Raw genomic sequence first — 72,089 nt, 5'->3', positions numbered from 1 at the left:
GTTCAATAGTTACATACAATGAATATGAGCCTGCTTATATAGGCAAGGCTATATGGATATGTGAGCACACAAACATGACATGTGGCTCAATAAGAAACAAGGGTGGGTAGGGATAAGTAGGGGTAGGTAAGAGAAACAATATAATATTCCACATGAGGTGGATCACCCACCGAATGTGTGATGTAACAACAAGATAATACCACAAAAAGGTGGAAATTCTCCTACACACACTATCCCAATGTGGCACAAACACCCAAGTGTCTCATACCCAAACTACTATGAAATGCATGTACCTAAGTAAACTTAGGTAAGATGTAATAATATCCAACATGAATAATTAATTATACCAACACCCCCCCTTAAGTGCAACTTAGGGGAATGTACTTAAGTCTATAATGCAACTAAGCAATGCAAGATGAGTCCCGACTACTAGGCCATGTTAGGTACCCATGTACAAATGCAAATTCACGCAAACCAATGCAATGAAATCTCTCATAAAGCGGGGAAAGAGAGAAAAACCCAATGAGAAAAAACCCTCCCCCAAAAGAGAGATGAAAACCATATAAGAGAACTCTCATAGAAGTATGTGAAGGACCAAACCCCATATGAGGAAAATGTCCCCCCCATATGAGAGAAGAAGAGAAGCTAGGTAGCCCCCCCTCAATGTAGAATCTACACCAATGGTAGAAGCTCGAGAATGAATGAAGAAACTGCTCCATGAATGTCGAACAACATTCTTCCCCTTAGGAAGAAACAAAACCAAAGGTGTATCCATGAAGTCTCCCCAATCATGAAGGGAAGATGTAGGAAAAAAACTCATGATGAAGGAAGTCTCTGAAAACTGCTCAAGTGTCCCCATGTCAATGATGAAAGATACCCCCTCCAAAGGTGGTGAACTAATCTGCATTGCTGAAAAAGGTACTCCAAGATCTAGTGGAGATGAATGTAGAACAATATCCAAAGACTCACATGTCTCCTCTAAGGATAAAGAGACATCCTCCAACTGTTGTACATAAGAATCCACAATCATGTCAACCTCGAAAGAATGATCATGTAGAGAATGAACAAGAGGGTCAGAGTGTTCCCTCATCTTCATCAAAGAAGGATCATCTTCATCAAAGAGAAGATGAATATCATCAATGACGTCTCCCAAATCTGCAATGTAGGACTCCACAAACAAACCTGCAATGTCTGTCAAGTAGTCATCCCATGAAACTGAAGCTAGAAGACAAGATATATCCTGCTGCACTGAATCACAAGAAGGCAAAACTGTCGCACTATCTGCATCATCAGGTGAAATAGGTGATGTCATATCAATAGGAGGAGATGAAAAGCAAGGCTCAAGAACGGGGTCACATGTGAGAATTCCCAAGTTCAAGTACCCAAAGTTCTCTTCAAAATATGAATCATCATATGTAGAATCATCATGTGAAGAATCATCATATGTGAAATCATCCTCATCAACAAAATCTGAAAAGGAGTATAACCGAGATGCATGATCCACCACCCCAGTCACAATGATAGCTCTAGTCTCCAAGGCTCTAATGAAAATTGACTCAGGTGTGAATTCCACAATTCTCTTTGTTGCCCCATGTGTGATTTGATAGATGGAAAGGAGATTGTTTGTCAAATGGGGTACACACAACACATCATTGAAGGAGTTATCCCCAATGACAATAGTTTCTTTCCCAATCACATCCATATATGTATGATTGCCCATCAAAATCTCCGGCACGGTGCAAGGCTCAAATGTAGAAAACATAGACTGCGAAGATGCCATATGATGAGAAGTCCCTGAATCTAGAAGCCATCTCCCTGAATCATGACTTGTAGTAGCACAAAGAGCTTGTCCTTTTCTTTTCCAAAAAGAGTGAGTCTTCCCACTTGTAGAAGCCATGAATGCTTGTCCTTTCCCTTTTGAATGAGAGGAAGTGGAAGTTGATGAATTCTCCTTCTTGTAGGCATGAGGCAAATCAATGTTGTGCTTTTTGAGGATATCTGTGAGCTCATCAATCTTCTTAGAATGTCAACGACGCTCCTCATGACCAACCTTTTTACAATAGGCACAAGTAGGTCTCTCCTTCTTCGGTGAATTGTCCTTCTTGGAAGAGGATGAATCTCCTTGTTGTGGAGAAGGTGGTGCTTTGTCCTTAGGCTTGGATTGTTAGTTCTTCTTGTTTGAATTGTCCTTTCCTTGATTTCCTTTGTTCCCTTGATTTGCCACTAATGCTTGAGACTTAGAAGTCTTGAGAATGCCCATGCTTATCAACTTAGTTTGCTCCATCATCAACATTTCGACGAAAGTATCAAATGTAGGCATTGTGTAGCTTGAACCCATTGTCATCCTATGGGTTTGGAAACTAGAAATACATGCTACATATTCTTGTGGAAGCTTGCCCATCAAATTGAAGATCAATTGAGTATCCTTCTTATCAATGCCAGAATCCTTGAGTTGTGCCCTCAACTCTTTTGCTTTAGGGACATTATCTTGTATGGTGTTAGTGAACAGATTTGTCCTTTCTTAAAATGATCAATTTTAAACTCTGTCGCTTTCTCTTAAAGACAAGTGCTCAGCTAAACAGTTAGGTAAGTGTTGTATAAACCACTTCCCTCCGAATTTTCCATAGGTACAGCTCCCTATTTCAGTTATTCAAGGAATAATCTAATTAATTTATTTTAGTAGTAGCTTTTAACTTGAAAGCATGTAAGGCTACCTACTTCATTCTTGGATGAGAGGCCAATATTTCACACATTTTTTTTGAGAAAAACTATCTTTCTAATTTTTACAATGCAAGAGATGAAAGTAACTGAATCAAAGTTCAGAACACCATTCCCACAATTCCAATAAGAAAACAGATAAGAGAAACCGAATATGTTCTCAAACACAAATGTTTTTCTAAGAACAAACACCCAAAGGAAGAGTACTAGAAAAATAATAATTTTCTGCAATAGAAAGGTCATTACTGCTATTTGATTAGATAAGCATATGCAAAGATATGTATCTACACAGATTCAAAACCCACAGATTTTCCTTCTCCCAAAAACAGTATGATCTTTATATATATATTCTCCTGCAACAAAGGCACGATAATACATCTATAAATCCTTTTTCCATTCTAGATTTAAAAAAGTCCGATCCTTCCTTCTTCAAAACAGAAACTTCACAAAATAGAGGGAAAACAAAAAACTAACTCAAAATTGTTACTAGATCTAACCCCTATTCTATCTGTCTTTCCTTAATTTATAGTTTTTAGAACAGGGGAGGTCTCCCTGAAAACTCGACCTCCCCCAAAACAGTTATGAAACCAACAAGATGTATCCTGGGACAGATGTCCCGAAGTCTTTGCATAAACATGAGAAATTACAAAAATAAAGGAAATCGGGCCTGAATCAATGCATTATGTCGCTTTTCCATCATCATCATCCTCTCTGCTTTCGCGGGCGTCGTGGGCGGTTGTGAGTTCTTGAATAATAGATTGGTTTGGAACTTTCATCGCATTGAGCTTTGCCTTCGCCACCTCCTTATTCCACCGGTGCTTCACCATCTTTTCGGCAACTGATCATTTCCAATGAAAGACATGGACTCAATCCTAGCTACCCTTGTTATATCTTCTGGAGTGAAATTACCCTTGGCTTTGATTTTCTCCATGTTTATCTGGAAAGCCCTGATTGCATCTTGTGTGTTCAACCGCAAATTCCCAATTGCCAATCATGGTCAGGGTTAACCACCTTGTTATCATTGACTATACTGCACTGGAGATCCTGGAGCTCGTAAACATAGGTCTTAGCATCGGAGATCACAGACTTGAAGGTAAGCACCCGCCACATTATGGTTTTCTTCAGCACAAAGAGCTGACATTCATCCGCTACCAGTTTGATTGAGTGTTCCGTCAAAAACCTGGTAACTCCATATTCTTCTATTTTGGCGAACAAAGGCAAGATATTTTGCCACTTGTGTTCGTCCTTCTCCCACAACACAAGCTGATTTTGAACTTCGCCGATAAGACTCTATATCTCATCGCATAACCTCTCGGAGTCGGTGATGTACTTCTCCCCGTCCTTGATTATTCCCTCAATCCATTTCTCCATGGCTTTTGCAATACTCTTGGTTCGTTGAACTTGGCCCATTAAATTTTTATTTTCTGGCGAAGTTGGGTCGAAGTTCTCTGTAGCATGAGATATTGGGAGTGCCCCAAAGCAACCAATATTGTCGATGAACTAGGCAAGAACATTTATGTGTCGCTTTAGCTCTCTCTTTTCTCGCCCATCTTTCTCCGATCTGGTGAGCATTTTCTTTGCTGATACCTGGAAGAAATGATTGTCTGAGTCTCTACTCATATTTCCCAGTTCCACCTTCGTGATCTCGAAATCATCGGGGCTAGCCTCCTTGTTTTCGTCCTTGGGTTTGTACGAGGCGATTTCAGCAACCCATTTTCCAGTTCCTTCATCATTGTCCAGGCGGGCAGCGGTCTTGAACCTTTTCAGCTTAGGACTCTTCTCTGTGTACTTAACGACCATTTCCTGAATCAGAATAGTCATGGGAAGAAAATTTCGCTTTCTGTTCACCGAAGTGGTCAACCACTTAGGAGTTGCATTGGAGCTGGTTGTTCCTTCGATCACTTTGGAAGGTGGCATCATAGCCATAGTCATCGTATGAGAATCCAGGGCATTAACAACATCTCTATCCAAGTCTTCAACTTCAAATATCTGGGCATCAAGAATCGTATCTTTCACCCCTGTATCCTTTGCTTGATCCATCTTTCTTTGAGCGACACTTCGGGACCGGGTATGCCGAGGGGTGCAGAAATCCAAAGCTGAATTAGACCTATATCTAAGCTAGGGCGGCTTGTTATCCTTACCTGCACGAACAATCATAGAAGCATTGTTAGAAAGATGCTTTGGTGAACGTAGAGGGACCTCATTACTTCTCGCAGAATTAGACTTAACGCCTAATTTCGCTGCTTTCTTACTGGCAACCCACGCTGCGGTCCTTTCCAAAACTCCTTTGGTCCTTAACTGTATATCATCTTTCTCTTCCTCATCCCAGTCAATTGGAGGCATTTCAATTTCTGCACGAGCTAAGTATCCTAGTTCAAATAGCTCTAGATAGTCCTCTTCGAGCCCCTTAGTGTCCAACTTTACCTGTAATGAAACGACTTGTTCTAACACCATCCTCATGTTTCCCCTTTTGAGCACCTCGAGTTCATTAGTACAATCTTCCCAGAAATCCTCTAATTGTGGCATTGGGAGGTATGGCATTAGACCAAGACTTCGGGAAAAACCCTTATTATCGAAACTTTTCCTTTCAGGATATAGGGAAAAATTGAAATTCCTGAGATTTGCTCCAATACTCAAAGCATCGGACATCGAACTGCAGGACAACACGCCCAATTGGATGGGAAAATGACCCTCCCATTTATCCCTGGGTTGTGCCTTTTTGATTACAGAGGTCAGCTGTCTACATATCTCCGCCAGAACAAAGCAATCTGAACAAAAGTGAGGAAGCTTGAAGGGCTCCTCTTCAAAGCTGCCTATCCTTATGTAACAGAAGCGTGGAAACTGGATATAAAAACCACCAAACCTCTTTATCAATGTCTGCGCATCCTCGGAAATTCTTTTGGCTTTCATATTCTTCAATTCATGACACAAGTCACCCAGAAAAGCATTGTGCACCCTTCTGAAATCTTGTAAGGCCTTATCCTTTTGCAGCATGGGATACAACTCATATACGGAAACATCCTCCTCAGTGAGCCATTTCGGTATTCCAACCAACTCCTTAACACACACCAAAAAATACAAGAGATACGAAGACATAAAGAAGTTCTGTTTGAACTATTTAGCCATACTCAGTTGTTCTCTCATTGAATCAACAATCAATTCAACCCAATCCAGGTACTGCTTCCCTTCCAAAACTAGCTGCACGTAGTAATAAATCCAGTCGTTGAAGCTGTAAGCTTCAGCAGATCCTCTGGCCCGATGCAACAAAAGCATAACATCATGAATGCGAGGCAACATGTGATTCTTATTAGGATTCTTGGGTAACCTGGAACCACCTCTTTGAGGAACCTTCAACTAGAATTTTGCTACATTGTTGTGGTGTCCGGTTCTGTCCGCGTTGAACTCAGTGATTGACTGAGCAGGGGAAAAGTTGGAGAACTGGTAATCGGGTATCTTGAAGACGGAGGAAATTACTTCACGATTTATGGCAAGAAGGTTTCACCATTGTCTCTCCTAATGGTCTCAAACACTGGGTCGTATCTAGTGATACATTCTCGAATCAATTTTGGGCAAGGAATGGCTGGGGGAAAAGCTGCCGCTTCTATGAGACCACTACTCAAAATCTCCACACCAAAAGATTTGTCATTTCCCTTAAACACCCTCTCTTTCAAAACCTCAAGATTTTCCCCTTTTAGGCCGGTATCGCTAACTATGGGTTCAGTACATGCAAGGCTAAAAACATTCCCGAACAAATGCAGTGTAGACTTCATAATTCAAACCAATGAGCCTTAATCGGTTGCAACAAAACTTTCTACGAGAGAGAAAATGCAAGCAAAAACTACTAGAGAGAACAAGAAAAGGACTCACCTTCATAGTTGAACAACTAGACGACGACTAGCAGCAAACAAGACTCCTATCCAGGAAAAACAAAACCACAACAGCAAGGAGCAAATGCAGAACACTAATAATCCTTCATACCTTATAGTGAGGGCAATGATACGGAACCATTGAATGCAATAATTCCAATTATCAGTCTGAGTGTGTTAAGTTTGTGGATTGGACATCGTATGCATGCATTGATTGCATGACAGCATTTTTGAAGTAACCGTTAGTTCTCGAAATGATTACTTACTTCGAAAAGCCAAGGATTGACGTCACTTAAGACATGGTTCAACTTCCTCATATTTGGCAATGAATGCACCATCAAATCATTAAAACCCACGGGACCCACCAACTTCGTACACATATGAACATCCTGAACAAACTTCATTAGTGTTCAAGTAGTTCAAGATGTACGCCTCGCTCAAAGAAAATCTTTGCCGAGAAAATTAATTATACCAAGTTGCTGACCATTTGTGCTATATTGAACATGTTGAACACGTTTGAATCTCTTGAACTTGGTTCAATGAGTTCAAAACCCGGAGAGAAATAAAGTAACTTATTACCAAACAAGAAACTTTTAGAGAGCCGCTGCAAGACACTTAAAGAAAATATTAGTATGAAAAACCTCCCTGAACACCTAGGAACCTATGGAACCTAAATGAACCGGTTGAACCCGGTTCAAGATGGTTCAACGTGTTCACAGAGTTCAACCAATTACTAAAACTCGACATTTGTGACTGAAAGAGGATTTACAGAAGTACTAAGGACTTGGACCGAGGTGTCACAAGAAAGATAAGGACTCTGAATGGAAGTTTTATAGGATGACTCGCTCTTGTCATGAGGAATAAATGACGCAGTAACATATCGTATCAAAGTTCTTGGGATCTAGCATGGTGAGATCACTATCAATTTTATATCCCTTAATCTCATCAACTTGACCATACAAGTATTGAAACTTTTGCCAACCATCCTTAATTAGGGTACATTTATCAATATGAAAGATGAGATCCTTTGATACACACTTTCTTAAGGTACCAATTGCCATTATATTTTTAGTGAGCCAATCCAAGTGAGCAACATGATCAGCCTTAGGATCAGCGGGAGCAACAATAGTTCCATCAATGTAACGAGTTAGTCCTTTTTCCATAAGTTTACTCCATGCATCAATTTTCCAAGTAGCATAACTATGAGGAGTTAAGAGAGAAAACTTAGGAGAACCCATAGAAGCAAAAAGAAAGGAACACAAGAGCACAAAATCACAAGAGACACCCCCCCAAATTCACTCAATCAAAGTACCCCCCCAAAATGATGATTTTGACACTTTATATGTAGTGCGTGTATAATAGGCCACTTGCAAACAATGGCAAGGTGGACTTTTGATTTTATTTTACAACTGGCCTAATAGGCTGAGAAGTACAATGCAAAAGACTAGAAAGATAGATCTATGCAATACAAGTGCCAAATTGGCCAAAAAAGACCATATGCTGAAAGTACAATTTATACTCAAAATCACTACAAATTGATAGCAAATCATGAAAGTAGACGAAAAATAATGCACTTAAAAAAAACAACACCTGAAAAACGGGGGTTAGACAGGTACAATCACCAAAAACTAAGATTTCTGAAATATCTATCCATCAAAATCAAAAAATAATGCCACCACGAGAACGTACATGAAAAATTAGCCCATTTCAAAACAAAATTGCACCAAAAAAGGAGCAAAAATGAGCAAGATATGGCCATTTGAAGTTGAACTGCAGAATCAAAAAGCTCAACGAGAGGGGCCTACCAAATTTTCAAAAAAATTATGACATCAGCAAACACAGTCTTAAATTTGATAGTCATATGGCCGTCGTAGAAAACTTCACTCCCCTATTGACTGTGCGTCTGTATAGTACAAACAACTGGCGTGGCAAACCGGGTGATGACACGTGTTGTCTGTAAGATGAGCTGGTAGAATACTTGTTAATACAGACGTGCTGAGTAGACCGACTGACTGTGCGTATATATGAATAGAGGATCGACACGTGGCAACACGACCTCTTGCATGTTAGGTGATGTGGATCTGCGTGGCAGTCATAGTTGGTTGATTGGGCGCTGCGTGGCAGTGGTGTCCCGGTTGCCGACGGACGAAGCGGGACCGACGGAGAAGATGCCAAGGACGCCGAGGAGATGACAGTTGCCGCCGACGTTGCAGGTGGTCGACAAGGAAGCAGTGGTCGCCACAACATGACCAGGAGTAGAGCAGGGAGAACAAGCGCCAGAGGGGAGCCCGCGTGCAGGTGGTCGGCGAGGAAGCAGTGGTCGCCGGGAGGAGCCAAAAAAAGCTGGTCGGGAGCTGGGAGGTCGAGAGTCGCCGGAGCTGCGGCAAACAGACCGAAGAACTTGCAACGACAGCGGCCGGAGAACTTGCAAGGCGGCGAAAACACGGGGAGCAGCGACGGGGGCTCGACAGGAGAAAAGACAACTAGCGGGGGTCGAAAATTGAGTATGACCCCTGCAAAAAATGCAGAATACAGCGGTACGACAGTGTGTGGGGGGAATAACGGACCCCCCACAAATGATATTTTGATATTTTTTTTTTCAAATAAACTTTTACAATGTGAATATAAACTGCGATTTTAAAAAATATGGAATTAAAAAAATTAGCAGAAAATGAAATTTATTTTTTAATTTTTGGAAAAAAAATCCATACTGCCTATTAGCCAAATTGGCTAAATTTTTATCCAAGCCTCAAATTTGACTTTCACCCAATATAGGTGAATTTATAGTCAAAATTCATGGAAATAGCCACCTGAATGCGATGGTGAGGTCGGATCTGGTCTAGGACGCCTCCAAAAGACACTGCTCCTCAAATCTGCCTCTTGACGTCCTTCAAAATCTCTCCAAAGATGAATCAATGATGCTCTAATGGCTCTGATACCATGTGAGATTTTGCTAAGATCAAGAGCTCAATGAAAAGTACAAAATAGAGAGAAAATATAGGACAAGAATAAATTGTATTCTCATCAATAGATAAATGATCAATTGTTCAATAGTTACATACAATGAATATGAGCCTGCTTATATAGCCAAGGCTAAATGGATATGTGAGCACACAAACATGACATGTGGCTCAATAAGAAACAAGGGTTGGTAGGGATAAGTAGGGGTAGGTAGGAGAAACAATATAATATTTCACATGAGGTGGATCACCCACCAAATGTGGAATGTAACAACAAGATAAGACCACAAAAGGTGGAAATTCTCCTACACACACTATCCCAATGTGGCAGAAACACCCAAATGTCTCATACCCAAACTACTATGAAATGCATGTACCTAAGTAAACTTAAGTAAGGTGTAATAATATCCAACATGAATAATTAATTACACCAACACTCATCAATTTTCTGATCTTGTAGAAGTTTATCAATGAAATGTAGCCATCCACCCTTCATAACTATGTTAGTTCTTGCAACGTATAATTCATTGTATACCCTAATCTCACCCATAAATACATTAAATTGTCTAGTTATTTGGTTTCATTGGGTGGTGAATTTATTTGTAGATGTGATATTACACCCATTAAAATCTTCATCATTCACATGTCTTAGCTTGTTACCTCTATCCCATATTCTTATATACAAACAACTTCACTTAAAAAAAATAAATCTATGCAACCTTTGTTGCCAGTTGTATCCTTCACATTTATATCATGCCAAAATTCTTGCAATGTCATATTGTGACACAATACATCTTTGCTATAATTGTTTCTCATTTTGCAAGTTATATTCACAGGAATTGTCAAAGGGCTTTCCTTCTACTAATTCAGATGTTTCTAGGAGATTCAACATTGCTAACCAAGACATTCTTTGCACTGGTATGATTAAAAACATAGCTATTTTGGGGATCAACCTTATATGCTGATGACTCAATGTTTATAGTACTAATGTCTTGTATCATAATTTTTCATTTTTGACTTTTTATATTCAACAAATAATCTTTGTTTCTTGTAAACTTCATTTTGACAACTGTATTGTTGGCATATAAACTTTGAATTCAATAAAATATATTTTTCTAAATTTTGTTGCATGGTGGAATCTTCCAAAAATTTCTTCCTTTCAATCTCTTGCAAATTATTTCTCATGCTCAACTTGACAAATATATCCCTCCTACTCTTTTTGTAAGAATTTTTTCTTTGGTTAATGTTTAATAATCTCTTCATCAAAATCTTTTGCTGAAATAATTCTTCATGTCACCTCTATCTTCTTTGTTGGCTCTTCATCTGACCATTCCTCTTTTTTAGATGTTTTAGCTAGAAAAATATTTTTCATGCTATCCTCCAATTTTTGAAATGAATTGATCATTTCATCTTGGCTCCTCTTTATTTCCTTCAAAATTTCTTGGATGAAATTTGCATCTTTCTTATCCTTTAAAAATTTAAAGAATCCTTCCATGATTAATGATTCAATGTGCGTTTAGTGTGGGTTCATCTTCCCAATCTTCCTCTTCATTTTGGGAGCATTCTTGTTATGAGGCCATTGGCAACTCTATCAAACGCTTCTCAAAGGTGGATGGGTCATTCTACTTTTTCTCCCATTATAATTGACATTGGCATCTCTATGCCTCTCCTTGGGGATGTGGTTCTTATGGTTGGGGATAGACCGTGAACTCAATCGCTAAATTATGAGGGCCTCCCCTTTCCTCATCGTAGATGTTTCTAAACTAGTCACTTTGCTACAAATTGTCCTCTCTCGCATCATAAAGGTATTGCTACTTGATGGAAAGATGTGAATGTTGATCATTTGATTGTTGATGCTTTCGATTTTGATGATTCTTCACATGCTGATGATGACTCCTCTTGGGATGAGGTTGTGCCTCTTACTATTGTTGTCACCTTCACTACCCCCTAGATGCTACTCTTATTGACGTGGGCTCCTCTAGCCTTGAGGTTTTTACTCCCGTTGCTCCTGTTTTGCTACAATATTTTTCTCCTATTTTGCGGCAACAATCTGCTCCAGGCACCGATAAACACTCTAAGGGGATTTCCCCCTTTGATCCCACTTGTAATGATGTTCCTAATAGTAGTATTGCCTGGACTATTGTTTTTCATAGGCAAAAAGGTAATTCTTCCCCTCCCCCGCCCCCAACAAACTCTTCTGAGTCAAGTTGTGGGTCATCCTTCCCACTCTTGAGTTGGGATCCTAGCTTTCTACTAGTGTGCTACTGATGGTTTGTTTGGCTTTCGTTTTGTTAATAGTGGTATATCGACCTGCTGTTAATGGCATGTTCGACCTAAGTTTGTATAGGGTCAACACCTTTGTTTTGTTGCCTATGAGCTCTTTGTGTTCAAGGTCAATAGCCTTGTTTTTATGCTTTTAATATAAAAAACAATCTAATATACCCATCAAGTTGGGAAGATCATAGCTCTAATACCATTGCAATATTCCACGTAAAATATTTTTCAAATATTATTCTAACACAAAAATACACAACAAATCTATCGCATAACACTAATATTCAAATACTCTTCAAATTTAATTCAAAACAATATTATAGAAATTGATGCACATGAAAGGAGAACAAGTCAAAAACAAAGCTCAAGAGTTAGTATGTTAGTTTCAACCAAAACCAAAACAAATGAACTTCAAAACATCCACATGCATATCAAAAGAGATTAAAAAGCACACAAATGAAATCAAAACAAATGAAAAAAAGAGAGAAGAGTGTTTGCCCTCTCGGGTCGGGTAAACGGTTAAATGCAAAAAGTAAATGCACAAAACATAATGGAAATACATTAAATAACCAGTCTTTGTATTAATTCAACAGTCCATGTACATCAAGTGCTTATAACATTACATTTTACACGACTATCATGATTATACTTCGAAGAAAAGGTACACAATATATAATACCCGAAGGGGTGCGACACAATCGTCGCGACTCCAACTACCTACCCGTCGGCTAACTAACTGACCGCTGTAACTCATTATTACCGATGACAACATAAACATAATATGACAACATAACATAATGATTATTCCCAACAACAAAGAGACTCCCTAAGATGCTCCCATTGTGTTATTGTTGCCTCTCCCTTGTTCTTCTCCTCTCCAAGATCCAAAGCTTGCTTGAGTGTAGCCCTCAGTTTTTAACATGTAGCCATGGATGCCAAATGAAGAATTGAATATGGTTGAGAATGAAATCCTATTGCTATGCAAATGCACAAACTAGAATTGCTATGCTATGAAAAAGCTTAAGTAAAATCTATGCAACTATAGTAACAGTGCTCACAATGGTCCCTCCCTTTTTTTTGAGGATGAGGGTTCCTTTTATAGGCATGATTGATTGAAGGGTCAAGATTGATCTGGCTTAACAAGAGCTAGGATTGTATGAGGAGGGATTGATTCTCAATCTATGTTTGTAACTTCTACCAATGCAATGGTGACAAGTGGCAACATGAGAGGGCTTTAGAGGAGAGGGAAGAAACATCAAATACTTGAGAGGACATGAGGGTAACCTCATGTGGTTGGGTTATTGGATAAAGCTATTATCCAATGGTAAATTTATTACCCAATTGGTGAATTCTTGTGCAAGGTTTACCCGTGGTTAGGCTTTGACCAAAGGGGCAAAACTCATTTGGGTTAACTTGTTGAAGAAGGGAATCATTTAAGATTTTGTAAGAGTCTCAAATGGGTGAGATGATGGGTTGTGGGTTAATTTGGATTTAGGTCTGTGCAAGTGATTAGAAGGGGGTTTAGGCTAATCTAGAAGGGCTTAGAAGAATCTAGAAGAAGGTTAGGCATGCAACTTGCATATTCTAGGAAGTGCAAGTGGGATGAATTTAGTATTTTTAAATAAATAATTTATCTATTCAAAATAATGGTGCAACTTGCATTTGGAGGAGAACACAAGTGGATGGGGATTTTAAATAAATATTTGATTTATTTAAATAGGGATTTTGGTTAGGCACTTTAAATAAATATTTAATTTATTTAAATGAGAGGAAAGGGGATTTAAATAAATTTATAAATTTATTTAATATTTGGACTATAGTTAATAATTTTAATTTAAATAAATTTATGAAATTTATTTAATTAAAATAGTAGAATTAGGTTGAAATGAATTAATTAAATGTAAATTAATGAATAGAAGAAAATTAGTGCATTAAACAAATATTAAGTATTTATTTAATTTAGTGGACAGATTTATGTGTCTACATAAACAACCAAATAAAATTGACAATTCCATATTCAATCTTGCAATTGAGCTTGATAATTTTTCACAAATTTTTGGGTTTTCTTTTATTAATATGAATGAATATTTCTTACATACATATGATATAATAACAACAAAATACCCAACAACAACAAAATTGGAAACATACCCACAACCCACAACTAACAAACTAGACATAACTCACCTAGACCTCATTATTTTGTACAACTAAAATAGAACAATCCCAATGCTTGGAATTGATCAAGAGTGATACATGCAAAACAAAAAAAACCATACAAAAATAAATGAATTCACAAAACACAACCAATACCCATCATTGAAATTATACTTACAAACCCTCACATCAAGACACACCAAAACTATAATACTTTGCTAAAAAAATGAAATATAATATCTCCCACTCTGGGAGATTATCTAGAACAATAAAAGGAATATTAATAAGATTATCTACAATATAAATACAACCTATAACACCCAACACCAAAATAACAACCAAAATGACATAAAGCTTCATTTGTAATTTGCATATGCAATACAACACGACAACTTATTGAACCTACTTAATTTTGGAAGCTCTAATGCAAGCTATAAATGAGATAAATCCTATATACCAAAGGGGTTTCATCCTAAGATACCAGCAAGCACTGTGTTTTCATCCACTAATCATAATATTCTATATATTTTTGTCCACTAAAGATATTTGTACGAATTTTAGTGCTCAAACAATTTTGCGAATTTTTGAATGAAAAGATCGATTGTTTGAAATGTATGTTTTCCTGTAGATAAATACAAAACCAAATCCAAAAGACCAAATCCAAATGCTCATCTCTTGGAAAAATAAAGAAGATACTTTTTTCATCATTTTCCCTCTAAAGAAGCCCATCATTTTGATTATTGCATGATCCCTTATCAAAGTTAGACAATAACTCCTCATATGTAAATTGCCATAAAAAATACTCAAAAATCTACTAATAATTGATTACCACATAAACTTGGAAGTTACAAACCTTCATGTAAGAGATACCATACCCCACCCTCGGTCTTATCACCATAAAATAATAAAATATTTTTAATATTTAATTCGGACCTATCAATATTCTTTGAAAGTATAAATTGCCATGGGCCCAAGATTAAGTAAATATTAAATAAATTATTTTATTAATTCCTACCTTAGTCCATGAAAAATGAGCATTTTGTCTATGAAATTAAATTAATTAGAAACACGACATGACATTTAGAAAGATAAGACACATAGAGGAGTTCACAAGCCTTGTCTTATTTGCCTCAAATAGTGGTTTTCAAGTAAGACAAATTAGTATATAAGAGAGGATGTGGGGAATTATTTTTTTCAATTGATGAGTTTTTGAGGACCAAAATCCTTCTTAGCGAAGAAGGGTGATTTATAAATAGGCTCAAGATACTTTATCGAGAGGTTAAATGCTATCAATTTTAGTCAATAAGATGTTGAAGATTATAAATCCCTTGTAATGGTTTTGTAAACCAACCAATTGTTCCTCATTGATGAAGAAAGATTTGGAGTGGCCTAGAGAATCTCAATGAAGATACAAATCTAAGGAAGCTAGGAGAAAACAAATTATTTTGTACTTGGTAATGAAACTAATAGTTGGTGTAGGGGATATTTTTATAATTACTTTGGTAGTTTCAAATGATGATTTTGCAATTGTCTCTATAGTTACATATTTACCTTAGTGGTTTTGTAACTAGTAGTTTGTCTAAAGCATTGGTATCAATCATTTTGACCATACAAGAAGTTCAACAATTGAAAATGACACCGCTTCTCATTTTGGTACCTTTGAGCAAAATTTATTATCCAAATTAAGAAGCATTAGAGATGTTATAAAATCACTTATAAAGTCTTATGTAAAGGCTAGTTCAATGTGTATACCTTAATATGTTTGTTTTAACTTTTGTAGGTAGAAAATGGAGGTATCCATGAGGTTGTAAACATGTGCAAATGTTGAAACTTATTTTACTTGATCTCACTGATTACAATAAATCCATTAAAAACTGAAACACATTTTAAAATGGAGAATAGAATTACATGAAATAGTTTTGATTCACTCTTTAAAATTTTCCCATTTAAGAGTTTCTCCAAGTGCATGTGTTGTTTTTAGTCAATGTTCATGCTCACCTATCATACACATTATCCCTTTTCAAAAGTTTAATACATTTTCTTACATTAATAATTGATCTTGATTGATTTTGAGCAATCTCAGTTGCTAATTAGTATTGCAAGTATATTTTAGCCAGTTTATTAAATTTGTAGTTCAAAATCAATGTTATAAAATTTCCACACATTTCTATAGATCATCCTAAAATATCATAGCACAAGTATATTTGAATTGGCTACATATGAGTTCACTTAATTCAATAATAATATTATTAATCTCCTCAACATGTTGTTGGTTGCACTATCATATCAAGGATTGGTTAAGAATTTACATGTTTATTAAGTACTATATATATATATATGGCAAATGATTCGTGATGATGAATTATACTATATAATGTCCACGTCGACTATAGATTTCTTAGGTTGATGCAATATAAACAACTCTCAAGTTTAAGGGTGGTCTTTTGTATATTCAATTAAAAATGAAATTAAAAATTGGCCTTACTCTTTAATAATATTTGTTGGAGTTATTTGTTCAACCTCACAAGCACATGAATCACCTACAAGTAAAACACCTATCACATGTGAAGAGAAAAAGTCATGATTAATGCTATGCAACCTTGAGAGAGATTGGTCCAAACAAGAATCTGATATGTATATTAACCTATAATGAAATTGGATAGATTATAAGAATGAATGACTTGCTTTATAAAAAGCAAGAGAAACCTAATCTAAAATTAGAAAACTAAAGTTAGCTCAAAGAACTAACGTGTAGCTTAACTAAATGAACTTAAACTATTATTGGCCTAATCCAATAAAAGATAAAAATCACTCAAGTTTAGCTTGAGTGAATAAAGTAATTAAAGGACCTAGTTCACTAAACAATTATATAATGTCCCAATTACTCCAATACCCCCCTTAAGATTAACTTAGGGATAAGCTAAAGAGATAATGAATGCAAAATGCAAGGATGAATGGGTCTTGACAACAAGGCTTGATTAGGTACCCATGTGTGATGATGGGAATTAGGGTTAGGGTTAAATTAAGATAATTAAACCACTAAGTGACCTAATTTACCATTACATTAAGGAGGAGAGGAATCTAATAGATCTAGCCTTGCAAGACTAAGTTTCTAATTAGATTCTAGGCTCCTTGGATAGGGCTTTCTCCTCCTTGAATTGATTTGATTTGATTTATCAAAGGTTAGGGCAAAATAGGTGATTATTGGAGTATTCAAGTAGAAACGGTGAGCTAATGTCGTCGTACGAAAACACCAACCTAGATTTGGGCAAAATAGGATGTCATAGATATGTTCCTAGAAGTTTGGTCTGATTTTTTTGGACTAGGTAGTATCAATTTGCCATGTTCCTCCAAATTTAATGTGGTTGAAAGCTAAACCTGTTCATCTCTATCAATTCTATTGATCCTCCCAAACATAGCTCTGTACCTATTTCTTGCACCCAGAAAGAAGAGGAAATTGTTGGGAACAAGGGTTTGCCTAAGTCAAACCCTGGTTTAGTAATTAACCTTGAATGAAATAATGCAAATACTGGAATAAATGTTGAATATATATACCTCGGCTCTGCAATTGTTGATTATGATGCTTTTCTCTTTGAATGTGATCACAAATGCTGTATAAAATGACATGACAAACCCAAAACCCTAATCACACAAACATGTTTGCATAAGATTTGTGTAATTTTTGCTCCATAATGGTTGAAGGATGAATATGCAGCCTAGAAGATCTCTGAAAATGTTTGATGATGAATGCTTCATGGATGCAAGAGTCTTAGATTGCTTGTAGATGGAGACTTAGATTAAAACGAATTCATATAATGTATTTATATAGGGGATTTAAGGTAAATAACCGATTAGGCTGACCTCCAACGGTCATGTGGACCCATGAAGATCAAATCTTAGCAATGAGATATAGCCCCCACCATATTTCAAATTGGGGCCGGATTGAGCAGGACCATGGAGTTTTGAGGTGCCATGGTCTAGACCAGGGCGTTCAAGACCAAAACAATGCTAAAATGTGGTGGGTATCCCATGGTAGGACCCACAAAAGGTTGTTCACGAAGTCAAAGCTAGAGAATAGGCACAAACAAACCTAGAAAGACGATGAAGATAAGACACACTAAAGTAAGGGCACAAACATGAGGTGTAAATTGGACTGGTGACAATTTACAATGCTACATTTAGCCCCCATTTTAATGGGAGAATGAGCCTATGCAAATACTGACAGTACAATAGATGAAAGATGAAAGAGAGTAGCAATTAAAAGTGAGATCACAAGAAGTATAAGATATCACTAATTTTGAGGAACCAAGCCTCTAATCTTAGGATCTTAACTCACATAATCGCATGCAAGGGCACACAAAGAAAGACAAACACAAAAAAGGTAGAAGACACAACACAAAAGCTAAAAACCAAAACAAGACCTTGATAACCAAAATGTCTCAACCATTGATATCATTCTTGAAATGCCATCACAAGGACATAAGCAATCACATAAAAAGAGAATAGCACACATCAAATCATGAACTACAAATAAGAAAGCTATGAACTCATGATGAGAAGAAAAGAGAGGAGCATGGATATCACACTCTAGTTGTGTTTTTCTAGGTGATCCATGAGAAGAAGAGAGAGAGAAGACACATATGTCACAATCTAGTTGTGTTTTACTAGGTAATCCATATTGGGGAGGACAATAGGAATAGTCTACTTGTGTTTAGCTAGTTCCACTCATCCAGTTGTGTGTGCAACTATCTAGTTTCAGGTGTTAAGCATCCCGTATAAGAGTTTGTTTTCTTTGGTTTTGAGCATTTAACAACCTATGTAAGACATGAAATGAAAATGCAAATGTGTGTTTGGTATCAGGAACATCTCATGTAAGAGTTTGTTTGCTATGTTTTTCGAGAATGTATAACCCCATGTAAGACAAACATATGTTCGGTTTCGAGGACACCTTGTGTAAGAGTTTGTTTGCTCTGGTTTCGAGAATGTGCACCCAATTTAAGACATAAATGTTGCATTTGGTTTTGGGCATGAAGCATCTTGTGTAAGCGTTTGTTTTCTCTAGTTTCAAGAATGAACACCCTGTTTAAGACATATCGCACCCACCCCCCCACCCCCCCCCACCCCCTCCCCCAAAGATGTCAACATAGCCCTATGTTGATGTCTAAAGGAAGCTAGAAACAAGGATACCAACCTTCAACACCAAGGAGATACCCTTTTAGGAAACAATATTCATAAATCCAAGTTAAAGAGGTAATATTATTCCAAGCAAGGATAAGATAGTTGAAAAAGAGATATCTTGGAACAAGTGTAAAGAGGATCCTTGGAGGAGAAGATATCTTCACTCAAAAGACATCTACCTCCAAGAGGATTTTTTTGAAAAAAACATAACATCTTCTACCAAAAGAAGGGAAGGAGAACAAGAATGCCTACCTTGCTAGGTAAAATGATTCTTGATGAAGGATGACACACTTTTGACTCAAAGTGGAGGATTTGTTTATAATAGATATACATTTCTAAGTGTAAAAGAGGTTGCGGTCAAGGATACACACCTCACGGTCAAGAATACACACCTCTTGCATAAGAGATAATCCTTGAGAAAACAACAACTTCACACAAGGACTAACATGGAATCATAAGAAAACGTCACTCAACAAAGGAAAAGTGGACCCTTAGAGAGGGTACGAGAGATAAATGCCCCCAAGTGTAGGGACAATGAGAATAACTACACAACCTCTAAGGAGAGATTATACATAAGAAAAAATCATTATTCCAAGCAAAGGAAGGTCTTAAACAAGGAACATACATGTATGCACTTGAAGGAATATTCAATGCAAGAAAAGACATCAAGGTATGCAAAATGCAACTTGAAAGAAGAGGTAATCTTCAAAGAAGGAAAAATTAAGATGAAGGATCAAACCCCCCCAATGAGAGATTATTCATAAAATATGTACCATTTTAAGCAAGAAAGGACATCAAGGTACAAAAAATGCAACCCCTAAAGGAAATAGTGAAACCTTAGATAAAGAGTAAAATTAAGATAATATTCTTGCCTCCCAAGCATAGAGGCAAGAATAAATCATGTTACTGCCCCAAGATAATTGATACTGAAAAAAAATCACCTCTTATGACAAAGAGCCCCACAATGAAGTTAACTACTAATGTCATAGGGCGAGGAGCAACATGAAGGGTGAACAAAGTGCTAAGGCACTACCTCTTCACCAAGGAAGAGTGCAAGGTCAGTTGTAAGAGCTATGAGAGCTCTATCATATTAGTCTTGAACAAATGTTTTAAATGCTATAAAACTTCCAAGAGAATGAGAATAACTATGATAAAAAAAGACAATATGCATCACCTTCCTTATTATTATAATTGTAATTAAGTCTAATGAAAGGAAAGAGAACATTCTTATCACACTTTAATCTCCAAAAGATTCTAGTAGCTAATTTCTCTTGGTCATCAATAGGAGTAGGTTTTGTTTCTTGAGATGTAGGACAAGGGTTGCTAGAAGAAGATGGACTATGCCACTATCAATCAGTCCTTGCATTTATTTTTGAAATTCTAGATAATCATTGGTATCATGATCATTAGTTCGGTCATGTGAGAAAAAAGGAGTGTTTGAGGAAGATGCACCATTAGATGGATGATAGAGTTTATGTCTTGCAACGTACTCCTTAAGTTTTTGAACTCTAAGGAGATCATCCATGGGTGAATGATGAGGATTTCCTAGACCTTCGGTACTAGCTTGTGTAGGATGATTTATAGGGACTTTGATTCCTTGTTCAAATTTTCCAAGTCCTTGTTCTCTATAACCTTGTTGTGATATTATGTTATAGCCACTCCTATAAGAGATTTTTAATTGAGGAGTATTATAATGAATTTCTTTAAAATTTGCAGTGTAAGTACATCTAGAAGGAACAAAGGGAGAAGTAGATGAAGAAGGAATATCCCTTGTAGGGAAATTCTCCTTTTTATCATGTATATCCCCTTTGTTAGGTTGGGAAGGAAGATCCTTATCAACTAAGGCCTCATCTTTACTTAATGTTATGTGGAGAGATAGTTTATGAATGAAATGCATAACATCATCTTCTCTACAAACATTTTGATGGTTAAGATAAGCTCTAGCAGAATAAGGGGGATCTAGAGAGATTGAAACACCAATATTTTGATCTTTCCCCCCTTGTGCTAGGATATGCGTGTGAGAAGAAGATGGTCCATGTTTCTCTTAAATTCTTGCTCTCCATTAGAGAGAACATTGATAGGAGTATTGAATCTTTCTTCATTCACATGAGATACCCTAGGAGAGGTAGAAGTGTTAGGATTTTCATTAGTATCTCTAGGATTATGATCTACAAAAGATTTTATGTGATCTACATATGTAATGCATTTTCCTGAAAAACATCACCATAAAACAACATGCATCATGGATAAAATCCTTGAGATTTATTTGATTAATAGGAAGCATTTTGGAAATTCTAAAAATGCAATATGCCAAAGTGCTATTAATGAAAAGAAGCAAGGTAAAGTGAAAGAAACCATTATCCAACACATGATTATGATAAATATAAGTGAAAAGCAATGTGATCATATGCGAAATAGAAAAAAAATCAGATCTATTAAGTGCCATTATGAATTCTTAAGATCATATTTGAAGACCTAAGTTACAAATTATGCAACCCACAAATCAAATTAACCAAAATAAATGAGGGTTTTATGAATTTAACCACTAAATTTATGTAATTTGATTAAAAATATAATCTATGAGTGCAAAATTGAAAATTAAAATGCCCACAAATAAGATCTGAGAACACAAATAAAAAATTATGGTGTAAGGAGTTGGGTTCACCAAAATGTGATGATGGGAAATAGGGTTAGGGCTAAATTAAGATAATAAAACCACTAAGTGACCTAATTTACCATTACACTAAGGAGTAGAGGGATCTAATAGATAGCTTTGCAAGACTAGGATTTCAATTAGATTCCATGCTCCTTGGATAGGGCTTTCTCCTCCTTGAATTGAATTGATTTGATTTGTTGAAGATTAAGGCAAAATAGGTGATTATTGGAGTATTCTGGTAGAAACAATAAGCTATAGTTGTCATATGGAGACACCAACTTGGTTCTGGGCAAAATAATATGCCACAAGTTTGTTCCCAAAAGTTCAACTTGATTTTTTGGGACTAGGTAGCATCAATTTTCTATGGTCCTTCAAATTTCTCGTAGTCAAAAGTTGAACTTGTTCTTCTCTGTGAATTATGTCGATCCTAATGAATGTAGCCCTATACTTGTTTCTTGCACGCATTAAGCAAAGGGAAATTGTTGGGAATAGGGGTTTGCCTAAGTCAAACCCCTGTTTAGGAATTTACCTTAAACAAAATAATGCAAATACTAAAATAAATGCTGAATAGATATACCTTAGATCTACAATAGTTGATGATGATGCCTTTCTCTTTGAATATAATCACAAATGTTGTATGAAATGGCATGAAAAACACAAAACCCTAATCACGTATATGCTTGCATGAGATTGGTATAATTTTTGCCCCATAAAGGTTGAAGGATAAATATATAGCCTTGAAGATCTCTAAAAATACTTGATCGATGATAAAAGCTTCACAGATGAATGAGTCTTAGATTGTTTCTAGATGGAGACTTAGATTAAAATGAATTGATATAATGTCTTTATATAAGGGCTTCTAGGTAAATTACTAATTAGGCCAAGCTTCGATCATGTGGAGCCAAGAGGATCAAATCTTACTGATGAGATATAGCCCCCACTCTATTTCAAATTGGGATCAGATTGAGCAGAACCATGGTGTTTTGGGGCACCATGGCCCAGATCGAGGCATTCCACACCCTGGTCCCACCACAATTAGGACCAAAACAATGCTAAAATGAGGTGGGTATCCCATGGTAGGACCCACAAAAGGTTGTTCATAGCCTCAAAGCTAGAGAATAGACACAATCAGACCTAGAAAGAGGATGAGGATAAGACACGCTAAAGTGGGCACACAAACATGAGGTGTAAATTGGCTTGGTGACAATTTACGATGCTACACCATGTACAAAGCAATGCAACTCTCACAAATGGAGAAAAGGAGAAAAACTCAGTGGAAGAAAACTCCTCTCCAAAAGAGAGAAAATATAATAAATACACTAGTGAAAGAAGGAAATGAGGACTCAATGTGACCCCCAAGGACTATTGCTGTCATAATAGTACAATGAATGCCCCCTGATAAGAGAATGAGGATAAAAATTCCCCCAATGAAGAAGTAGCTCTTGTACCAATGATGAAAGACTAAAGACAAAAAATGATCCACTACCTACAAAAAGTATTTCTCCCCTTAGGAAGAAATAGATCCATTTGAGATAGGAGAAGCCACTCCCATAAATTGGAACTAGGAATCCAAATATAAATACCACGTGCCTTTAGGAGTTGCTCAAATGTCGCTATGTCCATGAAGGATGATCGTGCCACAAACCAATCATGTACATTCCCACTCAATGTAGGAGGTGACAAGTTAGGACTCTGCAAAAACTAATGAAGAACAAGATCCATGGGTGATGAAGATGGACCGACAACATTGATGTGGCTATCAACAAAGAGGAGATGAATTTCCTAAAAATAATCCTCCAAATATGTAGTATGAAACTCCACAAACAAGGATGATATGCATGTAAGATACAAATCCCAAGTATATGTGTCTACAAGAATAATGTCTCGTTGCACTAAATCAATGGGGGCCATGCATGTGCCAATGAAAATATCATCAAGAACAACACAAAATGAAGATAATTGATAAGGGTTATCAATGTGAGTAGGAACATGAAGACAAGCATTTGATCCATCAAACCTTGCAAGACCTATGATATGCTCAAGTTTATCTTGAGTATCATTATCAAAGGGCATACGATTTGCATGTGCAAGGGGAATAAGACAATCTGCTGCAAGATCCTCTGGGAATGGAGAGATATGAGGTTCTTCATGCATCTCCCAAATTCTATTGTAAAGTATGCAAGGACATTCAAGGTTCGATGTAACACATAATGTCATGATCAACACTAGAACAAATCAGTCCTACAACAAGGTCTATGGGGTATGTGCACCAAGATGGTGAACAACAAAGTGACCACTACCAAGAAGAATTCCTAAAATAGATGAAACATGCACATGTTTTTATAAATTCAAAAACCATGTACATGTTAAGGCTCAAAAAATCTAAGCCAAAACATGTACATGTTATTTGAATTAAAAATTTGTGTGTGTGATTTAAAATAAAAACATGTACGCGCTTTTATGAGAGAAAAACGAACACACATTATAACCCGTACATGGTATGGTAAACAAGAAAAACACGTACGCATTTTGTTGACATAAAGCTAGAAAAGGAACATGTCCCTAGATGCTAATGCCTTTGGCCTTCCGTTAGTTTTTTTTCATCAAGATACATACATAAAATATAACATTTAAGTATTTGTCTTTTATACTTTAAATTATATTTTATGTATATATTGGTAGGATGTTTGAGAATGGTTTTAGATCTCTAGGAGCCATAATGCAGATTCTAGATTTTAGGAGAACTTATAATTTTTTAGGCTTAATCAAATTTTGGTAATCGGTAGGCTCATGTTATCATGCTTTTTCTATCTCTCTATTTCATTCTCTTTGTCTCCCCCAAGTTCTAGACCTTTTTGTTTTCCTAACTCTCTCATTTTCCCCTATACTTCTCTCTATCTCACTCTCTTCTCTCTCCCCAAGCTCTAGATTGTATAATTTCTCAAACTTAAGTCAAATTTTAATAATCACTAAGATCTTATTATCATTATCTCTCTATCTCTATTTCACTCTCTTTGTGTCCCTTGATCCCTAGACCTATATCTCTTCCTATCACTCTCCCTATTTCCCTCTCTCCCCCATCTCTCTATCTCACTCTATCCTCTCTTGCCAAGCTATAAACCTATCTCTCTCACCCTTCTACTTTTTATCTCCCATCCCTTCTCTACCTACCTCACATAGATTCACTCATATCTATCTTATCTCTCTTTCCCCCTCCCCAACTCTCTCTCCTTCCCTCTCTCTCTCCCACCCTCTCTCTCTACTTATCTCACTCTCACCCTTTCTCTCTCTACTTACCTCTTTCTCCCCTCTTCCTCTACCTCCCTCCCAAGATAGATTTTTTTTATCTACACAAATATCCCTCTCTCCCGCTCTCTCACTCCCTCCTCTATTTCTTGTTATCTCGCTCTATTCGTCTCCACCGAGCTTTATACCTTTCTTGCCATCACTCTCCCTCTCTCCCCTCTCGCTAACTCTCTCTATCTCATTCTCTCCTCTCCATCCCAATATCTATACCTATCTTTCAACCTCTCTCTCTCCATCTCTTTCTACATACCTCCCTCTCACTCCCTTCCTAACTCTATTTTTCTACATGGATCTCCTTCCTCCTTCCCTCCTTCCCTACTCCCTCTCTCCCATTTTATCTCTACTTATATCCATCTTCCCTCTCCCTCTCTCTATACATACTTCTCCCTCCTTCCCTACCTAGCTCCATTTCTCTATATGATTGTTCCTCCCACCCTCTCTCTTTATACCTACATCCCTCCCTCCATCCCTCTCTTTGCATCTCTACTTATCCATATATCTCCCCTATCCCTTTATTTATATCCCCACTCTCTCTCTATTTATTGATCTATCTACCCTCTTACTCTCTTTATCTCCCCTCTCCATCTCTCTACCTATCTCTCTTTCCATCCCTCTCTTCTTTTATCTCCACTAAATCTCTATCTCATTCCCTCCATCTTCTATTTACCTCACCTCTCTCTCTCTCTCTCTCTCTCTCTCTCTCTCTCTCTCTCTCTCTCTCTCTCTCTCTCTCTCTCTCTCTCTCTCTCTCTCTCTCTCTCTCTCTCTCTCTCTCTCTCTCTCTCTCTCTCTCTCTCTCTCTCCATACTATCTCTCTAACTATTTGTCTCTATCTACCCTCCCTCTCTTTGAATAACTCTCCTTCCCTACCTCGCTCTAACTCTCCCCTCCACTTTTGTCTATCTCATCTCTCTCTATCTCTCTCCTTCCCTCTCCACCTCTCTCTATCTATTTACTCCCTCTCAACTTATCTCTATCTCCCCTCTCCCTCTCTCTTTCTATATTGGAGCAAGGGAGGGTGGATATAGACAAGTAGTTAGAGAGAGAATGGAGAGGGAAAGAGGGAGGGAGGGAGAGAAAGAGAAGGAGAGGTGGGGAGAGAGAGATAGTGAGGTGAGATAAATAGTAGTATGGAGGGAAGGAGGTAGAAAGCTAGGGGAGCTAAAAGTAGAGAGAGTGTGAGGGATATTTATTTATAGAAATAGAGTTAGGTGGGAAAGGAGGGAGAGAGAGAGGTTTAAAGTTTGAGAGAGATAAAGATAAATAGAGAGGGGAGGAGGAAGGGAGGGAGAGAGGGAGAGAGAGGGAGAGAGAGAGGTTTAAAGTTTGAGAGAGATAAAGATAAATAGAGAGGGGAGGAGGAAGGGAGGGAGAGAGGGAGAGAAAGGGAGAGAGAGGGAGAGAGGTAAGTATAGAGGGAAAGGTTGAGAGTGAGATAAGTAGAGAAGGAGCATGAGAGAGAGAGAGAGAGAGAGAGAGAGAGAGAGAGAGAGAGAGAGAGAGAGAGAGAGAGAGAGAGAGAGAGAGAGAGAGAGAGAGAGAGAGAGAGAGAGAGAGAGAGAGAGAGAGAGAGAGAGAGAGAGAGAGAGAGAGAGAGAGAGAGAGAGAGAGAGAGAGAGAGAGAGAGAGAGAGAGAGAATGTGTGTGAGGTAGGTAGAGAAGAGAGGGGAGATATAGAGTAGAAGGGTGAGAGAGATAGGTTTAGAGCTTGGGAAGAGATGAGACAATGAGATAGAGAGATGGAGGAGAGAGGGGAAGAGAGAAAGTGATAGGAAGAGAGACATGTATAGAGATCGAGGGAGACAAAAAAAGTGAAATAAAGATAGAGATAATGATAATAATAGCTTAGTGATTATATAAAACAGACTAAGTCTGAGAAAGTATGAGATCTAGAGCTTGAGGAGAGAGGAGAGAGTGAGATAGAGAGAGGTAGAGAGGGAGGAGAAGGAGAGAGATAGGAAAATAAATAGTTATAGAGTCTAGGGAAGAAAAAGAGTGTGAGATAGAGAGATAGCAAAAGAATGATGACAAGAGCCTACTAATTATTAAAATTTGACTATATAAAAAATTCTATATATATATTCCGATGAGAAAAAACTAAGGGAAGGCCAAATGCATTAGCATCTAGGGGTATGTTCCCTTCCTAGATTTATGTCAACAAAATGTGTATGTTTGTTTACCATAACATGTATGTGTTATAATGAGTGTGTGTTTTGCTCGCATAAAAGTGCATACATGTTTTTACTTCAAATAACACTTACACATTTTTAATTCAAATAACACGTATGTGTTTTGCCTCGTACTTAGCCTTGGATGACAAGACTTGGGATTGGGAGTTTCATTTCCCTCCTTTTTACATATTTTCTTCTTCTAATCTAGTTTCTCAACTTCCTTGTCATTAAATCTACACGTTAGCAAGTGGGTATTTGTAAAATTACTACCATAATTTTACACATCTTCTGAGCTTTTTAACCATATATATATTTTCAGATTTGAACAACATCAACATATTAATTTTTAATTTCTTTTACTAATGTCTCCATAGTTCTTAGAGACATATGTGTACCAATTTTTTTTGTAACTTTTGAACTACTTGTCCAAATTTGAAATAAATTATATATTATTGTTCTACACTTCATTCTTTACACTTTCAAAAAAATAAAAATTGATTATTTTGGTGCAAGTTATGCAATGTGCTTGAACAGGTATCTAATTTTCATCATAAAGAAAATTACTTAACAATAAATTACAAAAAAATACACAATTCCTAGGACTCACTCTTAACTATCTTTCTACCAAAGGGTTTTTTAAAATACTAAATGCAACTATAAATTTTTTGATGTGCACACTAGACACCATGTTATATTTTGCTGAAAAAATAGGAACGCTTTTGTGTGTGTGAAAGATTTGACCCCCTTAATCTTATATCCATTTTTGAAAAAAATTAGTATTTCAAAAACTAGATTCAAAGTACTACAATTCTTGTTGTTTTGGTATCTTCAAATTTTGAGTGCACGAGTCTCAAATTGCTCCTCCAAGTTTAGGTTTAGCCAATTTAAAAAAATAGATGCCACTTATACCCCCTTTTTGGACACCATATTGGTGCACTTACCCTATGATATTACCCCAAGTTGTGTTACCTCATGATGTGGTTGGTTTAGGTATGAGTCCATACAAATAAGGCAAAAGATCTAGCCACTTGAGATGTGTCAGGATGTCATTTTGACAAGACATATTTCCCTTTGTCAGGCTGATAACAAACAAATGAATAGAAAAAGCCACGATACCTCCTCAAATGAAATAATCAAACCCCAACAACCTTAGTACATGCACAATGAAAATCAAATATATTCCTCCCCCACAAACAAATCTATTATAGGTGCCAAAACTTCTAAGTAATCAACTCGATAGTGAGACTCTAAATTTTGAATAAAATATACCTCAGAAATAATCTAGCTATGAAGAGCTCTGAATCACCTTTCCAATGTTGCAAGTATTATGAAGATCGAAGTTAATGGTGAAAAGATATGAGCTCATAAGTTGAAATTGAATATCTAACTTTGACCGAGTGTAGCCAAAATTTAGAGCTAAATCTAATTACAAGACCACCACCACTAGAAAGTGCTCAGAAATACATTTCCGATGATATCTCGTTTGCCCAACTTTGACATTGTATGGAAATGTTTTGTCGAAAAGAAGAATAGACTAAATTTAGACTAAATTTAGCCAACTGACAACTTGCAAACATGAATCTTGCAATTTGATTTTTGAAAAATCTGATAGATTTCTAAATCATTTTTTTGAGTAAAGAACCCAACACAAAAACCTTTTTTACTAAAAAAATTGTAGAAAAAAAATTATGGTTGAATCTTGATTTTTGCTTTTTTTTTTTGGTGTTATTTTTTGTTTCTTTTTTACTTTTTGATTTTATCACAAAATATGATGAATCTTGGAAAACTAAGAGTGACCTAGGTGGTTTTTTGTGGCTACAAAGAAAACGTAACAAAATATTTTTCTTCAAGATGTGCCAATTTTTTTCCTCAAGGTTGGATCTCACAAAATTTGCATAGGAACTTAGTAGATTTTGAGCTCTGATACCATGCTGGAGTTATTTGTTCAACCCCATAAGCCCATGAATCACTTGCCAGCAAAATACCTATCACATGTGAAAATATGAAGCCATGATTAATGCTATTCAACCTTGGTAGAGATTGATCCAAAAAGGAATCCGACATGTAGATTAACCTGTAATGAAATTGAATAGATTAAAATGAATGAATGACTTGCTTTATAGAAAGCAAGATAAACCTAATCTAAAATTAGGAAACTAAAGCTAGCTCAAAGAACTAAATATGAGCTCAATTAAGCAAACCTAATCTATTATTAGCCTAATCTAATTAAAGATAGATAATACCTAAGTTTAGCTTAAGTGAATAAAGTAATTAAAAGATCTAATTGATTAAATTATTAGATAGTGTTTTAACTACTTTGACATTATTCTATTTTCATGTTGCATTAGATTGTTATTAGGTGACACCACAATACTGTGGCTCACTTTTCAAAATTATTAGATTACCATATCAACAATTTTTAACATTTCCTAATTTGTATTATTTATATCAAATAAACAATCAAGAATTTAAGGAAATGGTAAACTAATGAACTACACCATTTCCCATGTAGATCTATTTCAAAATTTTATAATTTTTATAGAACTACTTACATGATTTTTACTATTTTTTTCAGATAGCTTTTAATTTTTTTCTATTATTGTTTATCGAGTGACATTTTACCTTGATGCATAACTTTCACTCCAATTATAATATTTATATGATTTCTTAAAATTAGATCAGTAAGTCCATTATCCTATGTGTAAACTTTGTAATTTTTTTTGATGATTTCATATTGAATATATCTTATTTATTATTCATTTTAATGAGCATTAATTGAAAATTTTGACCCATATTTTATTATAATTCCTTTCTCTTATTATACATTTTAAATTTGCGTGTAATATTTCATCAAAACAAGAACATTTATGTGGACTTTAATAGATTTTTTTGACATTTTTCTAACTAAATTTATTATTTTTTCTAGTATATTGGATCAAGGTCATTATTTCTTTGTAATGGATCTATGTTTATTATAAAATAATTTTAAAAAATGTCGTTATATGTGTTATAGTTTTTGGAATAACATTGGCGGCTACATACTTGTAAAATGAAATCCTCATATGAATTCATTTGATCTCCCAAAAGGTGGCATTGATGGTTACATTTTTATAGGCATAGGGGAGATTCTATTGTGGTTTTTATTTCAGCCTACGGGTTTTTATCTAATGCGGTTTGATCAAACCCCCTTATATCAAATCCTCATAGGTTTAAATCATGCATTATTCTAAGAACATAAACTCAAGAAAAAATCATGAATCTGGCTTAAAGAGGGACTTGCTATTGTATTTTTACCTATTAACAAAAGTAAAATTTTGATCAATAATTTTATATATAGAGTAATTGGGTTGTGGTTGTTGCTAACTTTATATATTCCTTGATATTGTGACATTTGTAGCTACACACTTTATTTTTACATATATTTGGTTATGGTATTTGTTAAAAAAAAATAGTTTTAACCCCTTGTAGAGGCAGGGATTCACTACCTTCAAGAAAATGAGGTCTCAAAGAGAAAATGGCTCTCTACTACCTCAATTGACACAAATCAAGTGAACTAGAAATATAAAGCTAAAATTGATACTCGAAACTACACTAAACTATGAAAGGAAGTTGAAAAACATGAATAACTTAAATATATAATAAGCTAAAAATGTGTAGATTACAAAAACAAAAAGTATAATGTAGAGATTGAGATACCAGATAGACAAAGCCTTGGCCTTGGATGCCAGTATGCTATTGAGATGTCTATGCACCACACTATCATCTATACAAACAAAGTTCATAAAAGTACCATAAATCCAACATAATGAAGTCTTTGAATTGCCAAACTTATTTATTACTAGCAGATGTGGCTCCTCCCTTAGGATAGTAGACGTTATAATAGCTTGAGAGGATTCTTGGCTACTACTATGAGATTCCAAGAGCTAGAATGAATTTAATAGAGCTTCACAATGAGATGAAGATAAGTAGACAAGAAATGATAAAGACTAGCCAGAATTATTCGAATGACTAAATGAGAAAGATTGAGAATTTTATTACTTGGAATGGGCTAGAGTAATCATTTCAAATGCATTTGTATGCTGGGACACACATTGGAAATATTCATTGAATATGCTTGTTTGAATCTTGAAATCTATTAGGATGTTCCCGTTGCTTTCATCTAGCTATTTTCTTTTCAAATTCAAACCACTGGCTACTAACGCTTTGTATTTACCATCAATGAAGTTAGAATTGTGAATTCCCAATCATGAATTTTGTCATAAATGCATTGGGTGTAATGCACAAGTGTGAAATTGACATAGGGTGCAATTTGTGACACTACATCATGCACTTACTTTAGTAAGTCAATCGTTCAAAAGGATTAACTACACTAAAGTAGCTAGAAAGATGTAAAACATGAAGGTACATAAAGTGAATTAATTACCTTAAAAAGGGTTATTATAGAGGCCACAAAAGTCAACTAGGTAAACACAAATGATGGCCCTAGTGCTTAACAAAAATCTATAACATCAAACATGAGCTTATGAGTATTGCAAAAGAAAAATGTGTCACTATCAAAATTGGAAGAAACACTTTGATGAAAAAAATGGTTAAGAAGGTGCAAGTTAGAAGAAAAAGTTGATAAAGTGTGATATATGCCCCCTTATTTTTTTTGCTGCCAAATAGAGGTAAAAACATGAAGGATGATGAGTTAGAACCACCATAAAAAAAAAATTTAAATGGGTGAATTTTGGCCGTATACTTGATATGTGGGCCCCCAAAAAGGGTCATTTTCACTATTCATTTTGAGGATTTTCACACTCATTTCTATATATCTAGAGTGAAATACCTCATACATGAGACTTTTGACCATCACTCATCAAGGAGCTATGCACCACCTTGGAGACGGAGGAGCGGCTGGATTAGGTAGGCCAAAGATTTCATGTTTTTAGTTCATTTTGTGTATTTTATTTGAGTAAGAAAATTTTGAGCAATGCATTCGTCTAGGATGCACGTTGGTGTCCCAAGGGCTTGTTGGCATCTACAATCCATAATCATTTTGTTTCCCAAGGACACAGTAGCATCGAAGGGGCCAAAGTGCACAAAAGAAAGGTCAAACATCCTAGAATGTTGATTAAAAGATGCTTAGAATAGGTATAGAGAGATAGAATAGAAGTAGAAATGTTTGCATGATAGAGTTATGTTTTTGTAGGGCCTCTTAGTGGTTCAAGAGCATAAATATGAACATCTATCAATGCTCCCATGTGAGCACATATGGGATAAATTACATAGCCAGATTGTGCACACCTATGTTGAGTAGGATTTTGGTGGTTGTACAAGATGCTAGAGACGAGATTTAATTTACCACTATTGATGGCACTCATGGAGAGATGGGATGCCAAAACCATGTCACTTCATGATCACACTCATGGATGTCTAGTGCATTATTTGGCTCCCCATTCAAGGGGAGAGGGTCTCTAATGAGCCTTGGTCAACTTGAGATGCTTGAGATGGTCATCTCTTTTGTGTCAGTTGGGTGGTTCCTATTGATACCACTAGACACATTTATCTAAGGTGGATTGATTAAAGGCAAGTCCTCATGCCCCTAATTAGGCAGATCATGATTGTCATGGTGGCACTTTGAGTAGTCATCGATGGATGAGGGTCACACCTTTAGACTAGCCTCATTTGCTATATCAGAGACATAGGAGCAAGGGAACATGTTTTCTTGGGGTCAGAGAATGTTTGCACACCTCTACCATGACCTCGAGTGATATGTCCATTATGAGCTCCACAACTTGACAACCTACACACTCCTTGAGCTGTGAGCATTCAACTATATTGCTTGTACTAGGTTGACAAATTTTCCCTACTAGATTCCAAGTAATGTACCACAAGCACATGCGTACTTGTTGGCACGTGGTGAGTGGAGATCTGCTATTTTGGAGACTGCTCATCGATTGAATTGGGATTAGTGATATGGTGTGGCGACCATATCAAGGCATGGGAAGATTGACCACATACATGGTCCATCTTCCATGTATGCAACATGATTGGTTCCTTGTTGGTCACCACGATCACATAGTTGTACCATACTACTGGCAATATTGTATGTGCCAGTTTGGGCTAGTATAAATAGTACCAATGATGGTACCTAATCATTCAGGATCTCACCCAAGCCATAAGACCATCCACACCCTACCCTTAGAGATATGGACTATAGTGAAGGAGCTATTGATGATGATGACTTCCTTCCCCCACTCGACATTGATAACATTGATGTCACATATGGGTTTGTGAGGTGGTGGTAAATAGTAGTCCTACTCTCATATTCACATTAAATTCCTCTAGAGGAGACCTAAATGAATAGGGGTTGGATGGAGAGAAGGGAAAATGGGAGGAGAAATAGGAGGAGGCATCAAGAGAAAAGGGGGTAGGAGTAGAGACCTACCTAAAAGATGGAAAAGAGTATCCTCCTTGCCAACTATTCTAGTGATCTCTGTCATTCCACCACTAGGAGCTCACAGTAATGTGCCTCGAGCATTGGTACCACCCTAGAAATTTTAGATTGGGATGCTCCCAAACACAACCATAGGTACACTGGGGGTCTTAGGTAGTAGGGCCACACTAGTATATCCAGACAAGTAGGTTGGTGATCGAAGCATGAGTTTGATTATGATATGATGTAGATTTTTTTTTAGTTTATATGTTTATGATCATATGATGTAGTTACTAATACATGACCCCTTCTCTATGTTTTCATAGTCTACACAAGAGTGGATCAACTTCTTCAACAAAGTATTGATAGAGATCATACTAATGGTGTAGATACAAGGCCTCATCCTGGATTCTTACCAGCCACAACAACTAGCTAGGAGGCACATCCAATTGTTTGAGCCTATAACATGACTCAAGATGGCCTACAAGAAGAGCCACATTAATGTTGCCCAAAGGGAGGTGCATCTAAGTACCATGATGAGGTAGAGAGACAAGGTAGTGGTGGAACTTCATACCATCCTTGTTGAGCAAGACTGCACCATGAGGAGGGAAGAGAGTTTTGAGTAGGGATGTGACACCCTTAAGAGAGAGGTCAATGAGCTTAGGTGATAGGTCAATGCTGCATGGAAAACACCCCTATGAACCTTTAGCATCCTAGAGTGTGGCGGTTGATGAATGATGTACTAGTGGTGAGGCAGTTTGAGGACACCTTGTAGGACGAGATAGCTATGTAGGCAAAACATATGGAATCATAGAGGAAGAGAATTTCATATTTGAGAGGGGAGCTAAGGGGACTCTATACACATAGTGCTTTAGCTACTCGATCATACTCCACATTAGTTTGCTAGCCTCCTCATCCTAATCTCAATCCTCCAACACCAGTAGGGTTTGACACACGTGTCCCAAGAGGAGTCTGATAGATATTATATAGATATTATTGATATAGAGACATTGATGTAGATCTAATATATAATTTTTTTGGATGTATATAGTAATAAAAATGTAGATAGATATCACATTTTTTTATAATGATGGAGACTTATGTACATTGAGATATTTATACACACACACATATCTATATACATGAGATTTTGATTTGACTGTGACTTGTGTTATGATATATGCTTTTGATTTCATATATGTTATGGATGCAGTATGATGTATGATTAGATTAGATGCTATCATGATTTAATCAAACACATGTAAATCATATGCTCAATCAAATACTACGATGATATAATATGACATGATGATATAGAGGTAATCAAATGAAACATGTTTAATCTAATTTAAAACTATCATTACATAACTAATATAATATAATTGACATTAAAGACATCATTGATACAATGCATAGAATTGAAACACATATATACTTAATTACCAACTACAGAAATTAACCACACATGCAAACATCATAACACAATGCAAAAGAGTAATGTTTTGATGGAGGAATTTCATAACATAATGAGCTCAAAAATATAAAAGTTGAGTATCATGCACATGAAACATATAGGAATTCTATTCATAGTATCGATGCAAGTGCATGATATTGGTAGGTTCTTTCCAAGGTGTGCCATCCATATAAAATAAACTGTAAGCATAAGAATCATGGACTAAGGGGATTATGTAAGGACCTAACCATTTAGGGATAAACTTCCCCTTTTGGTTGGGTGGGGCATTTACATTTCTCTATTTCTCATAGAGAATGAGATAACCTATGTTGAAAGTATGAGAAAGAAAAATTTGATTGTACTGCTTTGATAAAGATTTTTGATAAGATTGAAGGTGATTGAGGGCCTTTAATCGACACTCATTGAGAAATTGTAGATGATTTAGATAATTTGTATGTTGAGTGTCATCATCAATCAAACCTCTAAGGGAAACTCATAACTAAGGAATTTCAACCTCTGGAGGTATAATAGCATCAACACCATACACAAGGTTATACAGAGTAGTATGAGTAGATGTATGAACACTTATGTGATAGGACCACAATACATAAGTTAATTGTGTGTGCCAATATTTACCATGTTTTTTAACCATCTCACACAAGATCTACTCAATGTTCATATTTGATGATTTAGCTTGGCCATTAAATTGAGGATAGTAAGGTATAGAAAACCATTGTTGAATATGAATTTTCTCCAAGAATTCTTTGACCTTCTTGTTCTTAAATGACGTACCATTATTAGAAACATGGGTGGAATGCATTCCAAAATGACAAATTGTATTGTTTAGAAGAAAACTACAAATCACTTCAATGGTAGTGGACCAGAGCGGAATAACTTTTGACCCACTTTGTAAAGTAATCTGTTGGTGTAAATAATTATTCATCATGGATATTATTACACTATACTAGTTTACTTAGGTACATGCATTTAATAGTAGTTTGGGTATTAGACACTTGGGTGTTTGTGCCACATTGGGATAGTGTGTGTAGGAGAATTTTCACCTTTTATGGTGTTGATTTTATCGTGTTGTTACATTCCACCTCATGTGGAATATTATATGGTTTCTCCTACCTACCCACACCTATTTCCTACCTAGCCTTGTTTCTTATTGAGCCACATGTCATGTTTGTGTGCTCACATATCCATTAGCCTTGCCCATATAAACATGCTCATCTACATTGTTTGTACGGGCAATCATTGAACATCTTGTAATGATCCAGTTGATCATATTTTGCATCTTGATAGAATAAAGTTTATTCCTATCATCTATTTTGTTCTATCTTATTTGTGCTTTCCATTGCCTCTAGATTTTGGCAAAATCTCACATGGTATCAAAGCCATTAGAATGTCATTGGTTTGCCAATTGAGAGAAATTTGATGCTATTTGAGGTTGTGTATTTTGGAGCTTTCTATTACAGGTTATTATTGAAGCTTGATGGGTCAAATATGAAGTTACCATTAGATTGAGGAGGTCCAAGAAAGTCAATTTTGCCTTTCGTTTCATCCAAATCGGACTTCGGATGCCAAATCTAGAGGCATTTGAAGTTTGAAGCTGCGATGAAAATTGTCCCAAAATTATAATTTTGTAGGCAATTTTCAAATAGTGATATCTCATTCATCCAGACTTCTTTTTTCGAGTAATTTTTTTTGTTTTGGGGTAGAATTTCATGATCTATACAGTGGTGTAGGAGTTTTCTATTTTTTGAATACAGGTTTTTTGAAAATCATGAAATCCCAATTTTTACAACTTTGGAGGCTTCATTTGGGCTCATATGAACTCCTTTTCAGGTGCCGTTTTTTTTAAAGTGCATAATTTTTTGTTTACTTTCATAATCTACCATTTGTTTGTAGTGTTTTTGAGTAAAAATTGTACTTTCAATATTTGGTCATTTTTTGGCCTATTTGATACTTGTATTTTGCTTGGATCTCAGTTTAGATCACTGACAGTATTTGTTGAAGTCTCTTATATCTCATTTTGAGAAGTTGTAATCATTGAAATTATAAGTCCACTTTGACATTATTTGCAAGTGCCAACATGATCTTTTTATGGGGGGTCAGTTGTTCATTTATATCTCTTGGTGAAATTTCATTCGGTGGCATCTTCATCTGCAGTATTCTACATGGCTTCTTTGTTGGTGGCATCATTTTCATATTTCCACATTTGAATATTTTATCATGATGTATGCTCTTTCATGAGAAATGTTTTACTCACACTATCATAAAGTGCCACACCTCTTTGTATCTTGTCATTGCTGACTATTTGATGTAATCCTCTTGTACACATAGATTAGGAATATCTTGTGAGACTTGGTGCATGGATCTAGTTGAGACTTAGATTGTACACATTTGGGCATGGCTCCTATGAAACTTAGATTGTACCAATATTTCTGCCATTTATGAGTATTCAGATGATGCTCAAAGCAGGTTGTCTCCATGTCTGATCTTCTTTTTGTTGTAGTGAGTGATTCATCGTCATCGACTTGGTACCTGGTTTTGTCACACTTTGACATTATTGGTGCAACATTGGCTCTATTTCTTCCTTATGGGGAGGTATTTTGGTCATCATCATTGGACCATCTTTGCAGGAGATTCGACATTGACAAGGGTCTTCATGGTCTTTCTTCTCTCTTATGGGGGGGATATATTTTGTTCTTCTCATTCATCATTGAGAGCATTGTGTGCTTTCATCATCTCTCTTTTGGGGGAGGGTTTTTTCCCATTGGGTTTTTCTCTCTTTCATCGTTTATGGGAGATTGTATTTGTATTTGTAAATGGGTACCTAACATGGCCTCGTAGCTGGGACCCATCTTGCATTGCTTAGTTGCATTGTAGACTTAAGTGCATTCCCCTAAGTTGCACTTAAGGGGGGGTATTGGTGTAAATAATTATTCATCATGGATATTATTACACTATACTTAAGTTTACTTAGTTACATGCATTTAATAGTAGTTTGGGTATGAGACACTTGGGTATTTGTGCCACATTGGGACAATGTGTGTAGGAGAATTTCTACCTTTTACGGTGTTTATTTTATCTTGTTGTTACATTACACCTCATGTGGAATATTATATTGTTTCTCCTACCTACCCACACCTATTTCCTACCTACCCTTGTTTCTTATTGAGCCACATGTCATGTTTGTGTGCTCACATATCCATTAGCCTTTCCTATATAAGCAGACTCATCTACATTGTTTGTACGAGCAATTATTGAACATCTTGTAATGATCCAGTTGATCATATTTTGCATCTTGATAGAATACAGTATATTCCTATCATCTATTTTGTTCTCTCTTATTTGTGCTTTCCATTGCCTCTAGATCTTGGCAAAATCTCACATAATCGATAGCGTTGATGATAAAGGAGTGCCCTTTAGAAGAAGGGGGAGATATCTTCTGATATCAAGATCCAAGTTTGAAAAGGCCAAGGAGAAGCTTGAGTATGGAGTTCGTGTTAGGAGATGAATTAGATTGATATGTTGTTGACATTATAGACACTTCTTCCCAAAATAAAAAGAGTCTTGCTACATTGTTTGCCAATAGTATTCTATGTGTATCATCTTATGTACTAAGGATTTACCACCAAAGTTGTTGAATATCTCAGGCAACTGAGAGTGAGGCTAAATCAATTATCAATTGAAATCTTTTACTTATTCCACATAAACAAATCTAGTAAACTAATACTTAATTACTCAACCATAAACAAATATAAGCATGAGAGAGCACACACATGAAACACCAGATTTTACATGGAAAACCCAAGAAGGGAAAAACCATAGAGTGCTAATTCTCAAGTATTAAAAACCTATTAGGTTGACACTGATTAAGGTTTTTTTTACAAAGGGTGTCTCACTACTAGAATGGTCACTACAGGTAGGCTTACTGCCCTGCTAAAATTGCCAGAAAAGGGCTCACTACCTAGAAGAAGAAGAAAGAAAAAGAAACAATCCATCACTATAGGACAACTACCACTATGCTGCAATGTCAATAGAAACCTTTGACGCACTACCTCCAGTACCAAACACCAACAACACACTACCACACTGCTATACCACAACTTCATATAACCTAGCACAAACTCACAACAATAGGAAACATAGTTTATTTTTCAATCCACTTGCTTCTATATCTTTCTCATTACAATCATCATTTATTTATACAAATCTCTTGAATAAGAAGTTTCCCAAGATGGCCAAAGAATTTTCCTAAGCACAATTTGAAATAGGTCTACACTTAATATTCCCGGGGTGGAAATGAATGAGAAGTAGACCACACCACAATGCACTTCGTCAACCAAAACAACACATTATCCATACGCCACAAACACTGGAGAAAAAAAAAACATTCAAGGTCGACCAAACCCATAATGAACATATCTGCAACCATGACTCCAAAGCACATCACCATGTCCCGAATCAGAATAACAAAGATAAAGATGAAAACAACATACCTCCAAAATATTATCATCAAAACCAAAAATGTGGAGAAAAATGGAAAAGTGTAAACACTGTCGAACACCATCATCACTCAATACACTTTCGGAGCACCAAATCATAAGAATGACATCCCAAAGAAACATCCAACAACATACCAAAACTTCATGTCTACAACTGCAACATATTAGAAATACAGAGCACAAACCAATCACTGAAACACAAAATCAGTATGTTGACATCAATGACAACCATACTGACACACTATCAACTTCACATTTGCAACACAAAGTGTCCACCCCAAAGTTTGAATGATATTCTTGAAGGGCAAGGTGTCTCTCAACTTTAGTAAGACATTGAAGAAGAAGACCATTGGAAGATATGGAATATAGAATATTGGATAGAATAATATAACGAGTTAAAAGATTTTGAATCTGAACATGAGTATTCTTACTAGCATCATCAAGAAAACTTCTAGTCTTTAGATAATTATAGATATGTGAATACCATTCCCTCAAGTCTATATGTGCACACCTAAGACTATCAAGTTCAAGTTTATCTGAGATAGTGGGAGAGTGGAGAATTTATACCATGAAGTGATACTCATATACACTATAGTCAAGGTGTACAAGAGAATTTGTGCTTTCCATTGCATCCACATGATGATTCTTTCTCCTAAGAATACTATCAGTAGCATACGAAGAGAAGCGACTAAGAAAATTTAAAGCTAAATCATGATATTAAGATAGCTTACACTACTTAGCTTGATATGTTACTGTGATCTAAGTTATAGTAAGTTTAGAGTCATCGTGCATACAAATATGTGTAATTTTAGATGCAATCACAACACAAAAGCCAACAATAAGGGCTTCATACTTAGTGATATTATTCGTACAATGAAACTTGAGTAAAAAGGAAAGTGGTTTTCCCTTAGGTGAGATTAAAACCACACCTTCTTTAGAATCAATTTGACATCTCGATCCTCAAAATTAATTTTCCATGTAGGCTCATGGCCCATATTAAATTCAAACTCATAGAGAAACATCATTCACTTCACTGATCTCCCAAAGACATTAGCTCTAGAAAAAAAATTCTTAAAAAGATATTTTTTAACAGTCACACGAGTCTGCATTAAGAAGATAGTGTCTTAGCTTTTGCATTGCAAAGATGAGATAAAGACACTGCTTTTCCATAATAGAGTAATGAGTTTCATAATCAACTATAATATGACTAATATAATAGATTTCTCTTTCCTTACCATCATCATCATACTAAGCCAACAAGGATACCAAAGCATGAGGTAATGTTGAGATATAAAGAAAAATTGTTCTATCTTGCATAGACAACATAAAGATGGGAGAATTATCCAATTAGCTGATAATAAAATTGAAAGATTTTTGACACATCATCCCATTGAAAGTGTACTTGTTTCTTGAACAATTGCATGAATGGAAGGGTGTGATTAACCAATTGAGATATGAATATACATATTGCTTGAATATCCCCTTCCAAACTATGAAGTTGTGAGATGTTCTTAGGTGCAGGAATGTTAAAAATTACATCAATATTTTTCATATCAACTTCACTTCCATGATGAGATAGGATAAACCCCAATAGCTTTCTGACATCCACATTGAAGACACGCCTAAGAGGACATAGTCTCATCTTATAGAGTTGAAGCCTTTTAAAGATAAGGCATCGGTTCTTTATGTGATCTTGATGAGTCACAAACTTAGCCAAGATGTCATTAACACAATCTTCTAATATTTTGTGAATTAAATTATGAATGATAAGAGTCATCACATTTTGATAGGTTACTCCAATGTTCTTCAACCCAAAAAACATGAAGTTATATAATAGGAGGTACCCCAAGGGGTTGTGAAGGTTGTCTTATATTGGTCTTTCAAATTAATAAGGATTTGATTATAACCTAAGAAGCCATCCATAAAGGAAATTAAGGCATCACCTATCAAATCTACAATCATATTGATATTAGGCAATGGAGAAGTCGCCATTAAGAGAAACCTTATTAAAGTCATGAAAGTAATACGACCATCATGTTTACTAATGATAATCATTTTCAAGAACTAATGTGAGGAATCAATGGGATGGATAAAACCAAAATTTAGAGGATTTTCTATTTTAGTCTTTACCAACAAGGCAACCTTGGGATTCATCTTACAAATATTTTGCTTGACAAGCTTGGTACTTGATACATAGAACAATATTATGAACCACAACTAATTCATCAATACTAGGCATATCCTCATATAACCAATAAAATATAGCATAATAATGATGTGATAAATCAAAATTTGATTACCTTTTTAGAAGAGATAGGATCCATGAAGACATAAGAAGTATCTCCCTTAAGGAGAGTACAATAGTCTTTAAGATGTGACACATACATTTTTTCATCATCATAAGATAAAGAAGCCTGCTCATCGAAACTCATAACAGACTCTCTAAAGTATGCTTGACTATTCAAATAATATGGGAATCGACACTTATGGTGATAAGAAGGAAAATCAAATTAGACACCTAAGAATTCTTGTAGAGCTTCTTCTCAAGACAAAATAATTAGAGGATCTTCATTAGAGGTTACTTCACTTTAAATACATTTAGGATGAACAAGATTAAGAAGAAGAGGCTCAACAAAAATAGTGTTGACATTAAACCATGGTTTTTCCTTATATGTTGTGGGTCAGTATCCAAGTCCGATCTCAAAACATTGAAGATCAACTTCTAAAGGGACTTTGATACCTTTCTCATCATGTTGACAATCTTTACCTCAATAACTGTACTTAGAAGGAAGATTGAATCGTGGCCCATAATTTTATTGTAACTCACAAGAGGTAGGAGAATTAGTATAAAAAATATAATTCATATTATAAACTTATTGATGCAGAGGGTTTGGGATGTTATATCACTTTCTTGGTTTTTAGTCAAAAAGGGTCTCCAGTTGGTACCATCCACTGGACCAATGTCTTTAACCTTCTCAAGGTTTCTAGAGCTTTCCCTAGATCCTTCTCAAGGATCTCTTCAATCAAGACAACTCACAACTGACAAAGAGTCTCCTACCCCTAAGGTTCCAACCCTTCAACCAAGGACACCTAACAACCCCAAACCCCAAGCAACAAGATCTTTACTCAAAAGGTGGAATCTAACCTATGTGAGTGTTTACATGTGTTATATGGAATTTTCATTGATCTTTACCTATTAGATTGGTACTTACTATCCTTTTGTATCTTTTCCTCTTTTGGACCTAGGAAATAGAGCTACAAGCAATTAGCCCTCCATTTGGACTTTTCTTGATTTGTCTCACAACCTACCTATAAAAATCCCTAAATAAATTTGATATTTGAATACCCTTTTGGACATTCTACAATATTTCAAACTTCTGCATCTGGGTTTTGAGTACAGATGGTCAAACCCTACTGACCCTATTTAGCCTCTTGTAGCCAATGTTGGGGTTCAAGCTCTCAAAAGCTTCACTAGTCACAAAGGAATGAAGGGATAACACTTGCCAAGGGTTTTCACTTTTCCAAGGGTCCTTCTCATGACAAGTTTGACCATCCTTCAATATGTTGTTCAAGGTTTCCACCCTCTTTTCCTACTGCATGGGCTTGCCACATGAGCAATGTCAAGCCTAGGGCATCATCTTAGGAAAGAAAAATGGCACTTCCTGTCTCCAAAACCACCAGGAACATCTAGTATACATGTCAAATCAACATCCTCCTAGGTTTCAGGTTGATCCCATAGAGAGATGTTGATTTGTGTCACTGTTTGCATCCAAACCCTGGTTTTGAGGGTTTTGTCAGGCCAGTGGGATAGAAAATTCAGTTTCTTCCAAACTCGAAGGCTTCAAGAACTCAAATAAAATCCAAATGGACAATGAACCTCTGCTAAAAATTTACAAATGTTTAATTCATGCCCACCATTCACAAGGAATCATGCAAGAACAAAAAACTCAAGAAAAATACAGGAAATCACAATAATTGTTTGCTTTGAAGACAAGAAATTCATTCAATATCATCTCTAACCATTAGGAATCATTCTTATAGGATTATATCATGCCAAGGAACTCCTCCAACTACCTCTAAAGCATACATTCAACCAACTAACCATTGGAATAGCCACATTTCAAAATCTTGCAAGAAAAGTTGCTTAAGACAATAATGCAACTTTGCAACTTTTGCCAACTTTCTACGATTCAGTTTGGCCTTCACACCAAAGGTCAAGAATGAAAATACCACACATTGCAGACCCCTAAACATCAAAAGTACATTTAAAATTCCCATACAAGGCCTTTGACCAAGTTGACACACCTTGGGGCCTTAAGACTTATTACATTGCCTAGGCTTTCTCAATAGGCCTCAAACACACACATTTATACATTCTATTCCTAAGCATAACCACGAATAAAAATGATGTAGACATAGGTCAAAATGAAGTAGACACATGTCCTAGTGCCCCTGCACCATACTCCCCTGGACAAGAAAACTCAAGTCCTTTGAGTTGCCAACCGGTTGACTGTGGTTCCATGCTTGAGGATATCACTTTCACTCATCCAAGTAGCTTTAGACTCAGGAAACCCCTTCCATTTGACCAGATAGTATTTGTACACACCTTTCCTTGTTTTTTTGATCACCATGGAGTCAAGAATGCACTCCAATTCCAATGGCTTGCTAGGTGGTAGATCCTTCGTCCATTCTACATCCTCTTCCTCAAGAGATGAATTAGGTGCTAGATCTGTCAAGGATCCTTTGAAGGCTGTCAAATCACATACATTGAAGATGGGAGATATTCCCAAGTCTGCTGGAAGTTCAACTTCATATGCATTGTTGCCAAATTTATGAATCACCCGGAGGGGACCTATCTTCTTCATGAGCAGTTTAGAGGGTTGGCCTCTAGGTAACCTTTCTTTCCTTAGGTAAACCATCACCAAATTCAACTTTGAATTAGACATCTCTCCTCTTAACATCTGATCTGAGTTTATATTTATGAGTTCTGTGTTAAAGTGAAGCCTTAACTTGTTCACGAATCTCCTTCATGGTGACATCAAAATATTCTCCTTGGGCACTCCTTTTGTCCATGCCTCCAAGATCTTTGAGTTCAAGTATCCCTCTGGCATGTAGGCCATATACAACCTCAAATGGACTTCTCCCTGTGCTACTATTAACTGAATCATTGTATGCATATTCAACTTGTCCAATCACTAAATCCCAACTTTGTCCATGCTGCTTGGTAAGGCATCTAAGGATATTTCCAAGGGATCTATTAACCACCTCAGTTTTCCCATCAACTTGGGGGTGGTATGCTGATGAAAATGACAGATTGGTAACTAATTTCTTCCAGAGAGTCCTCCAAAAATTACCAACAAACTTGGAGTCTTTATCAGTGACAATATTGAGAGGTAATCCATGTATCCTTACAACTTCTTTGAAAAATAGACTTGCAATGTGAGATGCATCATTTGTGCATTTACATGGCACAAAATGAGCCATCTTACTGAACCTATCAACAATTACAAAGACACTATCAAACCCCCTAGGATTTTTGGGCAATCCAAGTACAAAATCCATACTAAGGCTTTCCCAAGGCCTAGTAGGAATTGGTAAAGGTTGATACAAACCAGCATTGGTTGAAACACCTTTTTCCCTTTGACAAATAGGACAATGCTCCACAAATATTCTTATGTCTGCCTGCATATTGGGCCAAAAATAAAACCTTGATACTTGCTCTAAGGTTTTGTCCAAATAAAAATGATCTCCAAGATTACCATTGTGTTTTTCTCTAATGATATTCTCCCTCATAGAACATTGAGGAATGCATAATTGATGCTCCTTGAAGAGCAATCCATTCTGCAACATAAAATCATAAAACTCAACATGAAAAGAGTCAGAAAACTTAGTACATACATCATATGCATCCTTGAAATCATGATCCTCCTTGTACATGGCTCTAAGAGAATCAACACCAACACTTTGCAACTAAATTTCTTAGATAGTGTGGGTTCTCCAGCTCAAAGCATCTGCAACCTTATTAGTCACACCCTTCTTTGTTCTTGATGGTAAAGGTGTAAGGTTGGAGTTGTTCAACCCACTTGATGTGCCTTTGGTTCAACTTCTCTTTCCCATTAAGAAAAATCAATGCATGGTTATCAATATAAACAATAAACTCTTTTGGAAGTAGGTAATGGCACCACTTTTTGAGTGCTTGCACCATGGCATAAAGCTCCAAATCATAGGTTGAATACCTTTTTTTGGCCTCATTCAACTTCTCTGAAAAGAATGCCACCGGATGTCCTTCTTGACTAAGGACTGCATCTATTGCTTGCTTGCTTGCATCACATTCAACTATAAAAAGTTGATCAAAACTAGGGAGCCTCAAGGTGGGAAGTTCTACAACCTTCCTCTTCAAAATCTCAAAGCTTTGGGCTTCTTTCTCTGTTCATTCAAGCCTGCATTTGATTCCTCCCTTTATAGTGTTAAGGATGGGAGCACAAATATGACTAAATCCCTTGATGAACTTTCTATAAAAAGTAGTCAATCCATGAAATCTCTTGTCATCACCTACTATCCTAGGTGTAGTCCAATTTACAATAGCCTCAACCTTAGTAAGATCCATTTTCAAACATCTATTTGAAACTACAAAGCCTAGATACACCAACCCAGTTCTCATGAATTCACACTTATCTAGATTGATTACCAATTTCTCCTCATGAAGATTCCTCAAAAACTAATCCAAATGATTCAAATGCTCCTCCTTGGACCTGCTAAACACCAAGATGTCATCAAGATAAAAAATAACAAATTTTCCAATAAATTCTGCCAATACCTCATTCATGAGGTGCATAAAGGTACTAGGTGCATTTGTGAGGCCAAATGGCATCACCATCCACTCATATAAGCCCTCGTTGGTTTTAAAGGCTATCTTTGACTTATCACCAGGTCTGATTCTGATCTAATGGTAACCTAACTTCAAATCAATCTTTGAAAAATAGCATGACCCTCCAAGATAGTCCATTAGGTCTTCAATCCTAGGCATAGGAAATTGATACCTAATTGTGATCTTGTTGATGGCTCTAGAATCAGTGCACATCCTCCATGTTCTATCTTTTTTTGGTGCCAACACAATGGGTACAACAGATGGGCTCAAACTATTCCTAATCAACCCCTTATCCAAAGGGTCTTGCACTTGTCTTGCTATCTCCTCATTCTGACTAGGAGTCATCTTGTAGGCAACTTTATTAGGCAAGGTCACTCTAGGGATTAGATCAATTTGATGCCTGATTTCTCTGATGGGAGGAAAGTTATCAGGAATGTCTTTGGCCATAACTCCCTTATATCTATCCAACATGGCTTGCACTTCACTAGGAATCTCTCCTTTCTCACCATTTCCTTGCTTGGAATCATCTTTTGGGTGTAAAACTAAAGCATAGCCTTGGGTCTCTTCTTGTTTGAGGACTTACAAAAACTCCTTTCCACTAAGCAACATGACATGTAGACTAACAATATTCTCTTCCCCTTGATTAGGTAAAAGATCCATCTTAAACTGTCTACCATTCTTGGTAATGACATACACATTTTTCTCACCATCATGCTATGCTTTGACATCATACTGCCAAGGGAAACCTAGCAATAGGTGACAAGCATCCATAGGAAGGATACCACACAAGATCATATCCTTATAGTCCCCCATTTCAAAATCTACCCGTCTGTTCATCTACTACTACATGTTGCTCCTTGTTAAGCTAGGATACTCTATAAGGACTCACATGTGGGAACCTTTTCAATTTTAACTTCTCTACCATTTCTAAAGCAACAATATTCTATGTGGATCCAGAATCAACAATCACTTTGCAAGCCTTACCATGAGACTTACAAGTAGTTTTGAAGAGTGACTTTCTTTGTGGGGGCTCTTTGCATTGGGGCACCTTCAACAACATCCTCCTTAGCATAAGGCTTCTCCATCCAAGGTAGGACCTGCATTTCCGAGGGGTGAATTGACACTTTGTCCATCATCTTCTTGCACAAGATGAGTCCTTCTTTCTAGTCCATGTGAGCTAGAAGATTTCTCTGGGCATCTACTCATAGTGTGACCCACTTGGTTGCAATTGTAACATTTACCAGTGATAACACCTGGTCCTCTGCCTTGGTTTCCTTTCCTACCCCTACCAAATGGTCTTCTTCCTCCTCTAAAGCCTCCATTCTTGTTATTGAACTCTCCATTGGACTCTTGTTGGTTAGAATCACCATTTTTAAAAGGAGTATTCCTTCCTCCATTGCCACCTCTACCTTTGAAATTTCTGCCACCTCTTCCTCTATTATTTTCTTCTCCTCTCCTCTTTATCTTATCTTCCACCCTCAATGCCAATTGGAAGCATTTGTGCATAGTGTCTGGAGCCATGATGCGGATCTCATCTTGGATGTTTTTCCTTAACCCATTTAGGTATCCAGCCACCTTCTCAGCCTCTTCTTCATGCTTCTTGGACCTAAGACTTAGCTTGTGAAATTATTCGGTATATGCATTCACATCCAACTCCCTCTATCTAATATTTTACAACTTCTTATACATCTCAACCTCAAAGATTATCGGTAGGAATTGGTCTTTGATTTTGTTCTTCATCCTCTCCCAAGAGGATATCTTCTTCTTCCCTATGTTCACGCTTTCTTCTTGCAGCACTCTCCACCACAACAAGGCAAACCCCTTGAGTCTAGACTTTGCCAAACTCACTCTTTTCTCCTCTGGGACCTCTTTGTACTCAAAGTGGTTATTGAATGCTTCTATCCATTCAAGCACCTCTTCTCCATGCAGGCTACTGCTATAGATAGGTAGACTTTCCACATTATCCCTGTTTACTGATTTCAGGGCATCCAAGAACATCTTTTGATCAAGATCCATATTCTGAGGGATGGCCTCCTGCTCCTCATTCTCCTCGTTTGATTCATCATCACAAGTTTTTTCCTTTCCCTTGGACTGTCTAGTCTCTTTGAGTTTCTCTTCAAGCAACTCCTCTACCATCTTCTTGATGGCCTCTGGGTTCATTGCCTTAGGAGGCATTGTAGCAGCCTCTTCTCCAAATTCTGAGTCTGACATAGACTATTCCACCCTTGGTATAGTTCTGATACCAATATGATGCAAAGGGTTTGGGATGTTATATCACTTTCTTGGTTTTTACTCAAAAAGGGTCTCCAGTTGGTACCATCCACTGGACCAATGTCTTTGACCTTATCAAGGTTTCTAGAGCTTTCCCTAGATCCTTCCCAAGGATCTCTTCAGTCAGGAAAAATCACAACTAACAAGGAGTCTCTTACCCCTAAGGTTCCAACCCTTCAACCAAGGACACCTAACAACCCCAAACCCCAAGCAATGAGATCTTTACTCAAAAGGTAGAATCTAACCTATGTGAGTGTTTAAACATGTGTTATATGGAATTTTCACTAATCTTGACCCCTTAGATGGGTGTTTACTATCCCTTTGTATCTTTTCCTCTTTTGGACCTAGGAAATAGGGCTACAAGCAATTAACCCTCCATTTGGACTTTTCTTTATTTTTTTCACAACCTACCTGAACAACCCCCTGAATAAGTTTTATATTCGAATACCCTTTTGGGAATTCTACAAGATTTCAAACTTCTGCATCTAGGTTTTGAGTACGTATGGTCAAACCCTACCGATCCTATTTAGCCTCTTCTAGCCGATGTTGGGGTTCAAGCTCTCAAAAGCTTCACTAGTCACAAAGGAATGAAAGGATAACACTTGCCAAGGGTCTTCACTTTTCCAAGGTTCCTTCTCATGCCAAGTTTGTCCATCCTTCAATCTGTTGTTCAACATTTCCACCCTCTTTTCCTATTGCACAGGCTTGCCACATGAGCGATGTCAAGCCTAGGACATAATCTTAGGAAAGACAAATGACACTTCCTATCTCCAAAACTACCAATAAAATCTAGTATACATGTAAAATCAACATCCTCCTAGGTTTTAGGTTGATCCGATAGAGATATGTTGATTTGTGTTACTGTTTGCATTCAAACCCTGGTTTTGAGGGTTTTGTCAAGCTAGTGGGATAGAAAATTCAGTTTCTTCCAAACCCCGAAGGCTTCAAGACCTCAGATCAACTCCAAATGGATGGTCAACCTATTCTAAAACTTTTCACATGTTTAATTCATTCCCACCATTCACAAGGAATCATGCAAGAATAGAAAACTCAAGAAAAATGCAGGAAATCACAATAACCGTTTGCTTTGAAGATAAGAAATTCATTCAATATCATCTCTAACTAGTAGGAATTGGTCCTCTAGGATTATAGGTTGCCAAGGAACTCCTCCAAATACCTCCAATGCATACAATCAACCAACTAGCTATTGGAATAACCACATTTCAAAATCTTGCAAGAAAAGTTGCTTAAGACAATAATGCAACTTTTGTCAACTTTCTACAATTTGGTCTTGCCTTCACACCAAAGGTCAAGAATGAACATACCACACATTGCAGACCCCTAAACATCAAAAGTACATATAAAATTCCCATACAAGGCCTTTGACAAAGTTGACACACCTTGGGGCCTTAAGGCTTATTACACTGCCTAGGCCTAATCAATAGGCCTTCAAACACACACATTGCACATTATATTCCTAAGCATAAACATGAATCAAAATGATGTAGACACAGGTAAAAATGAAGTAGACACATGTCCTAGTTCCCCTGCACCACTTATCACTTCGCTTTATATCTATGCATAATCATCTTTCTTAGCAAAGGTGAATAAGATCAATGGAATATTCAGGTGGACTAGATATACTTTGTATTCCTAGATGTAAGATGAGTGGAGTCCAAAGATCCCTAATCATCACCCGAACACATGCATTTGGTGTAGAGGAAGTAGGAGCAGTCTCAACACTGTCTTCTTTAGGAGATCTTCCTTCTCAAGAGAATATTCTTTAGGGACATCCTTCTTAGGGGCATATTTCAAAAGATATGTTGCATGAGTAAATATTTAGACATTAGAAGATAATGATGGAATATAGTTCTAAAGTTGGGTGTAATCAAAGAATGACCCATTATCACATGGGACCCTCAACCCTCCTTGACACCCTAACCTCTCCAGTGGTGCTCTCACTAATAGTTCAAACTTTTGGTGTAGTGACAACGGGTCTGTGTTAACAAAATTGACAACTTTGTTGGGGAGGGTTCGATTCCCATTGGTGATAGATTACTCACCTTGTGGTTGAATGTGTCCATTATGGACCTCTCAGCTCGGGGGGGCTAAAATATTATCATGTGGGACCCTCAACCCTCCTCAACACCCTAACCTATCCAGTGGCACTCTCACTAGTAGTTCAAACTTTTGGTGTAGTGGCAGCTGATATGTGTTACTGCTAAACTATTGTTGTGTGAGACTCTCACCGTTCATGACACCCTAACCTCTTCAGTGTTGCTCTCACTAATAGTTCAAACTTTTGGTGTAGTGGCAGTTGGTCTGTATTAACAATTTTGGTGACTCTATTGGGGAGGGTTTGACTACCATTGGTGACAACTTACTCACCTCATGGTCGAATGTGTCCAGTATGGACCTCTCAGCTCGGGGGTGCTAAATTGTTGTTGCACGATAACCTCAACCTTCCTAAACACCCTAACCTCTCTAGTGGTACTCTCACAAATAGTTCTAACTTTTGGTGAAGTGGCAAATGGTCCATTTTAACTTGACCAACTACTGCCATTTGAGATTAGTGCATAGGATCAGGGTCAACCTTGATCGTAACTACCTGATTGTTAACAACAAACTTGATAGAACCATGAAGGTTAGTAGTGACCGCTCCTAAAGAATTAATCCAAGGTTTACCCAAAAGAAGATTGTATGGTAAAGGTCACGACATAACATACACCAGGATGTGAACAATAGGTAGTTCTATATATAAAGGCAAAATAACAATGCCTAAAGGTTGCTGACCAATTTTATTAAAGCCATGGATGAACAAAAAAGATGTAGAAACAAATATATAATCAACTTTAATTTTGGGCAATAGATTGAGACTACAAGCATTGATCATGAATTAGTATCAATGAGAGATTTCCTAATACCAATGTTATTAGCATAAACAATTATTATCAATGGATTTAATTGATTTCATACTTTTGTAGGTGGGGGTTCATGTGGGTAGAACATAATATTCGATGAATTTGTGTGAATATGATCTATTAATGTATTCACATATGTCGGTCTAGCATGAGAAGGTAATAGAATCTTTCGAAGAGCTTCTTGGAGCATATCTTAATAAATCAGAGCATTTTAAAGAAAATCCCAAAGTGAAATGTTAGCGGGAGTAACGCAAAGTTTCTTAATAAAATCATACTCACTCAGTTGCTTGATTGGAAGTTTAGGAAGATATGGTGGTAAATAAGTAGAATGATGAATATTTTTTTAATTTCTTCAAGTATTGTAAGTATGAGCTACTAAATGATAAGAATAATGTTTAGATTGAGTAGAATTTTTTAAAAGATTTGGAGAATTATTTTTAAATGGAAACACACAAATAGATTGAACTCTCATAAGAGAAGGACTAGCAAAGTCACATAAATTATTGGTCTCTTAGGATTTTTAGGGGCATCAAAGACAACAATGAAATTCAAGGACTTCTTGTCTTGCAAGGGAGCAGAGTCTAAAGGTGGGGTTTGTGCAACAAAATTTAAAGTAGAAGGACATGCCTCTAGGAAATCATCCAACATATTGAAATCCTACTCTAAGAAGACATTATTGAGTGCATTGAAATTTTGAACAAAGAGATAGAACGCGAGGTATTCAAGTTGGGTTTACAAAAATGTATAGGAGGAGATTTTCTACTCTCGAGATGATGAGGTCCCAAGGAGGAAATGGCTCTCAAGTACCTCAATTGACATGACTCAAGTCAACTAGAAATATAAAGATAAAATTGAAATGTGAAACTACACTAAACCATTAAAGGAAGTTGAAAAAGATAAATAACTTGAATATACAATAAACTAAAAATATTTAGATACAAAAAAAGGTAGTATGGAGATTAAGATACTAGACAAACAAAACCTCAACCTTGGATGCCAGTGTGTTGTGGTGACTTATGTATGCCATGCTATTGTCTATACAAACATAGCCCAAAAAAATACCATAATTTCAACATAATGAAGTCTTTAAGTCACCAATCTTATTAGTCACTAGTAGTTGTGGCTCCCTCGTTGAGATAGTAGATGTTATAGATAGCTTGAGAGGAGTCTTGGCTACTTTTGTGAGAGTCCAAAAGCTATAATGAATTTTATAGAGCTTCATTGTGAGATGAAGATAAGCTTAAAAGAAGTGATAGAGACTACCCAAAATTGTTAGAATGACCAAATGCAAAATATTGAGTTTTGTTACCTGGAATGGGTGGGCATAGCCATTACAAATGTGTTTACACATTGGGACATGCATACAAAATATTTTGCATGGGGTATTCTTGTTTGAATCTCATAATCTATTCAGATGTTTGCATGTTATGTAGACATCTACATGTCACACTTTTTTCTATCCTATTTATTCCCAAATTCAAACCATAGGTTGCTAATGGTTCATCTTTGCCATCCATCAAGTTGGAATTGTGAAATCCCAATCATGAATTTTGTCATACATGTACTAGGAATAATGCATGAGCGTGAAATTGGCATAGGATGCAATTTGCAACACTACGCCCCTATAAATTTTTTTATTAAAGGGTAAAATAGGTTTTGAAGTGACCTAAACCCCTATTTACGAAATGTTGTCAATTGATAAGACATGACCAACTAGTAGCCAAAAAAATAACACAAGCAGAAAGAAACCAAACAACTTAAGGAAATAAAAAATAAAACCCTATTGCATCTTCTTCAAATATTCACCGCTTCTAATTCCTATTGGTAAAAGTTATTACACAAGTTAGCCAAGCCTAGTTGCTCCTTTTTCTCATCTTCTTCTCCCTCTTGTCTGAGAGCTCAACTCTTTTTGTTCAGTTTTTAAATCTTGTTTAACATTATCCTTAATGATTTTATCTTCATTCTTATTCCCAACATTGGTGATCTCTCCAATATGCTCCTCCTTTAGTTTCGTGAGTTTTTTTAGTCAATATTCTAATACCATCCACGTTGTTCTAAATAGTGTAGTGAGTAGTTTTCACCACTCATTCCAAATTTTGGTTAACATAAAGCAATTTATCCTCCAAACATTTTTACTTTTTTTTGAAAATAATTCTTCCTAAATTCATTATAGCATTGGCCATTTCATCTAGCTTGGAATTGATCTCCCTATCCTTGGTAGAGTACTTGGCCATCTCCTCATTCCTCCTTATATTATTATCCATCTTTTCTTGTAGAGCCCTCAACTTCACATTGATCTTGTTTATTTCAAGGAAAAACTATTTGGTCAAGTTTAAAATGACCTATAACCCCTTCTATTTCTAGGGCCAACACATCATAAGTATGTTATTTATTAGCATGAATATATATAAAACATCAGAATGACTAGGTGCAGTGAAGCCCTTCTTCTCCAAACCCTTGATAATATTAGGTAGAGGGCTCTTATCAACCTTATTTTCCCTAACCTTCTATTTTTGTTTACCTTTCTCTTTCTTTAATTCACCCCCATGGTTAATCTTTTTGCCTTTCTCAACCATAGATTTCACATTATCTCCCTTTTTTATCACCAGTTTGGGAACCCTCAGTCCAATAAAATTGTTTTGTGTCCTTGTTTTTGGTTGATTTCTTCTTCCATTTCTTGGAGATATCCTCCTTCGATAGTGGGTGAATTTTTTTTTGCATAGAAGCATCCTCATTATCATCCTTCTCCTTTGTATAGCTCATGTTAGAATAGTGGACAACATTTAAGGTTTTTGTTTCTTATGGGCCCTAATTTTTCTCTTAGTATCAATTTTGGGAGAATTGGATTTCATAAACTCCATAATTAGGAGGATTAAACCTTCATGCAATTTATATCCATAAGATTTGAGACAAAGAGAGAAGCACATACAGAGGGAAGAACTTTAGATTTTATTCAAAGCCAGTCCACACCCATCATGGAGACAATGACATCTCCAACTTTAGGATAGGGGATGTGGAAGGAGCTTTATAGAAGGTCATGAAGAGAAGGGAATACTTCATAGACCTTCCAAAAATACTCTCGCATGTTAACACAAAATTGATACTCCATTTTAACACCAATAGAAAGAGACAAGAAACTAGAGCTCGTGAATATAAAATAACAAGGTCTCATTATAAAGGGGAAGCAAGGATCTCACAAGCATGTGAGAAGGAAACCAATGAGTTTAATTGCATTTAAGGAGTTGAACCAACCTCCAAAATGTGATCTAGAGTATAAATGATGCAAATAGTGTCGAGTCAACAATATTCTTCCGAAGCTACGTGTAACTGCATAAAATAAGGGAAAGATGTTAGAGAAAGAATGCGATTCCAATTGTCCCATCAACTATAATTGTTGGCCCATTGAAATAAAATTATAATTCTAATAGAAATATTGTCAGTCAATAATAAGAGAAATATTTGCTATGTTCCTTATGTCAAATTCTATAGAAGCCAAAGGAAAACACAAGAAGAAAACTAATAGCTTATGACATAAATGATTTAACAAAATAGAATGCATACCATAGATAGTTGTAAATATTTCATCAAGCTTAATGTATCTCATAATTACGTATGCCACATCACCACAAATGGGTTTTAATGAAGAGTCTATCATATCCACTTGAGACCAACTTAACTAGCTTTCTCTTCTCCTTCCCCTTAAATATTGATTGATAGCATCATCAAAGGCCGTTGTATCTAAAAAAAATTCTCCCTCATGCCATAAGGCCAATAACCTACACAATATTATCTTCAATGATGGTCATCTCCTTTCCATACACAGAAAGAGTCTTATCTTTCCACCCTTTCATAAATAATTTTATAGCCTCTAGGTCATGACCACAAAGCTTCTCCATATATGGGATCATGACCCCCTCCTCCACATTCTTCCACTCGTAATTAGTCCTATGGACCCCATCATATGATAAGGGCTCCACTTGACTCTTTCCCCCACCCATAGCTAAATACACCTTGAAAGTAATATAGATTAGTAAAGACAGACATGCAGAAATGGCCATTATACAGACTCCACTAGAAAGAAGGTAGGAAGTAGGAACTAAAATCACCCAAAAAGTGTGTGAAGAGTCCCATAGTCATAATAGCATTAAAATCCTTCCTTATAATAAATCCACTGACATTCATGGTTGATGATAGATTGATCCTTGATGGGGGGAGTTTCAGATTTTATAGTCCAACTAGGAATTTGTATTTGTTTTCAACATTAGATTATGTTTAGGGAGTCCCCTTCTAACCACACACTTATATAGTCTTATGAATGAGCCAAATTCAGTCCATTTTAGGTTGTTGTAGCTTCAACATAATGGTTAGTTTGAGTATGGAAAGGGAGTTCCATAATTGAAACAAACCTACCCAAATCATCTTTCAACACTCCCCCACTACCAGCAAGCCTACGATTTCCATTAGCAACCCAAAACCCCTATAATTGTTCTTAATGCATATGGATCTCAATTTTCATTAAAAAATCATCTATCTTTCATTTATAGAGTATATGTTGGTATCTACATTTTAATTTTCAACCATGTTATATTCAAATAAGTAGTACAAACACGTGTTCTCTTGATAAGCAACTTCAAGTGATTTGTAAATAATTGCTTGCACCACAAGATAAATTGGTCCAAAAGTCCTTAGTTTAATGTATAAATGTAGGCTTACTCTACTACTGAGTTTTTTAAAGTTTTTTTAATGTATTTTATGTCCTCTTTTTTGTGATGATTGTCTTTTGTAAGCACTCATAATGATACTTACATAAATTAATGGCATATTCCTTGTTGAAGGTTCGGTTCTATGTTTATTACATTTTATGTAAAGAATGTGTGAAAGAAAATAGATTATTATCACATTGTATGAATATCCCTACTTATGGTCATGTTTCTTTTGTGATGATTTTTGATAAATAAGACAATGGTTTTTCTTTCTTGTATAATATAGTCAAGTTCAATGCAAGAAGCTACATTCAGATGACTCTCTTCTTATGTTAAGAGAAAAAAGAAATGAGAAATATAATGATAATGACAATGTGACAAGAAAAAATATATCTATAAATTGCGTAATGTATATGTATATATATATATATGTATATGTGTGTGTATGTATATGTATATGTATGTATGTATGTATGTATGTATTTGTGTGTGTGTATGTGTGTGTGCGCATGCGCGCACGGGCATACATACATACATACATATATATACATGTCGGGATGGCTTGGTTGGGATGCCTTTGTATAAATTCTTTCAATGGCTCAATAATTTATATATGCAAATTGGTGAGCCTCTCTACTCCAATGTGTTCAAGGTTTTCAATACCATTTACTTCATGTTCAATCATGCATAGTGTGTAGAGAAAGATAGTTTTGTGATCCTAGCAAGACTATCACGGTGAATGGTGTTTCTTTTGATTGACTTGTGCAAAGTGATCTATAGAGGATTTAGAATGTCACCTATGAACACCTAAATGTCTTCTATGATATCTACCTTTCAACCCCAATACCTACCTGTAGTATCATAAAATTGCGACCCTAGCAATTTACGACCGCATTAGGGTCTTCATGCATGCGAATTCAAATCCTCTAGCCTGATTGAAGATCAGAGAGTGCTCAACTTGCAAAAACTACTTCTTCCTTGACCTCCGCATCATTCTATCCACACTCTGCCCTGGAGAAAGGGGTAGGACAGGGGTATGGCGCCCTTTTCCTCCCAGGATAGGGGTGTGGTGACCCTGTCCCTGCCCTATTTTGGGTAGGACCTTTCTAGAGCATGTCTTGTGGGTTGTGTAGTGAGCGGGAAATCTCCCCGATGTTGACCAATGACAAAATTCAAATCCTTCAAACATGTATTTAAGGGGCATGCGTCCTCTCATTTGCATAAGTGGAATACGTTGGATAGGTCAAAGTTGGATATGTTCAAGCAATCAAGTATTCAAGGATTCAAGCATTCAAGAATTCTTTTCTAGCATTGAGCATTCTCAAACCTCCCTTCAAGGCTAGGTGTTGCATTCAAGCCAAGGATTCAACCATTGAAGAGGAGATTTCTTTCAACATTCAATTCCACACAAACATTTCTATCAACATTTCTACTACAACCTCCCTTGAGGTGATTTACAATTCAGTCTTTCATTTACATCTACTTGCAAGTACTTTCTTTCATTACTTGGTTAATTCCAAAACTGGGGTTTGACCTAAAGGAAAACCCCCAATGCCAACACATTTCCCTCTCTTTTCTATGTGTAGGTTGTAGGTGCACAACTGTACTTTCAGATTCGGGCTTCATTTGTAGAGGTGGAAAAACCCTTTACGTTTCACGGATTTTTCAGAGGACCATGTACATTCCCACCACGGTCCAGACAACTTTTCATCAAATTTGCAGGGCGACTTCGTCTCAACATTTCACTGCCAAATCCAAGTGCACAACTTCATCCCATGTTTAGATCTCAAGTTATAATCAATTCTTTGTCACTTTTGCATTACATAATTCAATCAATTTCCTTTCTAAATCAAACAAAGGAATAAGGGGATCATCATAACATTCTTAATTCATTCATAATTTAATCTATCATCTTTGTGTGAAGATTGAATCTAGTGAATTACCCCTTATCTCCCTAATGTAGTGGTGAAAAGTGTTTGAAGGATAATCAATAGTGAAACTCGCATCTCTCTTTGAGGGAAAGGGTTAGTTTTCCTCTTGATCTATCACTCATCATTTTCCCACCATTACATTTTGTTGAACCCGACGTCTTGCATGCTTTCCTTTGAACAAAATTGCATATTTTTCATTTACAAGCTTCAAATTTCTGCAAACTTAGTGGTTAATTTATTAAAACCCTAGTTTTTAATTAAAATTGAACTTGCGATTTGTAAAAATTGCTTGTGGTTATCATAGATCTGAAAATTGCTTTGTTTGTCAAATTCAATTTCCTCATTGTCTTGTTCAATTTGCAATTAAAATTTACAAAATCAAAAGGTTCCTTGTTAAAACCCTAATTTTCAAAAATCATATTGAACTTGTGCAAAAATTGGATTTCAATTTAATTTTCAGATTTCTGATTGTTCTCAGATTTGTCTTCAATCCTACAATTCAAATTTTCAATTTCCCCCCTTTTTCCCAAAATTCAAATTTCAAAATTAAGTGGTTAGGTCATCAAACCCTAATTTTTAAAATTAATTGGATTTTGTGTGAATTTAAAATCAATTTCAGTTACATTTAGATTTCTAAGATGTCCCTATCCATTAGGTTTGACCCTTTTTCAAAATTGCAATTCAATTCCTCTTTTTCTTCAAAACCCTAATAGGGTCCTATTTTCACCTTTGCACCTTCATTTCGCCAATCTAGAGCTCGTAAAATTCACCATTTTTTGGGGGTTAACTTTAAAATCATCATAATATCCATCCCTAAAATTTTTGAAAAAATTTGATCAGACCATGTGCGTTCTCGCCACGGTCCTCGACTTTTTTCTTGAAATTTCGGGAGACTGTTATGACTGTATTTATTAGCCTAAATCTGAAAGATTGGTTGATTTTATCGATTTTTGAACCCTCTAGAATTAGAAATACCTTCAAAATTCAACATTTTAGCTTTCAAGAAATTTTTTTAAATTAAGAGGTTAATTATAGTCTGCCCTGATTTTAAAAATTCTGATTTTAAAATTAAGTGGTATTCCCTTGGCCCTAATTTTAAAATTCCAAATTTTCTCTCATTTTTTAAATTTTTTTGGAAATTGTGTAATCATTATTTTCTTAAATTTTGTATAACTCAATTTTTGCAAGCTTTGTTCTACAATTCAAAATTCAAATTTTCCCTCTAGTGCATGAGTTTTACCACTATTAGTCCTACCTATCCTATCCCCGTTAGACAAAGTATTAGAATTAAGGCTTCCCAAGGTTTAATTACCGAGGAGATGGAGCCTAATTTGGGTGACTTCTTTAATGAGGATCATGCTAATTCTTCCTATCCTAATCATGTGCCCGTTGATGGATCTCATGATGAAGAAGAAGCTTTAACTAGGGTTTCTTTAGATCAACTTTCTACATTGGACAATCAATTTGATAGTTTTAAAAAATGGATGTCCCAAGAATACCCTAATAGTGAAGCTCTTCCATTAATTGAAGGTATTAAACACATTCTTCAAAGTGATAACAATGGAATTGATATATTGCATGGCATTGCACATATTTCTGATTCCAATGTCATGCCTATCAAGAGTTGTGCTGAAACCCTAGGTTACTCACAACCTTCAACACAAGTCAATTCCTCTATTCCTTTGACCAATCCTATGACTAGTATTCCTACTTTCACATCTAACATCATGGCTACTTCAACTCAAAATTTCATTCCTACAACCATAGGTCATGGGGGAAATCCCTCTTCTTCATTTAATCCTCCATCAATACCTATGTCTTCCATGAGTGTTCCTATTATTCCTCAACCAATTAGTGTGACACAAGGGGGAAATTCCTTTAACAACTTTATTCCTCCTTTAAGTGTCCCTTTTCCTACCCAATCATCACCTATGCCTACTTATCATAATGTCCCACCACCTTATTCTCAGTCCATGCCTTCTTTCAACAACATCACACCACCTTATCAATCACCTATGTCTAACATGAATTCTTCCACCGAAATGACAATAAACAATCTTGCCCAAAATGTGTCTTCCTTACAACAACAAATTACTTCCATGAGTCAATCCAAGTTTAGTGTGCCCACCATTGATGTTGCAAGCCCACTTTCTCTTGATATTGTTAAAGCCATGCCACCTAAACATGTTGAGATCCCTCAATTGGAACTCTATAATGGAAAAGGTGATCCTCTTACGCAGGCCAAATCATTTCAAACCTCGTGTACTGATTTTGCTTATGATTAACGATTGCTTGCCAAATTGTTTACAATAACACTAAGAGATAAGGCCTTACAATGGTATTTCTCTCTACCTTCTTATTCTATCACTTCCTTTCAACAACTAGCAAATGCTTTCAAATCACTTTGACTGATTTAATGCATTGTAAACAAGGTGTTAAAGAAAAAGTGATTGATTTCATTGGTAGATATAAGCATTTGTATGCTCAAATTTCTTTTCATGTGCTTGATAATGATATTCAAAGTATTTTCATTTTTAATTTACAAAAAGATATGAGGGAAAAGCTTCTTTTGTCTGAGTTTACTTCCTTTCCATAGTTGTGCACAACACTCCACAATTATCAACTGGTTGTGAGTCAAATGGAGCAATCCACTCCTATGGCTCCGAGTGATAAGGGGGAGAGTGTTCAACAACTATTTGCGAAGTTCAAAACAACAAAAATCTTCATCAAGTTCAATGATCCAATCAACAACAACCATTTGAATGCTACAACAGGTGTGCCTCCTATTTGTAAATTTTTCCAAAGAGAAAGACAATTTACTTGAATGAATCTTTGCATAGTATTATGTCTCAATTATTGCATATAAATGTTATCAAACTTCCTCCTATAAAACAAGTCGATCCTTCCAAACTTGCATCTCCTCATTTTGATAACAATTCCTTTTTCCAATTTCATCATCAACCTGGTCATGATACTGTGAAATTTTTTGCATTGAAACATAAGGTTCAATATTTGATTGATAATAACACTATATCTATGGCAGGTGTGAATGATAAAGGGAATAAATTAGTTGCTCCTCCTAATCAAAGTCTTAAGATTTTCATTGATCCCTTGGCATCTCATACCTCTAATGTTATTGAGATTGTGCCTAATTCTATCTCTTCTGAAACACTCATCTATCTGGCTCCAAACTTGGTTAATATGGTAGAAACACAAGATACGCCTAAGGATACATGTATTACATTTGACCCTAGTGAGACCATTAGAGCACCCGATGACCCTTTATACATAGCTGCAAAGGTTAAGGATATCCCTTGTCGTGGTGGCCCGATTGATCCCTCTTGCATGGTTAATGTCACAACTGAAGAGAATCTTTTCAAACCATTTTATGATGCTTCTAATGTGGTGATAAAATTATTTGATTGCTTCTCTTGTCCTACCATTGGTTCTATCACCTTTCCTCTCAAAGTCCATACTAAATTCATGGATGTTGACTTTGTTATAATACCTTCCTCTGAGCAATTATGTGTGAAGTTGGGCTATCCTTGGCTATCTTCCATGAAGGCTATTGCTTCTCCAATCCACAAGTGTCTTAAATTTCCTCACAATGGATAAACCATCATTGTGAACCATAGCTTATTTTGTCGATTCAAAAGAAGTCTTGGTGTTCCTATTGATCTCTTTTGGCCTAAAAAATTTCAATCTCTTCCATCAAGGAGAGATGCTCTTTTTCAATCTTATAAAAAATGGAAGAACGATATGATCTTATCCTTAAGTCAACCTAGATTGCCAATACTTGACATTCCTATTATTATTCAAGATGAGGCTCTTCCCCTCTCTGATAGAGCTAATCTCCCTCCTAAGGAAAATTGTCCACCTATTCCTATGGATGTGACTTTACCTTATCTTAAGGAGAACCACAATATTCTTCCTAAGGTTAGACCTATTCCTCCTCCTCATGATGGACTTGGTCTCCTTCCTACACATAATATTCCTCCTTTCTATGGTGCAGTTCCTCTTGCTTCCTCTTATCGAGAGAAGAGGCTTGCCTCTCCTATTTTTCAACCAAAAAGACCTCAACCTAAACCTTCAACTATAAAGGAGAAAACCATTCCTCCTTTTTCAAGTGTTTCTCCTCCTTCTCATCCTTCCACTAAGACTCGACGGAACCGTTGTGCGAGAGAATGTTGATGAAAACGTCATGTTCAAGCTTGTGAAGCTATCCCTCAAAATACTCAATCTCCTTAGACTCCAACATTTGATATGATTCCCTTTTCTCCTAAACAAGATGTTCAACCAAAATCTCCATATCATAAGTTGCATAAAACATGTGATGGTTTTACTCCTATTCGTGTTCTTGCTCCTCTTTCTTTAAACTTTGATGAAGAAACGCTTGAAAATGTTATTCATAATGGTAATACAACTCCTAATTCTTCTGACAGTGAGCATGAATATATTGATGTTGACAAACATTTATCGGATGAGTTTTTACAAACCCTAATCCTAGCTCCTAGAATCCAACAAAGTGACATACAACATGAGCATAGTCCTTGTTTGGATCTTGTGATAGGTCCATTTGTTGTGCTCGATGTTGCTCCTCTGGCATGTTGCTCGCCTTCCTGAAATAGTGATCAGCAAGATCGGGAGGCGGATGTCGTGCTAGATTAGCGATACTAGCACTGCAAATCTTTCTCTCTCCTTTCTTTTTCTTTTGTGACCATTCTTCTATGTGTATCCCTGTTCTTCTATTGTTCCCTTAATGTCTAATTGGGGATGATGCAAAGCATTTGAGATATTTTCTTGGTCTCTTTCATGTTGACTCAAAAGATATCCTCTCTTCCCTTTATTCTAAGGTAGTGTTCTTTGGGGAATGAACATTATTATATGCACATACATACATGATATACATGAGTTATCATACAACATACTGACCCCAAGGAAAGAGACACTACCTCATGTTTTGTGTTCATTATCCTTGGCTTTACACATTGATTTGAAGATAAATCCTTGTGATAACGTGCTCCCTTTCTTCTCTCTCTCTCTCTCTCTCGGGTTTATCCTACCTTAAATCAATCGCTCTCAATAAGGTGCGTACGATCGCTTTAACATGGGGGCATACACTCTACTCATTCTTTCCTTCTTGTGATACTTAAAATTACTTAGTGAACTTTGTTTTGCTTTGTAATCTTTTGTATCCTTGCTTTCATGATTCATAGTGAAGGGAACTTTTCTACTTGCAGACATGGTTCTCCCCTTCTCGATCTTCCCTTTTACTTTGTCAATCGAAGTCGTAAGATCCTAAGTCCACTGGTGGCTTGGTGCATCTTGCTTCCTTGATGTGGTGAAAGCCTTTCAATCTTGTTTCCTTGTACTTTACCAACAATATTGGCATACACTTATACTCCCACTAAAGTGGGGGCTAAATGTAGTGTCATAAAATTGCGACCCTAGCAATTTACGACTACATTAGGGTATTCACGCATGCGAACTCAAATCCTCTAGCCTGATTGGAGACCAGAGAGTGCTTGGCTTGCCAAAAATGCTTCTTCCTTGGCCTCCGCATCACTATGTCCCCACTCTGCCCTGGAGAAAGGGGTAGGATAGGGGCGTGGCACCCCTATCCCTGCCCTATTTTGGGGCAGGACCTTTCTAGAGCATGTCTTGTGGGTTGTGTAGTGAGCGGTAAATCTCCCTGATGTCGGCCTGTGATGAAATTCAAATCCTTTAGACATGTATTTAAGGGGCACACATCCTCTCATTTTCTTAAGTGAAATAAGTTGGATAGGTCGAAGTTGGATATGTTCAAGCGATCAAACATTCAAGCATTGTCAAGTCTCCCTTCAAGACTAGGTGTTGCATTCAGGCCAAGGATTCAACCATTGAAGAGGAGATTGCTTTCAATATTCAATTCCACACAAACATTTCTATCAACATTGCTACTACAACCTCCCTTGAGGTCATTTACAATTCATTCTTTTATTTACATCTACTTGCAAGTACTTTCTTTCATTACTTGGTTAATTCTAAAACTGGGGTTTGACCTAAAGGCAAATCCCCAATCCCAACACATTTCCCTCTCTTTTTTGGGTGTAGGTTGTAGGCGCGCAACTGTACTTTCAGATTCAGGCTTCATTTGCAAAGGCGGAAAAACCCTTTTCGTTTTGCGGATTTTTTGGAGGACCGTGTATATTCTCGCCACGGTCTGGACAACTTTTCATCAAATTTGCAGGGCGACTTCGTCTCGACATTTCACTGCCAAATCTAGGTGCACAACTTCATCCCATATTCAAATCTCAAGTTATAATCGATTCTTTGTCACTTTTGCACTACATAATTCAATCAATTTCCTTTCTAAATCAGACAAAGGAATAAGAGGATCATCATAACATTCTTAATTCATTCAAAATTCAATCTATCATCTTTGTGTGAAGATTGAATCTAGTGAATTAACCCTTATCTCCCTAATGTAATGGTGAAAAGTGTTTGAAGCATAATCAATAGTGAAACTCTCATCTCTCTTTGAGGGAAAGGGTTAGTTTTCCTCTTGATCTATCACTCATCATTTTCCCACCATTACACTACCCATATCACATTAGTAAATTTATTCCTTCCCCTCTAATATTGAAGTGATATATTAGCCCATATTTTTGTTGGCAATATAGCATTATAACAAACAATGAAAGATTGTTGGCATTTCAATAAGGATATTGAGAAGGTTGTTGATGATTATGGATATAACTAATTAAGGATGTTTACTGTCTTGATATTATTATTTTGTCATTGATGTCAAGAAATTGATTTTCTAATTTAGTATGATGTTTCCATATCTTGAGAAGTATGATTTAAAGACTATAAAGATGTCAGGAAAAGACACAGGAAATATTATGATGAATAAGAGGATGAATAAGGTATTCAATGGGCAACTATTACCGAGTTAGACAATGATGAGATCATGATGTTTAGATTGTTTTAACATCATACATATTTTGTAAATTGAAAGGTTAATACTATACTATGTTACCAAGCAAAGAACCTAGTCGATAAACCCCAAGGAACCTAGTTGGTAAACCCTAAGGTTATCGCTATCGGTTAATGAAGGCAGAATGTCTACCGAGTGAAGTTTAGTATTTACTGAGTTATAACCGAGTTGTAACCGAGCTATAATAGAATGCATTAGAAGGTTACATGCAATATTTAATGAAGGAAGCTGATGAGCTGGAACTAATTAAATGATTGGTATGTCGTGCATGAAGTTTGTTAATGAATCTAAGGCAATGGAAAGTCGGCATGAAGATCTACATCGCAGATTGAACCGCAATACCCTGGCACAAGTTCCAAGAAATATATGCAAGTTCCTAGGCGGGGTAAAACATTTTCAGATCGAAAGATGCATTGAACCTGGACAAGATTGAAGATCTGATGGTTATGATTGATCATGGGAAATGTGATCAAGGAGATTAAGCATTTAGCCAATTGTTTATAAATAGGGAACTGTTGATAAACAATGTATACGGGCAAGTGTATGCACAGGGATGCTACATAGTGATTACCGAGCACCAAAGCTTGAAGACCTGTTTGAATAATAGAGTATACAAGCCCAATAGATGGACAAGATTAGTTCTATGTCTAGATTGTATTGAGAAAATAAGAATCTTCTTTAGCATTTTAGATGTGAAGTTGCAGATAGATTTTTATTACTGTTATTTTGTGAAAGTGACAGAAAATCTCTTAACCGAGTGGACTTAACAATCTTATTTGTAAAACCCTCTAGCAAGGTGACATTCTGATTGAGTGTTTGAAATCCTTTAACAAGGTCACTTCTAACAAGGTGAAGATCCTAATAGATTTGAGGGAAATCCCTTAACCGGGTCACATCTAGCAATGTGTTTGTAATCTTTAACAGGATTTGCTTTTAACCGAAAATACTCTAGAAGAGTATATTTCTTAGTGGGTCCAAAATCCCACAGTGGTTTTTCCCTATTTGGGATTCCACGTTAAATCTAGTGTTATGAGGTTTATGATGTTTATATGCTTTTGAGTTTGCATGTTTAACAGTTTTGGTTATATTATTGAAGTATATGTTACTGAGGTTGAATCTGATGTTTTTATAGAAGATTAAGTTTGTATGATTCACCCCTCCCCCATCTCATCTTGTTGGCTATTGGATCTGTACTTACATTTAGTATCAGAACTATCAATTGGTAATAGAGCTTTGGACTCCGGAAGAAAATTTTAAAGGCACTTGGGTTAAAAATCCAAAGATGTATAAGAGGGATGCACCGAACCTGAACAAGTCAAGTTTCTCTACATGGCAGAAAAGGATGAAGCTGCATCAATCAGGAGTTGGAGAATATGTTGTATACTATTTGGAGAATGATTTTGTTACACCGAGCACCTATCCATTGACTATGGAAGAGATAAAGGCAAAGCAAGAACATATTCAAGAAATGATTGAAATAACATCCGCATTGACCGATTCAGAGTTTAATGATCTAGAAGGCTGCAATGATGCAAAGGCTATGTGGGATAAGCTCATATCAGTGTATGGAGGAGATGAACATGTTCAAAGAGCAAAAGTAGATAGTCTAAGAGGACAACTTGAATCTATGAGGATGAATGAAGGTGAGAACATAACCCAGTACAGTACAAGACTAAAGGAGATTGTCAATCAAATCAAAGGAGCAGGTGGAACTATTAAAGAAAAGGATATAACAAGTAAGTTGTTAAGAACCCTTCTACCAGCTTATGTAATCTAAGTCTCTGCAATCAATGAATTAAGGTCTGTACCTAATATGCCAGTTTCTTTAGATGCTACTATTGGTAAGCTACATGTATTTGAATTAAGTAACTTTGATAACAATGGATCTTCGGTAAATAAAGTTGAATCTGCATTTAGTTCTTTTCATCTTTATGAATCTAATGATTTCAATGAAAGAAAGTATAAGTACTCTGAAGGAGATCATAGTGGAGCAAGTGAAAGATTTCGTCAGAACATGGAAGAAGTACACAAACTGTATGAGGAAATCAGAAAGCAAGAAGAGTTTGAAACACTATTAGCCAAAAGGTTACCGAGAGGCAAAGGTAAGTATAAAGGAAAACTACCTTTGAAATGTTTCAATTATGATAAGATAGGACATATGGCTTCTAACTGTCCTGACAAAGATTCTATTGAAAGGAGAGATTACCAAGGTGACAGACAGAAAGATAATCATTACAGAGGACACCAAGATTTCAGAAGAAGAGTTAGAAATACATGCTTAATAGCTGATGAGGAATCCGATGATGATAAATCAGATGATACTGATACAAAGGAAGTAGTTTATGTGGCTATCAAAGATGGATCAGATGAAGAAAGGTATGAAGAAAAAACTCTAATATCTCACATAAACACTAATGATTCTTGGATCATAGATAGTGGATGCTCACATCATATGACATGAGATAAACACAAGTTTGTTATATTAGAAGATTATGATGGAGGCTATGTTAGATTTGGTAATGATGCACCATGTCCAGTGAAAGGTAAAGGATCTATAACACTTCTTGATAATGCAAGATGCAATGATGTTTATTGGGTTGAAGGTTTGAAATACAATTTGTTGAGTGTAGCACAACTAAACAACACAGGTTACCGAATAAAATTTCAGAAAGGAATTGTCAAAGTTCATGACAAAAATGGAAAGTTAGCTGCTACCGAGACACAAACAAAAGGTAACACATTTCACCTTGACTCAACTCATAACAAGTGTTTGTATGCAAGGATAGATGATACTTGGTTATGGCATAAAAGGTTTTGTCATGTAAATTTTGATAATCTGATCAAAATAAGTAAGAAACATCGAGTAAGAGGTCTACCGAGTCTTGAAAAACCTGAGAATGATATGTGTCGAGGATGCCAGATGGGTAAGATGACAAGATCAAGCTTTACAAGTAAGTCTTACACTTCTAAGGGAATTTTAGATCTAGTACACATTGATCTCTGTGGTCCTATGAAAGTTCAAAGTTATTATGGTGATAAATATTTCATATTATTTGTGGATGACTATTCAAGGATGATGTCAGTAATGTATTTAAAAGAAAAATCAGAAGCTTTTCAAATGTTTAAATGGTACAAGACAAGAGTTGAAAATGAAACAGGAAGACAACTGAAATGTCTTAGATCAGATAGAGGAGGAGAGTTCACGTCTGATGAATTCAACTTATTCTGCAATGATCTTGGTATTAAAAGACAAGTCTCTGCACCGAGAACTCCACAGCAGAATGGAATAGCTGAAAGAAGAAATAGATCTATTGTGGATTGTGCTAGAACACTGATGATTGAAAAGAAGGTGCCACAAACATTTTGGAGAGAAGCAATAAGCACAACAGTTTACACCTTAAACCGAGTACAATTGAAGAAAGGTACTTTGCAGACACCATATGAAATTTGGTATGATAAGAAACCTAATGTAAGTTATTTTAAAATCTTTGGAAGTAGATGCTATGTTCACAAAGATGATAGAAATGGCAAGTTTGATCAGAAAAGTGAAGAAGGAACATTTCTAGGTTATTCTTCTAGAAGCAAATCATTTAAATGTCTGATCAAATCATCTAACAAAATAGTAGAAAGTGAAAATGTGAAAATTGATGAATTTGTAGAAAGAAATGATGAAGGAAATTCCAAGGAACCAAAAGACTATGATGAATTTGTCTATGTTCAACCGAGAAATCTTACTGAGAAGAATGTTGAAGAAAATGAAGAGAATATCCAGTTACCGATTTGATGAAGAAGATCATACAGAGCCTACCGAGCCTGTAGTAGCCAATTATGTCAGAAGACATCATGCACCAAGTCAGATTATAGGAGATAAGGATGATCCAGTGATGACAAGGAACAAACTGAGATAGAACACATGTCTGATATCTGAATTTGAACCGAGAATAGTGAAAGAGGCATTTAACAGTGAAGATTGGATAAATGCTATGACAGAAGAGATTGATCAAATCAAGAAGAATGACACATGGACACTAATCCCAAGACCGAAGGACAAAAATGTAATCAGTACAAAGTGGATTTTCAGAAACAAGCTAAATGAAAAAGGAGAGGTCATTCGAAACAAAGCAAGACTAGTTTGCAAAGGTTATGCTAAAGAAGAAGGAATTGATTATGGTGAAACTTTTGCACTTGTTGCTAGACTTGAAGGAGTAAGAACATTGTTGGCCTATGCTGCTTTCAAAAACTTCAAGGTATATCAAATGGATGTCAAATCTGCTTTTCTGAATGGAATATTAGAAGAAGAAGTTTTTATTGAACAACCTGAAGGATTTGTTGAAGACAATAATAAAGATCAGGTATGTAAATTGAACAAAGCTTTATATGGTTTGAAACAAGCACCTAGAGCATGGTATGAAAGATTGCACTCTTATTTGATTTTAAGACTGGTTTTATAAGGACAAGTGAGAACAACAATATGTACATGAAGAATGATGAAAATGGAATACCGATCTTAGCCATATTTGTTGATGATATTATATTTTGTGGAAATGAAATGAGCAAAGAATTTGAGATGTCATTAATTGGTGAGATAAAGTATTTTATAGGTTTACAGATACTGCAAATGAAAAATGAGATTTTCATTACTCAATCCAAGTACATAAAGGAAATCTTAAAGAAATTTGGAATGGAGGATTCAAAACTAGTAAGTATTCCTATGACTACCAACTGTAAATTATCAAAGAATGATGAATCTACATCTGTTGATGAGACACTTTACCGATCCATGATTGGAAAACTACAATATGTTGTTCACAGCAGACCAGACATAGCACATGCAGTAGGTATAGTTGCAAGATTTTTTGCAGATCCTAAGGAAACACACATGACAGCAATCAAAAGAATTTTTAGATACTTGAAAGGCACTGAGGATTATGGCTTAGTATATCAGAAAGGAAATGATTTTGATTTAAAAGTTTATACTGATGCTGATTGGGCAGGTAACATTGATGACAGAAAAAGCACAAGTGGAGGAGCTTTCTTTTTAGGAGAAAGACTAGTGAGTTGGCTTAGCAAGAAACAAGGATGTGTTTCACAGTCAATAGCAGAAGCTGAATACGTTGCTGCAACATTGAATTGTACTAACATTGCATGGATCAAACAACTGTTGGAAGGTATAAATGAGAAAGTTATCGAGCCAGTAACTATATTCTGTGACAATACTAGTGCCATTAATATTTCAAAAAATCCTGTGATGCAATCTAAGACAAAACACATCTCTATCAAATATCATTATCTTAGAGAAGAAGCTCAAGAGAAGAAAATGGTGTTGGAGTATGTTAGCACAAAGGAACAAATAGTAGATATCTTCACCAAGCCACTACCAAGGGACACTTTTGAATATCTCAGAAGTAAGTTAGGGGTCCTACCCCTATCTTCTACTCAATAACCGAGTTCGGTGAAAGCATCAATCCAATGACTCTATCGAATATCTTTGAGGAGTTGATGTTGCATTACACACTTTAGGATGTTTTCTAAAGGTGTACAGGAAATATTACAGGAAACAATATAGGGAACATGAATTAAAGACAAAATGCTTTGACCGAGACTCAATTGATACACAACAACAAGAAATCACTTCATACAGGAAGAAATTATCTTTTAGTTCTTTACTTTTTGGCATTGTTGTCAAAGGGGGAGAAGACCAATTTAAGGGGAAGAAAACTGAGATTAGTTTTGTCATCAATGCCAAAGGGGGAGATTGTTGGCAATATAGCATTATAACAGACAATGAAAGATTGTTGGCATTTCAATGAGGATATTGAGAAGGTTGTTGATGATTATGGATATAACTAATTAAGGATGTTTACTGTCTTGATATTATTATTTTGTCATTGATGTCAAGAAATTGATTTTCTAATTCAATATGATGTTGCCATATCTTGAGAAGTACGATTTAATGAGTATAATGATGTTGGTAAAAGACATAGGAAAGATTATGATGAATAAGAGGACGAATAAGGTATTCAATGGGCAACTATTACCGAGTCAGACAATGATGAGATCATGATGTTTAGATTGTTTTAACATTATACATATGTTGTAAATTGAAAGGTTAATACTATACTATGTTATCAAGCAAGGAACCTAGTCGGTAAACCCCAAGGAACCTAGTCGGTAAACCCTAAGGTTATCGCTATCAGTTAATGAAGGTGGAATGTCTACCAAGTGAAGTTTAGTATTTACCGAGTTATAACCGAGTTGTAACCGAGCTATAACAGAATGCATTAAAAGGTTACATGCGATATTTAATGAAGGAAGCTGATGAGCTGGAACTGATTAAATGATTGGTATGCCGTGCATAAAGTTTGTTAATGAATCTAAGGCAATGGAAAGTCGACATGAAGATCTACATCGCAGATTGAACTGCAATACCCTAGCACAAGTTCCAAGAAATATATGCAAGTTCCTAGGCGGGGTAAAATGTTTTCAGATCGAAAGATGCATTGAACCTGGACAAGATTGAAGATCTGATGGCTATGATTGATCATGGGAAATGTGATCAAGGAGATTAAGCGGTTAGCTAATTGTTTATAAATAGGGAACTGTTGATAAACAATGTATGCGGGCAAGTGTATGCACAGGGATGCTACATAGTGATTACCGAGCACCGAAGCTTGAAGACCTGTTTGAATAACAGAGAATAGAAGCCCAGCAGATGGACAAGATTAGTTCTATGTCTAGATTGTAT

Source organism: Cryptomeria japonica, chromosome 6 (genome assembly GCF_030272615.1).
Source record: "Cryptomeria japonica chromosome 6, Sugi_1.0, whole genome shotgun sequence".
NCBI lineage: Eukaryota > Viridiplantae > Streptophyta > Pinopsida > Cupressales > Cupressaceae > Cryptomeria > Cryptomeria japonica.
The sequence above is the reverse complement of the archived record's forward strand: the minus strand, read 5'-3'. Positions refer to the sequence as shown.